At 42.8% G+C, this 72,089-nt stretch overlaps 2 long non-coding RNA genes and 1 pseudogene across 3 annotated transcripts; 1 reads left to right on the forward strand and 2 right to left on the reverse strand.

Moving 5' to 3' along the window:
- The first annotated feature begins 10,888 nt into the window (after positions 1 to 10,888).
- Positions 10,889 to 17,500, forward strand: LOC149122256 (ribonuclease P/MRP protein subunit POP5 pseudogene; annotated as a pseudogene). Its single transcript, XR_016220548.1, has one exon. The product of XR_016220548.1 is annotated as a ribonuclease P/MRP protein subunit POP5 pseudogene (transcript).
- Positions 17,501 to 28,647: 11,147 nt separating this feature from the next.
- LOC149122257 (uncharacterized) lies at positions 28,648 to 29,782 on the reverse strand. Its single transcript, XR_016220550.1, has 2 exons — positions 29,548 to 29,782; positions 28,648 to 29,203 (listed from the first exon to the last, which is right to left on the reverse strand). It is a non-coding gene; the product is annotated as an uncharacterized LOC149122257 (long non-coding RNA).
- Positions 29,783 to 38,642: 8,860 nt separating this feature from the next.
- LOC149122258 (uncharacterized) lies at positions 38,643 to 41,611 on the reverse strand. Its single transcript, XR_016220549.1, has 3 exons — positions 41,227 to 41,611; positions 40,125 to 40,282; positions 38,643 to 39,426 (listed from the first exon to the last, which is right to left on the reverse strand). It is a non-coding gene; the product is annotated as an uncharacterized LOC149122258 (long non-coding RNA).
- Positions 41,612 to 72,089: the final 30,478 nt, after the last annotated feature.

Below are 72,089 nucleotides of genomic sequence, written 5' to 3' on the forward strand. Positions count from 1 at the left end.
ACAGCAACTTTTAATAAAACACCTACCTTTAACTGCAGTAGAGGCCGTTCACTTAGGAAGAGATACAGGTTTGTAAGCATCTAGACAGTTTTGCCAAACACTTTCATTGAGATGGCCAAGAACTTTAGAGAGTATTGAATTTTGACATCAATTTTAGGGAAATTTCAAAAGAGAGGCCCTAGCAAACTCTCTTGGTTTCTACTTATAGATTCCTCTAAATAATACTTTTAATTTTTCCTTAAAAATTAAATTATCCTTGTTACCACTGGAAACTAATAAGGATAAAAAATTTCTTCTAGAATAAGTTCCTTGCAATCCATTTGGGGAACAGTGGTGAAGAGAATTAGGATGTGAAGCTCTTAATGAAAATATCAATAAGAAAATGCCTTTTCTTTGCCTCCTGCTTCTCCCTATATTTCACCCAAGTAGCAGAACCCAGACTTTCACATGAAAACAGACTCATGCTAAATATTAGTAAGAGACATTATAGGGGAAGGAGGAAGAGTTTGCTGCTACAGGCCACGTTCTTAGTAAGGTGTAATATATATCCCGTGTTCTTTCTCCAATATCATGCCTTTCCCTCATTTATCCATCAGTTTTGTTCACTCTTCTTTTAACTCTCAATTACTCCTCAGAAGTTCAAGTTCTTGGTTCCATTATGCAGTTACTTTTTTTATTATAAATTTTCATGCCAGCTGATACCAAGATTTTCATTACCCCAGCTCTTGCCCTCAGCTTAAAGAATATTTTTGCAATAAGAGCACTTTCCCCCAATAAAAGGAATTTTCTTATTAGCTCCTAAAATAAAATTCTGTGCACTGAGACTATGAAATGTCATTAAAAAGTTCAAAGAGCAACAACAAAAGAAACAATCCAATGAAGAAATGGGAAAAGGACATGAACAGGCATTTTTCAAAGGATGAAATACAAATGGCCAACAGACATGCGAAAAAAATGCGCAGGATCACTAGCCATCAGGGAAATGCAAATAAAAACCACAATGAGGTGTCACCTCACCCCAGTTAGAATGACTATCATACAAAAATAAAAAACTAACAAATGCTGGTGTGGATGTGGAGGGAAAAGCATTCTAATCCACTGTTGGTGCAAATGTAAAATGGTACAACCATTATGGAAGATGGTATGGAGATTCCTCATAAAACCAAAAGTAGATCTATCATGTGACCCAACTGTCCCACTCCTGGAGATTTACCTACAGGAAATAAATGTATTACCTTTATTTTTTTTTTTTTTTTTTTTTTTTTTTTTTTTTTTTTTGACAGGCAGAGTGGACAGTGAGAGAGAGAGACAGAGAGAGAAAGGTCTTCCTTTGCCGTTGGTTCACCCTCCAATGGCCGCCGCTGCAGCCGGCGCACCGCGCTGATCCTGGCAGGAGCCAGGAGCCAGGTGCTTTTCCTGGTCTCCCATGGGGTGCAGGGCCCAAGCACCTGGGCCATCCTCCACTGCACTCCCTGGCCATAGCAGAGAGCTGGCCTGGAAGAGGGGCAACCGGGACAGAATCCGGCGCCCCAACCGGGACTAGAACCCGGTGTGCCGGCGCCGCAAGGTGGAGGATTAGCCTATTGAGCCACGGCGCCGGCTTGTATTACCTTTAAATAAATTAGTTACCTTTAAATAAAAATGTATCTGAAAGAAATAAAAGGAAGTGTGAAAGAGTTACCTGTATCCCCATGTTTATAGCAACTCAATTCCTATAGCTAAGATATGGAACCAAACCAAATGTCCATCAACTGATAATTGGATAAAGAAAACGTGGTATATGCACACTATGGAATACTTTTCAACCATAAAAAAGAATGAAATACTGACTTTCCCAACAACAACAAAATGATGCATCTGGAAATCATTATGCTTAATGAAATAAGGCAGACTCAAAAGGACAAATATATTTTCTCTAATTTGTGGTAGCTAATATATAAAATATTAAAAATTTTTAATGTATATGAGTGAAATTGATATCTTGGGTTTTGATTATTTTTATAGCTCTTGTTTGTGCTCCTACTGGACAGTGATCTTTCTACTGTTTTGTGGTTGAACTCATTATTTAGTGGAGCATTAAGCCTTTAATGGAAATATAAAGGAAACTAAAAATGTTACTGCAAAAATTAAAAAAGAAAGGGGGAGGGTGGGGTAGGAGGGAAGAATCATGTATTATTAGAAATATACCTATTAACTACATAAAATCTGTTCTCTATATTAATAAGATATAAATAAAAGATAAAGATAATGCTGAACTAAAAATATTCATGGAAAATGCACATTATCTTTTAATTCTAATAACTTATTGAGGCCCCATCTATTTTCTTTCCTATTAAAAATTATTTATTTATTTGACATACAGAGATCTCACATCCACTGGTTCTCTCTTCAGATGCCCGCAGTGGTCAAGGGTGAAGCTGAGAGCCAGGAATGCAATCAAAGTCTCCCACAGGTGTGTCAGGAGCCCAATACTCTGAGCCTTCACCACTGCATCTCTTGGTCTGCCTCAGCAGGAAGCTGGAGTCAAGAGAGAGCTGGGATTTGGACCTAGGTTCTCCAGTGTGGGACACATGTGTCTTAATGAACATCTTAACTGCTAGACTAGACACCTTACCTCTCTGCTACCCCCTTCAACTAATTTTTTTTATTTTTTTTTAAATGCAGGATGACAGAAAGGAGAGATGGAAAGAGCAAGAGAGCTCTTCCATCTACTGGTTCACTCTCCAAATGCCTTTCACAGTCAGAGTTGGGCCAGGCTGAAGCCAAGAACCAGTTACTCCAACTAGGTTTCTCATTTGGGTAGCAGGAACACAAGTTCTTGAGTCATCATCTGCTGACTTCCAGGTACATTAGCAGAAAACTGGAGGCCAGACTTGATCCCAAGCAGTCAACTATGGGATGTATGCATTTCAAGTGCTGAATTAGCCCATTGCACCACAACCAGCCCCATACACACATTTTCTAAATATTGAACATGAAGTGAGTCTTTGTATCAGCCAGTGTTCTCTAGAGAAACAGAACCAATGAGATTTTATTAATATTACTCATATTTAACATTTATTAGTAAGGTATTCGTCTTGTCATTGTGCGGGCTGAGAAGTCCCATTTGCCAACTGGAGACCCAGGAAAGCCAGTGTTGTAGTTTGAAGGCATCCAGCTGGAGGGCTGATGGTGTAGGTCCCAGTCTTGAATCTGAAGACCTGAGGACAGGGAGCGCCAAGGGCAAGAGAAGGTCTATGTCCAGCATAAGCTTCCAGACACATTGCAAATTCAACCTTCCTCCACCCATACATGCTGTTTGGACCTTTAGCAGATTAGGTGTTGCCCCCTGCCATGTTGGAAGAAGGTTGTCTGCTTCAGTCGACTCTCCAATTCAAATGCTAGTCTCTTCTAGACGTGTGCAGAGAAAATGTTCATCAAGGTCTCTGGGCATCCTGTGGCCAGTCAAGCTGACAAATGAAACTGACACAGCATGTTTTGATGCATCTTGGAGGATCCAAGGATGGCTTGATGTGACCTGAATAAGAGATAAGTTGTTGATTGTAGTTACCATACCTACCACCACTTGGTATTGCTACCCGGCCCTGGGATAGAAGTAACACAGAAGGATAATCTTCAGAAATATTAAAGGATCAGAAGTAGTTTAAATAGCCCCTTGGATGCGTAAGTTTGTGTTTTACAGACATACTTATGCTGTGGCCCAAGATGAGTGACTTGATAGGCAAAAGAGGTGGCATAACACAGAATTGGATTCAGTCCTTGCCTTCCAGCATGTACTGTGTCCCTGGGTGGGCATATGGTATGCCCTGCATATGGTATCATATTGGATGCCCAGGATTTCTGTCAGTGTTACTAAGAGAAGGAATTAGTTTCTTGTTGGCCATGGATATCATTGATGAAATCTGGAGGCTGCACAATTGCCTGACTCGCTGAGAATGCGCCAGGGAAGGGGCACCACCTAGCCACACTGGTGATTATTTTCTTTGAACATAGTATCAGTTCTCCAAGACATGAAGTTTGACATCCAAACATGGCAAAAACAGAGTTGAATGTTTGTGCCTCACCATGGACTCTGCTGAGGGCTTTGACCTGTTTATGTGGCAGGTATGTATCTAGTGAGAGATCCTAAATCCATCCCGAGGGTATGCTCTGAGCCACAAATAAAAGGTGGAGCTGGCAGACATAATTTCTGTTTCCTTATTGCACGTACATGGCTTGGAATCACTGGACTCTCCCTGAGCACTTGTAGCTTAAGATCAGAGTAGATACCCAAGCATTAGAAATCATTTCTGTTAGGGGCTAGGACAGCAAACTCAGTCTGTGACATGCCTCAGTGCCAGGGCAGCTAGTGTAGAAACCACTGGAAGCACATCACTGACATCTTCCAGCTTCACAGGCAGCTCTGTCGTTCTTGCCTCTCCCTGTCTTACCTTGAAAGTGCTGGATGGGGCTGGCACTGTGGCACAGCAGGTTAACGCCCTGGCCTGAAGTGCCGGCATCCAATATGGGGTGCCAGTTCTAGTCCCGGCGCTCCTCTTCTGATCCGGCTCTCTGCTATGGCCTGGGAGAGCAGTAGAAGATGGCCCAAGTCTTTGGGCCCTGCACCCAGGTGGGAGACCCGGAAGGGGCTCCTGGCTCCTGGCTTCAGAGGATTGGTGCAGCTCCGGCCGCTGCAGCCAACTGGGGAGTGAACCATCGGATGGAAGATCTCTCTCTCTCTCTCTCTCTCTCTGCCTCTCCTCTCTCTGTGTAACTCTGACTTTCAAATAAAAATAAATATTAAAAAAAAAAAAAGAAAGAAAGTGCTGGCAATGCTGGACTAGCTTGCAGTAGCTAGAACTTAGAAACCACCTTTGTTATCACTGTTGTGTTATCACCCTCTTGAGACCTGTAAAAGAACTAAAAGTCTCAGCACTAAGGGTGCACTTTTTTCTTTTTTTTTTTGACAGGCAGAGTGGACAGTGAGAGAGAGAGACAGAGAGAGAGAGAAAGGTCTTCCTTTGCCGTTGGTTCACCCTCCAATGGCCGCCGCGGCCAGGGCACCGCGCTGATCCGAAGGCAGGAGCCAGGTACTTCTCCTGGTCTCCCATGGGGTACAGGGCCCAAGCACTTGGGCCATCCTCCACTGCACTCCCGGGCCACAGCAGAGAGCTGGCCTGGAAGAGGGGCAACCAGGACAGAATCCGGCGCCCTGACCGGGACTAGAACCCGGTGTGCCGGCGCCGCAAGGCGGAGAATTAGCCTAGTGAGCCGCGGCACCGGCCTAGGGTGCACTCTTTAAAGGAGTATGTAGATAGGAACCTGTGATTGGAATTCACTGGCCATGCAAACCGCTTCACTGAAGCTCTGGTGCAATTTGTAATTGTTCTATGACCGTAACTGAACTCAGTGGACAGAGGGCACGGAAGACTGAGGAGGTACAAATGAAACGGTCCCATGAGCAAGGGAGAAAAGGTTGCTGGTGAAAGGGGGAAAAATGTCATGGTGACTTCCAGAGGAAAGACTGTAGTTGCATTCCCTGTAGCAACATCAGGGGGTTCTCCATCCTTCCCTTTATAGCCTGTGTGAAGAAGCACAGCTGTGGCCACGCTGGGTGGTTTTCAGAACACCATGAAGAGAACAGAGCCTAATGCAAGCAGGGAATGGGGAGCAGAAAAATAAAGGCAAGAAACAATGAGTCTGCTGAAGTAGAGGTCATCTCTAGCTGCTTCCAAGATTTAATATACAGAGTGAAACACTAAATGCTTGCTGAAAGGATGTTACAGGTGTTCTAGAATCCCTTCGGGGGGAAAAAAAAAGTAATTGAGTGCCTCTGGCTTATGGGGAGGTGGATTGGGGCTTCCCAGGAATCTTCAGTGTTCAGGAAAAAAAATGTACTTGATTTTTTGGTATTTGATTCTATTGTACTGTTTGGATACATAAATATTATAACAAGTGTATTGAGAATCCACTGTATATTTTAGATATCATCAGGATTTAAGTGTTTCTAGAACATTATCTGAAACTACCTACATGTAGGTATCTGTGAATTTTCTTGGATAACACGTGAGCAAAAAAGAGAGCATTTTTGTCCCTGAAGTATATTCTTCACATTAAATGTACTCACAGACATCATGAATTTCATCATTTCTCTTTTTTTTTTTCATAACAGGCACCTCCACAGCTACCACAACAGGTAAAGCAAAGCTAGGATTCTGTGCATCAACAAGTATGTTCAGGCTGAACTGTTCTTGGTCCAGGAAGAGCTGTAGGGCCTTACCAGCAGACAGTTTTCCCAAGGAGAGACTTGGATTGGAATTAGGTCATGATTTCACCCACTACATCTGTAACATAGGCCCTGAGAAGACTTGATGACAGGTCAAGTCAGGAAATTGTCTAGTAAGAGAGTAGACGTCTCCACCATTCAAATACACTCAAGCCACCTCCCATGGCTTACGCCTAGGTTCTTTGTATACAGGAGTATACAAGTATGTGAGGAGTAGCTTGCCTATTTTCCTGACAGTGTGAGGAGAGAAGACAGCATATTTCATTTAATCAGCTCTGGTTCCTGCAACCACAGAGGACAGCTGAAGTGCAGAGTTGTAGAGAGAGATACTTGCCACAGAGAAAAACCAATTTTCTCAGCCAAATGATAGCATTCCACTAGGGGAGAGCTGGTCCCATTCCACCCTACTCCTAAGCCATAAAGGTTATTCTTTTTGCTGTTATATCTCCAGTACTTTGACGAGTGCAAGGCATAATTAGTATTCAATAAATGTTTTCTTTATTTCAGTAAAGATTTCCACTCAGTTAAGGCAAAGTAGTTTATTCCCATATTCATTGTAATCAAAGAAGGATGTGGAATTATTTTTAAACAGGTGTGCACTGGTTGTTAAAAAAAAACATAGGGGACCTAAAAACATCTGCAGATTAAGTATAATAAATAATTATCATTGCAGAACTTCATAATATGTTTTACATACTTTTGGGATATACAAATAGAGAAGGATTTTTATTATAAATTTTGAGACATACTATGTCACATAAAACTTCTTTAATGAGAAGAGTTACAGAATGTTATTTGAAGCTTTTTTAAAAAATTTATTTTATTTGAAATGCAGAGTTACAGAGAGAGACAGAGAGAGATCTTTCATTTGCTAGTTCACTCCCCAAATGATCTCAACAGCCTGAGTTGGGCTGATCCAAAGGCAGGAGCCAGGAACTTCTTCTGGTTCTCTCATGTGAATGCAGAGGCCCAAGTATTTGGATCATCTTCTGATGCTTTCCCAGGCTCATAAGCAGGGAGATGAATCAGAAGTGGAGAGACTGGGACTTGAACCAGTGCCCATATGGGAATGCTGGCACTGTAGGCAGTGGCTTTATCCCCCATAACACAGCGCCGGCCACTTATTGGAAGCTTTAATCAGTCATTCTGCTGAACTGTTAAATATATCACTATTCCTTGCAATATAAATTAAAAGAGATAAGGAGGGGGCCGGCACTGTGGCTCACTTGGTTAATCTTCCACCTGCAGTGCCAGCATCCCATATGGGCACTGGGTTCTAGTCCCGGTTGCTCCTCTTCCAGTCCAGCTCTCTGCTGTGGCCCGGGAAGGCAGTAAAGGATGGCCCAAGTGCTTGGGCCCTGCACGTGCATGGGAGACCAGGAGAAGCACCTGGCTCCTGGCTTCGGATCAGCGCAGCACTGGCCGTAGGGGCCATTTGGGGGGTGAACCAATGGAAGGAAGACCTTTCTCTCTCTGTCTCTCTCTCTCACTGTCTAACTCTATCTGTCAACTTAAAAAAAAAAAAGAGATAAGGAAGGTGCTTTGAAATGGGACACAGGTGAGTTATGACAAGAATTTACTTGTTCAAATATAATTAAATAAATATAGAATTCAGTTTTTTCCTTAGGCATAAAATTTTTCTCTTAAGTCAGTTGTTATTGGGATTGAAAATTGGCCTGCTACAGTTGATGCAAGGAAGCCTAGCTATGACAAATCAAGCTTATAAATATTAAAAGAATATAAGTTATATGAAAGCATTAATATAAAATTTCGGCAGTTGGAGCGCAGCTTCTTTATACTTTTAAAACTTTTCTCCTAATCTGTTATAGTTTGCCTTGCACATGCTAATTTGACAGCAGCATTTTTAAAAGTGAATATTTGCATGGCATTACATTTTAGTTTTTGCAGATATAAATCTCTTATATTATTACTTTTATTTCTTTGGTTTTCCATTTTAATAAATTGTATTTAAGCATTTATAGTATAGTGAAATGGAAAATATTTTATTAAATTTGAGACTATTGGAATACTGATTTTTTTATCCTTTAATAAATAGGAATATTTTATTCAACTAAGTAATTGTACTGATAGCATAGATGGCTTGAATAGGTTGGAGAACAGGTATGTCATTCAGAAGGCTTATACTCCTCTGGGAAGGTAGACCAGGAGGAGGCTTGAGAAAGGAGCTGTGGGCAGTAACCAGTGGGCCCGAGGAGGCAGCAAATGTCGTGAAAGATCTACTACAGGCTGTGTGTTTGCAGTCCTTGGGAGGCCACCGTAGCTCCCATGCCTCGGGCAGAGATGAGCCACGCAGTCCTTTTAAGGATTGATGTTTCCCTGAGAAACAGCTGCAGTAGGATAGGACAGCACTAACCATGAGGGCTCTGGGAAGTACATGTGTGGCTGCCTGGGAGCTGGCACCTTAGAGGGAGATGACCCAGAGAGTAGCACTTTCGCTAAAGAAATGTTGAATTTGAATTTGAATGTCCTTAGGTTAGACATGCTTACTGGCAACTGCCTCTGCCAGATTCTGTTCCTTTTCCTCACCCCATCCACAACACACCTTCTACGTGTATCTGTGCAACTTACACATCTGCTGCAAACATTGGGCCTTGCTGCTTCCTATTGCCTTGTGCACTGGGCAAAGCCATCTCCTGCAGCCTGTGTTGCTGAATAATGGGAGCATTCTGAGAAATGTGTGAACATCATACTGTGTACTCAAACCTGGATAGTGAAGCCTACTATAAATGAAGGCTTAATGCTATAGTCTATTTAGGTTTTTGTTTTTGCTTTTTTTTACTTTTTAAGCTTTTTTTTTTTTGCTAAAAGCTAGGACAACACCACATGTGTTATCTTAGATCTAACCAGGCTCATGATTTTCACTGTCTTCTTCCTCCACATCTTACCCCACTGAAAGGTCTTCAGGGACAGTAAGACTCATGGAGCTGTCATCTCTTATTGTAACAATGTGTTCTTCTGGACACCTCCAGCAGGACCCTTCTGATTCTGTGTCACGTTAGCTCTCTCTCTTCCATGTATGGAAGAAGTATCTTTAAAATAATGACAAAAGTGTAATACGCATGCATAAACTGGTAACATGATCATTATCATTGTCAAGTATTCTATGCTGCACAGAATCGTATGCACTGTGCTTTTCTATGACTGCCAGCACTGTAGTAGCTTTGTTTACACCAGCATTACCGCAAATATGTGAGTGATGCATTGTGCTACGGCATTATGATGCCTCCCTCTTCCTTGGGAGCTCCCTCTTCACTACATGGTAGGAAATTTTCAGCTCCATTACAATCCTGTGGGACCACTGTTGTCTCTGCAGTCATTGACTGAAATGTCGTTATGTGGTATGTGACTGTATTCTTCTCTTAGTCAAAGAATGTTCAGCCTTTCATTGCAAAAGAAACTTCACCACACTGTAATGTAGTGTAACACCTAATTAACATGCACTCAACTTGTACGCACTGGACACACAGCCATGTGCCACATCACCATGCTTCTGTCACTGATGGTATGACTGTATGCTGGTGACCCCACAGGTTTATAACTCAGGACTTTGGAGATCCTTCGCTTCTGGGCTTTTTGTTGTTGGTGGTGGTGGTGGTGGTGTGTGAGTGTGTGTGGTTTTTTTTTGTTTGTTTGTTTGTTTGTTTTGCATTATTGATGTTTTGCCCCGAGGTTCCCATTGCTTTGGGCCCACAGTCCTCAGTTGAGGGTGGCTTCTGTTCAGTGACATAGACACTGCTGTGAACTGCTGCTTTAATCCCAGCAGAATCCTGGCTGTGTTTGCTCCAAGTTCTTCCACCACTGTGGGGGTTCACTGAGAAGTATACTTGAGTTATTCCTGCCAGGCCTCATTCCCCTAGCCTCACCTTTCATCAGCATTGAGAAAAATGGATCCATCTTGTGGTGATGCTACTTTGCTGCTCCAGCAGGGAATTGATTGATTTCTTCCTAGTTACCTGTTATTTCACCCTTGGCTTTGGAATAGATGAAGAAGAAACTGGTCTTGGAGTGGAAGGCACAGGGCAATCCAGCAGCTTGGCATCTTCAGGTCAGAAGTTTGCACACTGAAGCCCTGTCTGGAGGACAGCCTGGCACCCTTGAACTCAGCACCTGTCTTCATCAAACCACAGTCCACATACTGAATCCCATCCTGGTGCAATAGTCTGCTCTTCTTGTTGGAGTTTTCCATAAATAGTTCAAGAGCCTTTAAAGTTTAAGATTCTTTGCAGGTCTTACATCACAATGCTTAGCTATGCACTCACTTTGCGCAGTTTGTGTTGGTGATCAGAATTCCAAATTCTGTATCAGATATTACACTGACCTCTGGGCCTCCAATCCCAAGGCCGAATATTCAGGATTCAGTCAGGACCATGTGGGCCCCCACAGATTCCTCTTTCCCAGATCAGATGCAGCCTGGGAGGCCATTCTGCAAACACCATCGCACTCTAGACTTGGATCTCAAAATCTTTCTACATGAATAGAATGCAGGACATGAAAAGATGAACACAAGTGAAAATGAGCCATAGGAGTCAGGGGCATTTCTCTCAGAGGCCTATGTGTCTGAGTGATGATGAAACACAATTGCCTAAGTGTTCCCAGGGCCGCCGTTGTGTTGTTGGAGTTAGTTTGGGGCATGGAAGTGGTATCAGAAATATTCTCGAGAGCATTATGTCCGTCTCACAACAGCAGCTACACTGGAGGGCGGCACTTCAAAAGTGTGGACCTGAGGCATGCCAGGCCACTGCTGGAGCTTTAAAATTGGTCATCATCCCCAAAGTGTCCACTAGCAAAGAAAAAATAAGTGAGAAATGGAGAAATGCTTCCAATATCCAAGACAAAGCATAGAAGAGAGAAACCATTCTGGGGAGGAATGTAGTGAGTTTTTGATATAATCAGTTTTGGTCTGCACCTGTTTGAATTGCCTGTGCTGTCCAGTAGGCATGGAAATACTGGTTTGCATCTCAAATTGCAGAGTTTTGGGATAGGGGTAACTGTGAGGCAAAAGAAAGAAAGGTCATGGTTGAAAGCTTATGATGATATTTAGAATTTCTGCAACCAACTACTTTAAATACTGCTTTTCACATTGTTGATAATTTTTAAAGATTTATTTATTTATTTGAAAGGCAGAGTTACAGAGAGTAGAGGCAGAGAGAGAGAGAGAGAGAGAGGTCTTCCATCTGCTGGTTCACTCCCCAAATGGCTGCAATGGCCAAAGCTGCACTGATCGAAAACCAGGAGCCAGGAGCTTCTTCCGGGTCTCCCTTGTGGGTACAGGGGCCCAAAGGACGTGGACCATCTTCCACTACCTTCCCAGGCCATAGCAGAGAGCTGGATCAGAAGTGGAGCAACCGGGGCTAGAACTGGCACCCATATGGGGTGCTGCCACTATAGGCGTCGGCTTTACCCACTACACCACAGCACTGGCCCCTATTGATAATTTAATTTTTTTTTCTTTTCATTTTTTTTTAACTTTTATTTAATGAATATGAATTTCCAAAGTACGACTTATGGATTACAATGGCTTCCCCCCCCATACCGTCCCTCCCACCCACAACCCTCCCACCTCCCACTCCCTCTCCCCTTCCATTCACATCAAGATCCATTTTCAATTATCTTAACATACAGAAGATCAGCCTAGCACACATTAAGTAAGGATTTCAACAGTTTGCTCCCACACAGAAACATAAAGTGAAAAATAATAGATGATTTTTTTAAATGATGATGAAATCAGATCAAACCTATTGTCATGTTTAATCCCAGTGAGAGTCAAGTTGGGATTTGATAATTTTTTTTTTTTTACAGAAGATCAGTTTAGTATGCATTAAGTAAAGATTTCAACAGTTTGCACCCCCATAGAAACACAAGGTGAAATATATTGTTTGAGTACTCGTTATAGCATTAAATCCCAATGTACAGCACATTAAGGACAGAGATCCTACATGAGGAGTAAGTGCACAGTGACTCCTGTTGTTGACTTTACCAATTGACACTCCTGTCTATGGCATCAGTAATCTCCCTATGCTCCAGTCATGAGTTTCCAAGGCTATGGAAGCCCTCTGAGTTCTCCAACTCTTATCTTGTTTAGACAAGCTCATAGTCAAAGTGGAGGTTCTCTCCTCCCTTCAGAGAAAGGCACCTCCTTCTTTGAAGACCTGTTCTTTCCACTGGGATCTCACTCACAGAGATCTTTTTGCCAGAGTGTCTTGGCTTTCCATGCCTGAAATACTCTCATGGGCTTTTCAGCCAGATCCGAATGCCTTTAGGGCTGATTCTGAGGCCAGAGTGCTATTTAGGACATCTGCCATTCTATGAGTCTGCTGAGTATCTCACTTCCCATTTTGGATCACTCTCCCCTTTATTTATTCTATCGGTTAGTGTTAGCAGGTACTAGACTTGTTTATGTGCTCCCTTTGACTCAGTCCTTTCATTATGATCAATTGTGAACTGAAATTGATCACTTGGAATAGTGAGATGGCATTGGTACATGCCACCTTGATGGGATTGAATTGGAATCCCCTGGTATGTTTCTAACTCTACCATTTGGGGCAAGTCAGCTTGAGCATGTCCCAAATTATACCTCTCTTCCCTCTCTTATTCCCACTCTTATGTTTAACAGGGATCACATTTCAGTTAATTTTCAACACTTAAGAATAACTGTGTGATAATTACAGAATGAAACCAGTCATATTAAGTAGAACAGACAAAAAAAAAATACTAAGAGGGATAATGTATTAAGTTGTTCATTAACATTCAGGGCTATGCTGATCAAGTCACCGTTTCCCATAGTGTCCATTTCACTTCAGGAGGTTTCCTTTTTGGTGTTCAGTCAGTTGTCACCGATCAGGGAGAACATATGGTATTTGTCCCTTTGGGACTGGCTTACTTCACTCAGCATGATGTGTTCCAGATTCCTCCATTTTGTTGCAAATGACTGGATTTCGTTGTTTCTTACTGTGGTATAGTATTCTAAAGAATACATATCCCATAATTTCTTTATCCAGTCTACCGTTGATGGGCATTTAGGTTGGTTCCAGGTCTTGGCTATTGTGAATTGTGCTGCGATAAACATTAGGGTGCAGACCGCTTTTTTGTTTGCCAATTTAAACTCCTTTGGGTAAATTCCAAGGAGTGGGATGGCTGGGTCAAACGGTAGGGTTATCTTCAGGTTTCTGAGGAATCTCCAGACTGACTTCCATAGTGGCTTGACCAGTTTGCTGATAATTTAATTTTTACATGCCAGTTTAAATCATGGTGTTAAAAATGGACAGGAAGAATGTCTCTCTCCTTTTGTGTGTTCTCTGACAGCGTGCACAACTTATGTATTTACTTGTTCTGGGTAAAGGTTTTCTTTTAAGGAGTGTTAACTGGCATAGAACAGGAGAGGACGTGAGTATCGACAGCAGGATCTGAAAAAGCTTCTTAGCACCACCTCCCATTCCCAGGCAGACTTTCTGCTTTGACCTGCAGTGTCATTGCTTAGGAATTTTTTCTCACAGTGGAGCTGAGTATATATATCCCTCATAGTATTTGAAATGCCTGTTAAAAAATTAAATTTACTCAGTCCCTTCCAGACCTACTATATTGTAATTTCTTAAATGAATGTTTGAGAGTCTCTGGCTCAACAACTATAATTCCACTGAAGATGACTACTGAGATACCCAGCTTTGTAGCAGGTCCTTAAAACTTAGAATATATAAGTCAGTCACCTCAGTGCTTGCTAAAAACAGATTCATAGCCGTTCTCCAACCTTAATTTTGATTCAGCAAGTCCAAGAAAAGACCAACAGATTTGTGTTTTTAACAAACACCTATTCCTGCAATAATCTGGTCATACATTGAGAAGTAATCTTAAGTGTGTGGCTATCTGAGAGATTCTAGAGTAAGTCTTAAACAGGATTTCTTAACCTGAGGTCCATTTGTGGAAGGAACCAATGAGTGAAATGTACAGGGTCCATTAACTTGGGTGGGGAAAAAAACACATCTTTAATTATGACTTCCAACTTAGCATTAAAAAGATTATAGGATGGCTTCCAAGATGGCAGAGTAGGGAGGGAGCTTACTGTTCTAGTCTAGGAGAAAATAGTTTTAAAAAAAAAGTGGAGAGAATGCAGTCTCAGGGAAGAGTTAGGGAGAGAATGGCAGAGGAAACTCTACACTAATTAGAGGGACATAATGGACCTATATGGAGGGCAAGGACTCACACAACGTAGGACCCCAGCAGCCAAAAGCCTCTACACCAGCCCTGGAGAGTGAGGTGAGACCAGACTGCAGCAGCCCAAGCTGTTTCAGCCAACTAGGGAGTGAACCAGCGGATGGAAGACCTCTCTGTCCCTCTGCTTCTCCTCTCTCTCCATGTAACTCTGGCTTTCAAATAAATAAATAAATCTTTTTTAAAAAGCACAAAGAAAGAAATAGAAGAAGATATCAAAAAATGGAAAAATCTTCCACGTTCATGGATTGGAAGAATCAATATCATCAAAATGTTCCTTCTCCCAAAAACAATTTACAGATTCAATGTGATACCAATCAAAATACCAAAGATATTCTTCTCAGACCTAGAAAAAATGACGCTGAAATTCATTTGGAAACAAAGGAGACCTCAAATAGCTAAAACAATTTTATACAACAAAAGCAAAGCCAGAGACATCACAATGCCAGATTTCAAGACATAGTACAAGGCAGTTATAATTAAAACAGCCTGGTACTGGTACAAAAACAGATGGACAGACCAATGGAACAGAACAGAAACACCAGAAATCAATCCAAGCATCTACAATCAACTTATATTTGACCAAAAAGCTAAAACCAATCCCTAGAGCAAAGACAGTCTATTCAACAAATGATGCTAGGAAAACAGGATTTCCACATGTGGAAGTATGAAGCAAGACCCCTACCTTACACCCTACATGAAAATCCACTTAACATGAATTAAAGATCTAAATCTATGACCCAACATCATCAAATTATTAGAGAACATTGGGGAAGCCCTGCAAGACATTGGCACAGGCATAGAATTCCTGGAAAAGACCCCAGAGGACAGGCAATCAAAGCCAAATTTAACAAATTGGATTACATCAAATTGAGAAGTTTCTGTACTGCAAAAAAACACTCAGGAAAGTGAAGAGGCAACTGACAGAATGGGAGAAATTATTTGCAAACTAAGCAACTGATAAAGGATTAATAACCAAAATATACAGAGATCAAGAAACTCCGTGACTCACTAGGCTAATCCTCCTCCTGCGGCGCCAGCACCCCAGGTTCTAGTCCTGGTTCAGGTGCCGGATTCTGCCCCAGTTGCTCCTCTTCCAGTTCAGCTCTCTGCTGTGGCCCAGGAGTGCAGTGGAGGATGTCCCAGGTCCTTGGGCCCTGCACCTGCATGGGAGACCAGGAGAGGCACCTGGCTCCTGGCTTTGGATCAGCACGGTGCGCCAGCCATAGCACGCCGGCCACAGCGGCCATTGGGGGGTGAACCAATGGAAAAGGAAGACCTTTCTCTTTGTCTATCTCTCTCTCACTGTCCACTTTGCCTGTGGAAAAAAGAAAAGAAAAGAAACTCCACAACAACAAAACAAACAACCCAGTTAAGAAATGGGCAAAGGACTTAGACATTTTTCAAAAGAAAATGGCTAACAGACACCTGAAAAAATGTTAAGGACTTCTAGCTGTCAGGGAAATGCAAATCAAAACCACAATGAGGTTGCACCTTACCCCAGTTAGAATGACTTTCATAGAGATATTAACAAACAACAAATGTTGGAGAGGATGTGGGTATGAAGGTATCTTAATCCACTATTGATGGGAATGTAAACTGGTAAAGCCACTTTGGAAGACAGTATGGAGATACCTCAAAGATCTGAATATAGCCCTACCATATGACCCAGCCATCCCACTCCTGGGAATTTTCCCAAGGAAAATGAAATCAGGATATGAAAGATGTATCTCTACCCCATGTTTATTGCAGCTCAATTCACAATAGCTAAAACATGTAATCAACCCAAATGCCTATCAACTGAAGACTGGATAAAGAAATTATGGGTTACATACAGAATGGAGTACTACACAGCTGTAAAAAAAAAAGCTGAGATCCTGTCATTTGCAACAAGATGGATAAACCTGTAAAACATCATCCTTAGTGAAATAAGCCAGTCCCAAAGGGATAAATACCATATGTTCTCCCTGACATGTGAGAACTAATAGAGCACCTAAAATGAAATCTGTATAATTGAAATTGACACTTCGAGAAGGGATGACTTGAACAGCCCTTGTCTTGACTGTTGAGGAACAGTTTTGTTTTTTTTATTTTGTCTTTTTTTTTTCTTCATAATATTTGTTGAACTCTTTACTTAACACAGAGCTAATCATATATGTATAAAGTCAATTGAGGATGGATCTCATTAAAAAATAAGAGTAGGGGTGAGCCCTTCGGGCAGGCGGGCCCCGCGGCAGCCATGGTGCGGTTCAAGCACAGGTACCTGCTCTGCGAACTGGTGTCCGACGACCCCCGCTGCCGCCTGACTCTGGAGGACCGAGTACTGGTCGGCCTGATTCGGGACACGATCGCCCGGGTGCACGGGACCTTCGGCGCGGCCGCCTGCTCCATCGGTTTCGCAGTTCGATACCTCAACGCCTATACCGGAATAGTGCTGCTTCGATGCCGAAAGGAATTCTACCGGCTGGCGTGGTCAGCGCTTCCCTTCATCACGTATTTGGAGAGCAAAGGACACCGACACCGTTACCCTTGTTTTTTCAACACGTTACACGTGGGAGGTACAATCAGAACATGTCAGAAGTTCCTGATTCAGTACAACAGGCGACAGCTGTTGATCTTGTTACAGAACTGCACTGATGAAGGAGAGCGGGAAGCTATCCAGAAGTCAGTGGCAAAGAGCTGTTTACTAGAGGAGTCGTCTGGAGAGGAAGGGGCTTCCGACAGCGGAGGTGAGGAAGCTGCTGAAGCAATGGCGTCGTGAACTGCTCACCACACGGCAGGCTCAGACTGGGTGGCAGCCAGCCAGGGCTCGATTTTCCAGCGTGAACTGGAGGCCACACTCGACTGAAACCCTGGAGTTGCCTTTACAGAGTGTTTCTGGTTAAGTGGTTCCGCGGGTTGTAAAGGCTCTACACTTGTGGATAGTCCTGTATCTAATTACTTGTCTAATTTGGTTTCTATAGCATTGAGCATAACAAAAGGGCTTATACACTTCAAAAAAAAAAAAAATAAGAGTAGGAATAACAGAGGGAGGAGGAAGTTTGTAAACTGTAAAGCTGTATAGTTCTACATCCATTCCTATAGACTTACTTCTAAGGATACAGTTTAAAAACTTGCCATGGGACCCCAAATCCCCTTAAGCTGGGTGGTAAAAATGCCATCTTAAGTGTTAAAGTAAACATATAGATAGGATTAAGTGTTAAAGTGATCATATAAATAGGATCAAGTGTGTGGTAGTAATAATAGATAGAATTAAAAAGGAGAGAATGTTCCAACATGGAAAGCAGTCCTCACAGCAGACTCATAGAATGGCAATTGCTTTAAGTAGCACTCTGACCTCAAAATCAGCCCTTAAGGTATCCTGGTCTGGCTGAAAAGCCCATGAGAGCCTTTCAGGCATGGGAAGCCAAGACATGTGGCAAAAATTGTTCTACATGAAATATCTCTGTGAGTGAGACCCCAGGGGAAAGAAGTGGCCATCAAAGAAACATGTACTTTTCTCTAAAGGGAGAAGAGAACTTCCATTTTGCTTATGGCCTTGTCTAAATACTGACAGTATTTACTGACAGAGTTTGTGGATTCAAAAGGCTTCCATAACCTAGGTAGTTCATGTCAAGAGCTTTGGTGGTCACTGACTTTATACATAAGAGTGTTAATTTAACAACAGGAGTCACTGTGCACAAACTTTCCATGCAGGACCTCCATCCTTTATGAGTTGTATTATGAGAGTTAACTATAAAATCTGTTCTCACACTGTGTGTGTGTGTGTGTGTGTGTGTGCGTAAATTGTTGACATCTTTACTTAGCATATTGTTGGTCTTCTGTGTACAAAGTTAATTGAAAATGAATCATAGTGGAGAATGGGACTGGGGAAGGGAGAGGGAGGAGGAGGAAGGGTGGGAGTATGAGTGGGACAGTGGGTATGGTGGGGAGAATAACTATGTTCCTAAAGTTGTACTTATGAAATTTGTATTCATTATATAAAAGATTTTTTGGGAAAAAATTCTTCTTGTGTTTCATTAAAAATCAAATAATGCATTCTAAAAAAAAAAAAAGTAAAAGGATTATAAATGGAGGAAACAAGCCATAGGAATAAGAGCAATTCTTCTAACCTTCTCATCAAGAGAAAGCATAAATATTTCCATTTCACACAAGAGTTGTTGCAAATATGTTGGAAAAAAGTGTTTATAACCATCGCTACTTTGAAATTATGGCAATTATTAGACTGTCATTAGACTTCATTAAAGTTAATAAAGAAGCAAATATTTCACTGTGAAATTAAATTAAAAGCTCTTTGATAACTGTGTCTTGATAAAATTGGCTCCTTTTATTATCCTGCATATTTCTTAATCCATTTAAAAATTATTATGATGGGGCAGTTATTTGTTATAACAATTAAGATGTTGCTTGGGACACCTGATTCCATATCGCAGTGCCTGGGTTCAAGTCCAGGCTTCTGATTCCAGAATTCCTCCTGATGCACACACTGAGAGGCAGCAGGTACTGGGGTCCCTGCCACCCATATGGGAGACTCAGATTAAGTCACAGGATCCTGCATTTGGACTGCAGTTCTGGCTGTTGCAGCACTTAGGGGTGGGAGATCTCTTTCTGCCTGTGCCTCTCTGCCTTTCAAATACATTTAAAAAGTAAATAAGTAAGTAAAATGTTAAAAAAAAAAGTTTGGGACAAAAAAGTTTAAAAACCTGGTGTAGGGGCTGGCGCTCTGTCCTAATAGGCTGAGCCTGTGATGCGGGCACCCTAGTCTCAGCTGCTCCTCTTTCGATCCAGCTCCCTGCTGATGTGCCTGAGAAAGCAGTAGAAGATGGCCCAAGTGCTTGGGCCCCTACACCCACATGGGAAACTGGGAAGAAGCTCCTGGCTCCTGGCTTTGGATCAGCTCCAGTTGTTGCAGCAATTTTGGGTGTGAACCAGTGGATGGAAGACGTTTCTCTCTCTTTGTCTCTTCCACTCTCTATCTGTAACCCTAACTCTCAAATAAATAAATAAAGTCTTAAAAAAATAAAAGAAGAAGAACCTTGGTGCAAGGACTAGCAGCCTTTTGTTGAGACATCAACAAAGTATGCTACTTAATTCTTTTTAAGAAAAAAAAAATGCCCTAATACTTTTAAATTAGATAGGATTCTTTTCTCAGTTTCCATCTACTTTTCCTAACTTCGCACCCTTCAGTGCCTCTTCTCCTGAGCTACACATTCCCCTGATTTGTTTCCCACTCCTAAACAGTTGAATGGCTCTGTTTTTTATCAAGGATAACAGCTTTTAATCACAGATCTCAGCCCCATTATGAGCATTAATTAATGTCTGACATCTCTTAATGAGGTAGGTAAAAACGGTGATGATCGTTTCATACATGGGAAAATCACGTCTGGGCAAGTCTGGTGACATGTCTTAGGCCACCCAAGAAATTATGGCTCATTTTTAGAATCAATGCTTCTCTTTCTCAGATGCAAACAAATTTTTGATTCGCCATACACCAATCTGTTGTAAAAACAATGTATTTTACAAAATATTTTGTTGATGTAGGCATGAAGATCATCTTTCTTAAGGAAGAAACATTTGGTGGCATCAATATTCATACTGCTTCAACCCAATGATTTATTTGCTGGGTTGTTTTCAGAAAAATAATAAATATCTTGGTTGGAGGGGAAAAGCTCCAACTCAAACCATTTAAAAACCACTATCCATTTTGGGATAAAGTAGTTTCTTTTCCTTACCTAGGAAGGGAGAGGAACAAAATGAACACTAGTTATCAACAAGCACTGACTTATCTTCTGCTCTTAAGAAACCACACATAGTCAACCTGTGGTATTTTGCCTCTTAGGAATTCATGTTGCTTTGATCAATGGTGTTTGTGTGCTTAATCTTAACCTGTCTTTTATTAAGTCCATCTGGCTTGACAGGCTAGTGAGAAAAATTCAAAAATTCTTTGTGATTTGCCTTTTTTAAAATGATAATTGCTTAGTCCTACTGGCTTAGCAAGGTAATTGGGCACAATTGAATAAATAAATAATTTAGAGGAGAAAGGAGAGCTCTTCTTTATAGAAAAATTTCAAATGATATATGTTAAAAATGAATAAAATGGAAAATTTCCATTAGACAAATACCATAGTGTTAATTAGAGGGCAAATATTTGAGCAAAAACAGAATATTTACATAGTTTCAAAATATGTCCTCTAAATATTTATTCATGATTAAATAAGAAGAATTACATGGAGAGATTTGGCAGACACCACTATATCTCCTAGAATCCTTTAAAATTATTAAAACTTAGACTAAACTCCTTCTTTCTCAGTCCTTCTTTCTCTTGTATTTTCTATTTCATTAACAATTAGCCAACTTCTTAAGCTAGAATACTCAGAATAACAGTTTTTTAAAGAAAAGATGTATTTATTTGAAAGGCAGAATTACAGAGAGAGAGAGAGACAGGGAGAAAGAGAAACAGAGAGGGAGACAGAGACAGAGAGACAGAGAGAGATTTTCCATCTGCTGGTTTACTCCCCAAATGGCCGCAAACTCTGAGCTGGGCCAGAACAAAGTTAGGGGCCTGGACCTCCATCTGAGTCTCCACATGGTTGGGAGGGGATCAAGCACTTGGCCATCCTCTGCTGCTTTCCCAGGTGCATTAACAGGGAGCTGGATTCGAAGTGGTGCAGCTGGGACACAAACCACACCCCTAAGGGATGCTAGCATTGCAGGAGGCAACTTGACCTGCTGTGTCAAACGCCAGGCCCCCTCTCAATAACTCTGACCTCTCCCTCAGAATCTGTCTTCCTCCCTCCCTCTGATTTCTTACCAGGCACCATATGGGTCACCGAAGGAACAAGAGTGAACAAGCAGACGTAGTCTATATTCTTCGTGGAGTTTATGGTGCAAGCAGACAAGACACGGAGTAAGTACTTGAAAAAAAAAAAAAAACTACAGCCTGTGAGAAGTATCATGAAGGAAACACATAGGGTAATATGGTAGAAATTTACAAAGCTAAAGGTGTTGGAGGGGCCCAGTTCAGCTAGGCCTCCTGCAGCTAAAACCTGAACGATGAGAAAGTCAGTGTCAAATCTGCTGAGAAGTCGAACAATGATTCATATTAAAATCTGCTGATCTTTAAAGGAAGTTTTAAGAATGTAAGAGAAAGAGGGGTGGGCATCATGGGACAGAAGGTTAAGCCACTGCCTGTGACACCTGCATCCCACACTGGAGTGTTGGTTTGAATCCTGGCCCATCTGCTTTCAATCCAGCTTCCTGCTAATGTTTCTGGGAAGACAGCAATGATGGCCCACGTGTTTGGGTTCCTGCCACCTACTTGGGAGACCCAGATGGAGATACTGGTTCCTGACTTTGGCCTGGCCTTGCCCCAGGTGTTGCAGGGGAACAGCAAAAAGTTTCTCTCTCTCTCTCTTTCTCTCTCTCCTTTCTCTCTCTCTCTCTCTCTCTCTCTGTGTCATTCAGTCTTTCAAGTAAAAAGATATAAAGAAACCCATTGGCTAGAAAAAAACACTTCACATTTCTTTTTTTTAAAATTCTTTTTATGTATTTGAAAGGCAGAGAGACAGAGAAAGATAGAGAAAAAGAAATCTTTCATTTGTTGATTTATTCTTCAAATGTCACAATAGCTGGGACCAGGCCAAGAACTCAATCCAGGTCTCCCACATGCGTGGCAGGGACCCAACTACTTGAGCCATCACCTGCCATCACTCAGGGAAACTGGAATTGGAAGCAGAGCCAGGACTTGAACCTAGGTGCTCTGATGTGGAGTGCAGGCTTCCCAATCAGTATCTTGAACGCTGCTCTAAGTGCCTGCTCCATAAGTCACATTTCTGAAAAACAAAACAAAATAAAACCATATCCTTCTATTTGGAATACGTGGTGCACTGAACAAGGTGACATCTAGATTTTTCTAGGAATATTATAAAATTACTAGAATGGACTTGGAATTGCTGCCAATTCCCCAGGCTCCCAAATGCCTTTTGGTGGAATAGTCCAAGTGGGGGATTTATAGACGTCAAGATGGAGCTTTGGTCTGATTCCTTCTCACGGTGGGCATGGTGGGTCCACACACAGAGCCCTTCTATGGTAATTCTGTTTGCTCCTCAATTTAACACACTTGAAAACAGCAGCTTCTTCACGCTGGCCCATGGAATGAGAGAGAGTTAATATAAAATATGGCAGAAAGGGCTGTGTGGAAACCACTGGGATTATCCTGCTCAGCCAACATGTCATATCTAAAGTGACACAGCGTCCCTGGAGGCCTGGAGAGCTAGATGTCACCATGAAAGTCCAGACTGACGTAAGAGCGTTGATTGAGCTTGTGCAGATGGTGGTGAGTTTTTGGAGAAAGAGGATTTTCATAAACTTAATCGGGTTGTGTCCCTAAATGCGGAGGCTTTTATAAACGTTGTCTCTTTCCTGGATCAAAACAACACAATCTCTGACCCTAGTGTGCAGCCATTGCCCGGGCAAGTGTCTTATTCTCTCTACACAACCAAGGAGCAATTTGCTTTCACACAGTCAGGATAAGAAGCAGTTGCTTTTAGTCCTGTGACTCTCTGTCATACTCTGGGCTACATAGTCTAGGAAATTATGTTGGGTAGGAAGAGCAAATACCTTGGATGCTTTAGCAATGCACATATGTGCCAGACATTAGAGACAAATCCCATAAAAATTCAAAGAGTTTCTAGGGCCTCTGGGTTCTGGAATATACTGAGATCTCTCTTGCACACTTTAAGTTAACTTGATATGTCTTCTACTCACTCACATTCAAAAGGAGATACAAGGCTTTGTGTGCCTCCTTGGGTCTGGAGTCAACACACAAAGGGTCTTCAAAAACATTCATGTAAAAACAGTGTTGTGAAAATCTATGCATGGATTTCAGAAGTTTTTTACACTAAAACCAACTTGGCTTTTAATTCCATTTCTTCCACAAATTTTTTGAAGCACCCTCATATACAGCCAGCCCTCAAATTTCAGCTGCAGACTGAAAATGCTTAAAAATAATTATATCTGTATTGAACATGTGCAGATTTTTTTCTTCTCATTATAAACGATGTGGTGTAACAACTATTTACACAGCATTTGCACTGTATTAGGTATTATAAACAATCTAGAATTGGTTTAAAATATTCTGGGGGTGTGCATAAATAATGTGTATGTTCTCCATCATCTTATAGAAGGGATTTGAGTGTGCATCCATGAGTTTTGGTATCTGTAAGTAGTCCTGGAACCAGTCCCCCAAGGATGACAAGGGATGACTATAGCTCATTTCAGTGGATTTGCTTTGCCAATTTATTGAGTTTCAGATGGAGCGTAGAATGAAAGCAGTGTCTGAAGCTGTTCCAGGGAACAGTACAAGCTATTCCACCATTTAGGCCAAATGGATCAGCAGGTTGTGGCTGTTAGAGACATTCTGTGAAGTTTCTGGCAACCCCCTAAGAGAAGGCAATGCATGTCTGTGGGGCTTTATTTTTGTTGTTGTTGTTGTTTTTATGAGAGAGAGAGAGAAAGAGCACTGGTATCCACTGCTTTGTTTCCTTTGTTTCCTAAATTCTCTCAATGGCTGGGGCCAGGGCCAAAGCCAGGGAGCTGGAAACACATTCCAGGTCTTCCATGTGGGTAGCAGGAACCCAATCCTGAGACACCACCACTGCCTCCCAAGGTCTTGCATTAGCAGGAAGCTGGAGTCAGGGGCCAGAGCTGAGAATTGATCACAGGATGTTAAAGCAATGCAGATATTCTTTCTTTTTCTTTTTTTTTTTTTTTTAGAAATGGCAACTTTATTACCACTTAGTGCTGGTAGAGATTAAATATCTGATTGTGGGATACCATGTGGCCAGGTGATATGAGATAAGTGATGAAGTGGGCATATGTGAACCCCAAAGCTCTGGACAGAAACCCCTCTGTCATAAAGTAAGAGATGTGAGTCGGGCTCAGAGAGGTGCTGGATGCACAATCTACATGATTTTAGGTTCAGATGCTCATGACACCTACTTATATTGTACCCTTGCCCCACTTTCAACTCAAATTTATGACCTCAGGGTACCTATCCTTTGAGGAAGACAAATTTCAGACCCAGTTGACTATGAATGTGTCCGATGTGCTGAAACAGGAGGAAGTGAACTGATGTACAATTATGGCCCAACTCAGAGGTGGTCTGGAAATGAAAAGATTCCTCTGAGCAGAACTTAAACCACTGAATCTGTCTTCTTGTCCCCTTTGCCTGGGGCGGGGGGGGGGCAGACAAGGGATCACATAGGCAGCAGCTCATGGTTGTCACTGGATACTTAGGGACTTTGGAAGATACAAGAGTAGAGGAATAGAGACAGGGAGCTTTGGCTTTTGATGAGAACAGAATATGAATTTGTCTCATATGAATTCCCAGCAAAAGTCCCTAGCTGGAGAGTCTTGCAACTAGGCAAGATGATCCATTGTGTGGATGACACCCAGCTTCTATCTTTAGCCACCAGTGTTTATTCAAGAGCTTATGAAAAAAGGACCCATGACAGCAGGGGTGGATATTATGCATGGGCTCAACAATATGAACTTACTCTCATCGAGGCTAATCTGGTTACAGCCACTGCTAAGTGCTTGCCTGGCCAGTAGCAAAGCTCACTGCTGAGCCTCTGAATTCATAGCATTCCCCTGGGAGACCAGCTAGCAATCTGGTGGCAGGTTGATTTCCTTGGATATACTCTCATTATGGGTCAATTTGTCTTTAAAATTTGCATGGTCTGTCTGAAATGTCTCCATTGGTCCCACTATCAATAAATCTGCTATTTTATTCATTATCATGGTATCCTGTACCACAGTGTTTCTCCAGGGATGGCCCAGGGAACTCCAGGGATCAAAGACCCCTTTCAGGGACCTAAGAGGTCAAAATATTTCTTAAATAGCACTCAGATGTTATTTGCTATCTTCTGTGTGTTGATATTTATGTTGATGGGGGTAAAGCAATGGTTGGCAAATCTGCTATCCCCTGACCCCAAATCAAGGCAGGGTCACCAAACTGTGTTAAGAGTCGGGATTCTTCACCACTGGACTCTCATAGAAAAAAAAAAAAAAAACCGGTATTTTCACTCCAAGAATATACTAATGAAGGGTATTTGCCACAATTCAAAATACAGGGCCAGGAGCTGTGGTGCAGTAGGTTGAGCCGCCGCTCGGACGTCAACATCCCACACTGACAAGCCTGGTTTCAGTCCCCACCTTCATCTCCAAGCAGCTTCCCGCTGACGTGCATCCTGGGAGGCTGTAGGTGATGACTCAGGTATTTGAGTTCCAGTCACTTATGTGGGAGAACTTACTGGATTTTGGCATCTGGCCTGGTCCAGCCCCTACAGGCATTTGGGAAGTGAACCAGTGAATGGAATATGCTGTCTCTGTCACTTGCTCCTTTCTTTCTCTCCCTTTCCCACCCTCCTCCTCCACACACACTGGCTTTCAAATCAGTAAGCAAAAAAAGAACCTAATAACAGTATCAAACTATACTGACACCATATAATATTTATCTCGTGGGAAAGAACTTTTGTGATAAAAGTGTCAGCTGAACTAGCTGCTTTTCTTTTCTTTTTTTAAAGATTTATTTATTTGAAAGGCAGAGCTACAGAGATCGGGGGACAGACAGAGAAAGAAAGATATCTTCCATCTGCTGTTTCACTCCCCAAACGATCACAACAGCCAAAACTGGGCAAAACTGAAGCTAGGAGCCAGGAACTCCATCTGGGTCTTCCACGTGGGTGGCAGAGACCTAAGCATTTGGACCATATTCTGTTGCCTTCCCAGGTGCATTAACAGGAAGCTGGATCAGAACTGGAGCCTCAGGGGCAAACAGTATACTGATACAGGATGCCAGCATTGCAAGCAGTGGCTTAAGCCACTGTGTCACAATGTCAACCCCTAGATGCTTTTTTTAAAAAATTTTGTTCATTTTTACTTAAAGAACAATCCACAGACAAATTAATAATTAGGGCTAGAATGATTGAGACTTGAACATTTGGCAGATATTTTCCCAGAAGTGAATGATGTGAGCGGTATACTTCTAGGGAAGTAGTGGACAGTATGTTGTCCCCAAAGACAAAATTTAAGCTTTCAATTAAAAGTTAGTAGCTTGGAAGATGATCTGCCCCTGTGAACTTGGAAGTGTCACAATAAAGACTTTTAAAGTAATATTAATGGTTATACAAATTAATGTGACTTTATTTTTGATATTCTAAAATGCAATGCGCCACCATTTGGAAGGTCTGAATAACTCAGTGAAGCAATATTTTCCAAACATTCAAAGCGTGGTTACAAAATCATGCATGGTAAAAGGTTCATTTAAAGTGCAAAATAGACCAATAGTTTTAATGTAGCACAACATATTAAATAACAACTTTAAATAAAAGGCAAAGACAAGTTGAGAAATCTATTTCAACACATATTAACACTTTGTCGAGTAATAGGCATTTTATATTAATACATGTAACAGATCTTTGTTTTTTACTTTTTGAGATAAAAAATGAAATAGTTTATTTTTTATATCATTGCTTGGAAATGTGCTGTGTTGAAATTTCTTTTTCATTTCTTGACACTTTCTTGGGCAGATTCCAAAACCACCTGGCCATTTTGTGATTAAATGGGTTCGGAACAGTTTAAAATGACAGGTTCATTTCTCCACTGCTAGTACTGCCGAAAGTTGCATCTGGCCAGTGGGAGTGACTTCAGGAAATGGGGGCAGGGTTTGGAGAAATGCTACAAAAACTGTACATTCCCAAAAAACCAAAAATAATTACTCTGCATCCTCCCCTTTCTTACTTGATCGTTGTATGCTTTTTCTGGGGTGGCAGATAGGGAAAGGGAAGAAGCGGGAACAGGACTGTTTTTGCTGCTGCTTTGTAAACCTTGGAGGCAGTAGGAACTGTCTGGGTGCAATTTTGGTATCATTCTGATGTCTTTCTTCAGCATGTAGGGTATGTTGTACCTCTGGACTTCAGCTTTAAGCTAAAATCTAGTCTCAAGAGACTAGAAAAGTCTACCTAAATTCTATTCTGTAAGAAAACTTCTCGTACGGCAATAGAAAAATGACCAAGGAGCTTAAGCAGAAAAATCATGGAAATGCAAATCAAATAACTTGCAAAATTGTTAGGCCAGCATTAGAACAATTTTGCCTAGCCCATTGCCATGCAGCATTACTAAACTAAAATGTTTCCAGTTTGTGGTGTGATAGGCATTTTTCACACACTGCTCACGGGGCTTTAAATCAGAACACCCAGTTATGAAGAGCAATTTGGTGACCTGTGTCAAGAACCACAAACACAGAATGACTTTGAACACTTTGTGGCTGGGCACGTGTTTAGTGCAGTGGTCAAGTCAACACTTGGCACGCCAGGTGAAAGCCCTGGCTCCTCTGCGTCTCACCTAGCTGTGGGGAGCAACTGGGACTAGACTGTTACTGGAATTAAGACTTATTCTATGCATCTGCTCTCCCACAATATGGCGCTGGGAGAGGAGGAAACAGCTTCTACACAGCTGCCTCCAGTTCAACCAATAAACAACAGGACCTGCTCCTGATTGGAGGAGAGCAGCATACTCGGCGTGTGGGTAGCAGAGCACGGATTGGCGGAAGAGGACTATAAAGGAGGAGAGAGACAACATGCACAGGAAACATCTATCTGAAGGAACACCTGTGCAGCCCCCGAGAGAGCCGGCCGGCGGTGTGCCGTTCCCCCGCGGAAGTGGGGAAAATGGCAGGGGGAACCGCCCTTCCACGGAGGTGGAAGGGACGGTAGCCAACCCGGGAAGAACCAGCAGCAAACACGGGGAGGGCCGAGCAGACAAAAGAACAGCGCAGGGTCCTGTGTCGTTTCTCCACGAAGAGGGGGAGCGACATAATGGTGCCGTGACTCGGATATGAAGCCTAGGCAGGGTTTAGTGTCGTTCCTCCACGAAGACGGGAAGCGACACCTAGCATTCCTATTAATGTGCATCCTGAGGTCAGCAGACTTTGACATAGGAGGCCAGGTTTGACTGGTCCATCCCTGGCTGTTACAGGCATTCAGGAAGTGAACCAGCAGTTGGAAGTTCTCTCTGTGCCTTTCCAGTAAAGTTAAAATAATTAACAAAATTAAATAATAATAAATAATAAAATAAATAATTTTAAAAAGTTTTTGGGAAAATGGAATTAAAAGATCATTTATTTTGGTCCAAAAAATGAGATTCATACATTGTTTTCTCATGCATTTTCCATGAACTTTTAGAAGATCCCCTCATATGCATAATTTCTAAAATTATTTTGCATCAAAACTTTTTTTTATTTTAAAAAGATTTACTCATTTACATGAGAGCATGAGAGGCAGAGTTACAGACAGAGAGAGGGAGAGACAGAGAAAGTGAGAGATAGGAGAGTCTTCCATCCTCTGATTCACTCCTCAACAGGAGCTGGGCTGATCTGAAGCCAGGAGCCAGGAGCTTCTTCTGGGTCTCCCACACAGGTGCAAGAGCCCAAGCTCTGGGGCCATCTTCTACTGCTTTCCCAGGCTGTCGGCAGGGAGCTGGAATCGGAAGCAGAGCAGCCGCCTATAGGGGATGCCTGCACTGCAGGTGGCAGCTTTACTCACTGGGCTTCAGTGCCAGCCCCTGCACCAAATCTTTTAATTCCATCTTCCATGAACTTTCTGAAACACTCTGGTTTATCCATACTGTTTGATCCAGCAATTATTTTCCTTCCTAAGAAAATGATATTATCAAGGATATATGAGCAAAGATGATCAAGAAGTTTCTAGTAAACATTGCAGCCATTTAACTGGCCACAAGGAGAATTGTTTAATTATGGTGTTGCCATATAAATGAAGTATTAGCTAATAAAATATGATTTTAAATAATTTTAATATGTAAATTACTCAAAGTACAATATTAAATTAATAAAATGGGGAAATTGAACACATTATTATTTCAATTTTGTATTTGTCTTTTTTTTAAGAAGGCATTTTTTCATTTTTAGTTGAAAGGCAGAGAGAAAGAGAAAGAGAGAGAGAGAGGGAGGGAATTCTCCCATCCACTGGTTTACTCACCAAATGCTTTCAACATTCGGAGCTGGGCCAGGCTGAAGCCGAGAACCAGATCTCCCATGTGGTAGCAGGGGCCAAAACACTTGAGCCATCCTCTGCAGGTTATGCATTAGCAGGAAGATGCATCAGAAGCAGAGCCAAGTTCGAATTCAGACACTCCGATATCAGACGCAGGCATCTCAAGCAGTGTCTTAGCTGGTGCCTCAAACATTCACCTCCCATTTCTGTTTTTTAAACACTATGTTAACATATAAAAATGGAAGAAAAATGTTTCTATGGTCATATATTAAATGAATATCAAATGAGTAAAGGGCGTATAATATTGTATAGTATGAATCTAAATTTGCCTTTCAAACTACATAAACAAAAAAGACTGAAAGAAAAAACTTGTAAATATGTATGATTTATGTAATTAAATGCATTAAAATTAGATTTGTGCTTTCTGTATTTCATTAAACTATTTAGGTGTATTTGTCTACTGGAATATAATACCATTGCATAGCTATGAATATTGACTACTTATACATAGTTTAAACATATGAGATATCTACAGGTAAGAGTTTAGATTGAGGAAGAGAATATCTGTATTACAAATTAAATATCCATAGGGCATCATGAAGAATATAGAAAAAGGCAAGAAGGTTCAAATTCTGAGGAACTGTTGTTTTTACAAGAGTCAGTGCCAGCAGAGGAAGTAGGGTGTGATTGGGCTTCTATAAATGGGTAGAAGTATTTTGAAGAGAAAAGAAGGGAGGTGGGGAAGTTGATGCACAAGAAATTAAATTAACAGAATCTTGATGTCTGCTTGTCAGTTGTACCAGTTTCCTAGTGCTGCTGTAACAGCAACTAAAACTGAGTGGCTTAAGAACAATAGAAATGTCTTATCTCACAGTTGTGGGGGTTAGAGGTCCAACATCAAGGTGCTGGCGGGGCTGGGCTCCCTCTGAAACTTGTAGGGGGCGCTTCCTTGCATGATCCTGGCTTCCTGGGGATTGTGTGCAAGCTGTGGCCTTCCTTGGCTGTGTATGTGTCACTCCAGTCCGTCGCCATGTGGCTTTGTCCGTCTCTCTGCAGCATCTTCCTTCTGTTTGTGTCTGCTCTGTACACAAATTTCCCTTTTTTATAAATAGAGAACACCAGTCATGTTGGATTAGGGCCCACCCTGGTGACCTCATTTTAACATGCTTACTACAGTCAGAGAGCTCTGCTTCCTCATATGGGCACATTCTGATGCACTGGGGATCTCAACATATGTTTTGGGGGGTACCATTCCACCCACAGCAGCAGTTTTAGGTGATGGTAATTTGTGAGCAACATGAGTACATGTGGAGTGACCCACTAGGGCAGGATATAAGGGGCTTTGAATACTTGGCTGAGGAAATTAATTTTCTTTTTCAGTAAGTTATAGGGAGCCATTGAGAGGGTTCAGGAAACAGGAGTGAATTCATGCCGCTCCCTCACACTACTGTCCAGCTCGCACTGAACTGCCTGGAAAGCTTTATTTGTTTTCTGGCTTTATTTGCTTGTTTTTGGTAACGAAACCATAGCATCACACAGTTGAGCAAGGAGGAATCCGTGGAAGGTAGAGAACAAATGGTGTCAAATGGACAGGGACGGAACAGAGGAAGCAGCCAGATGGGATGGCCGGGGAGGGGGTGGGGGGAGCTCTGTTCTCCCTCGGGGAGCTCTGGAGACGCTCTGGGCTCCATCCACACAAAACAAAACAAAACAAAACAAAACAAAACAAAACAAAGTGAGATGTGGAGAAATCTGCTATGTTTTATGTATGAAAGGTGCCAAAAATGTCTGTGAACTGGAAAATCTACTCAAAATTTGCACTGAAGACATTATCCAGTGACTATAGCTGTGGTGACTCATGGCATGAAACCTGTAATGAAGTTCATTTTCACAGACCACATGTTGGGCAATTGTCCTTGATATACTGCTTTATTATGACATCATTCTCATTTAAGAACAACTTCAGTTCTGGAAAACTCGACCCTGTAAAGATTATTTGTCTGTAGCCATTTTGCCTGAAATCAGTGCAAAAGCCTTGCATCATAATATTGAATGCTTCATGAAAGACTATCACTGAATGCAACTAATTATATTCCTAAGTGGATTGGGTTCTGCATGAAGACTTGGACTCAGGAGGGCAAAGTACAGAGTTGAGTTTTTATGGAGGCTTAACTGTTCTCCTACAAGACATAAACAATCAGAATTTCCACTCTACACCTTATCTCTGAAGTAGTCACAATAAGTGGACTTTGGAAAGTCAACCAACTTTATAGTTAAAGCTAGTTCAAATGTAGTATTGTATTTTAGTCTTAGGCATTGGAAAAAAATATCTTTTTTGCCTGTTAGCCTAAAATATCAGATTATTTATTAGAAATATCACAAAATATTGGGGAAAAGGGCAATGAGCAGAATTTTCAGCTGTGGTCACTTGCTGAGATCTTGTATACAACGTGCGGGGGTGCCTTAGATGCTCTCACCTTGGCTGTGGGAGCTGTTTCCCTGCAGTAATTTTATTAAAGAAAAAAAAAAAGAAAAAGTAGCAGCCTTAATCAGAAACCTATGAGGGGGGCTGGCGCTGTGATGCAGCAGGTTAAAGCCCTGGCCTGAAGTGCCGGCATCCCATATGGATGCTGGTTCGAGTCCTGGCTGCTCCTCTTCCAATCCAGCTCTTTGCTATGGCCTGGGATAGCAGTGGAGGATGGCCCAAGTGCTTGAACCCTGCACCCACGTGGGAAACCCGGAAGAAGCTCCTGGCTCCTGGCTCCTGGCTCCTGGCTCCTGGCTTGGAATTGGTGCAGCTCTGGCTGCTGCAGCCATCTGGGGAGTGAACCATCAGATGGAAGACGTCTCTCTCTGTCTTTTCCTCTCTCTGTAGCTCTGTCTTTCAAATAAATAAAATAAATTTTTTTAAAAAAGAAAGAAGGCTATGAGGGTATCAGAAGTTTCTGGAAAAACAGAACCTAAATATGAATTTATTTTGGTGCCAAAAAAATTTGAGACCTATAAGTAATTTATCCATGCATTGCTATGACCCTGTTGAGGCCTCCTCGTATTTATGTGGCAATCTGTCAGTAGTGGGAAGAATGGAAATCTGTGTAAGTGATGATTTGTTTCAACTTTCCCTATCTGCATTAAAGCTTGCATTGACCCTGAATCATATTGTTGTCCCTCACCTCCCCTGTTCTTCCCTTCAAGGGAAAGCTTCAGTACAGTAACTATAACTGTCTCTCACTCTGAAGAGGTCATTTCAACTTCCTGAGGAAAACAGGATGAACTGCAGGTCAGCCATGATGACATGAACACTTGCTTAAAAACCCCCAGGAAGGTGGGACTCAGATCCAGGCCAAATGTGTTTCCATCAGAAGCTAAGTAGAAAAGGGGCCCAAAATGGAGGGGGGTGCAGGGAGAGAGAATTTGTTCTCCCATTGGCTGGTTCACTCCCTGAATGCCTGTAACTTTGGGCACTGGGTCAGACAGAAGCCAGGAGCCTGAAACTCCGTCTGTGGTTGTCAGTGACCCAAGTACTGTTACCTCTCAGATGCATATTAGCAAGAAGCTGGGATCAGCAGCAGAGCTGGGAGACTCAAACCCAGACACTCAAATACAGGAAATACAGAATGCAGGCATTTCAAGTGAGATTGTTTTTTTGAGAGGCAGAGTTACAGACAGAGAATTAGAGGATTCTTCCACCCTGCTGGTTCACTCCTCAAATGGCCCAAATGGCTGGGGCTGAGTCAGTCCAAAGCCAGGAGCCAGGAGCTGCTTCTGAGTCTCCCACCTGGGTGCAGGGGCCCAAGCACTTGGACCTTTCTCTACTGCTTCCCCAGGCCATTAACAGAAAGCTGGATCAGAAGAGGAGCAGCTGGGACACGAACCGGTGCCCATATGGGATGCTGGTGCCGTAGGCAGAGGCTTAACCTACTACACCACAGCACCATCCTCAAGTGAACCTTTTTGATAGGCAGTTTCATCTGTGGTAATTTTAATATTCTGTAGGTTGGCCTGGTTAATCTAAGACCTTGTCCATTTTTTGTTTGCAATATAAAGGTTAACCTCCTTTTTTTTCTTTAACCTCCTTTTTAATTGCTTAACTTTCCTTCTTAAGCAGCAAGGAATAAGAAAATCACACTCAAAGTGATCTTTTTCCCCAATGCATTCCAAAGTGAATACCAGAGGGAAGATAAAGTATCTCATTTCCATGAGCGAGGCAGGGGTGGCCAGCATTTATTTCTAAAGGTCTGAGTTAGAATTTCTCTTCCTGCCTCTGCTTTGTCAGGAGGAAAGTAAACCAGATTATCTCAGAGGAGTAAAGAATCAAAACTGGATTTTGGAGCTGAACAGAAGAAGGTGGCCTATTTCCGCCAAGTCACTTGCCAGAGTTGTGCTGACTCAGGGTGCTAACTGCCCCCCATGCAGCCAATGATTGAGGTTCTGAGAACCATGGTGAAAGTCCCTTGTCCCTGGAATTGCCATGAAAAGAATGGGCTGCTGGTCTTTGGGTGGACACCACGGGCTCAGATGATGGCAGAGCACAGACTAGAATCTTTCTCCTACTTATCAGGGCAGGGTCTGCCTGTCCCAGGGATAGCCCCCTTTCCTGCCTCACTGTAATGACTAATAGCTGCTATTTTGTTTTTACTTTCCTGGTGAGTGTGGGCACAACTCTGAGTTCATTTTGATGTAGGAAAATAAAGCTGGCCGGCGCCGTGGCTCACTAGGCTAATCCTCTGCCTTGTGGCACCGGCACACCGGGTTCTAGTCCCAGTCAAGGCACTGGATTCTGTCCCGGTTGCCCCTCTTCCAGGCCAGCTCTCTGCTAAGGCCTGGGAGTGTAGTGGAGGATGGCCCAAGTCTTTGGGCCCTGCACCCGGATGGGAGACCAGGAGAAGTACCTGGCTCCTGGATTCGGATCAGCGCAATGCGCTGGCCGCAGTGTGCCGGCCGCGGTGGCCGTTGGAGGGTGAACCAACCGCAAAAGGAAGACCTTTCTGTCTGTCTCTCTCTCTCTCACTGTCCACTCTGCCTGTCAAAAATAAATAAATAAATAAATAAAATAAAGCAGCGCAATTCTCTCTGTACCTAGGTATATAGAAGACATTTGCCTTCTACAAGGGCAGGACCAAAATTGTTGTAAAATTAGACTCATATCCAGAGTTGTCCCTAAGATTCTCAGAAGTTACTGTGAGATGTTTGTGCCAGAGGCAAAAAGTTACTCAAAGTTGGGTTAAGTTTGTGCAAAAAACTTGGCAACAAAACTCCAGGAGAATAGGTGATCATTCAGCAGTGCCTAAAGTTTGTTATTCATGCACACTTTTCTTCCACATTCACTCATTATTGTCTTTTTTTTCCATTTCCACTTATCTTCTTGTTTCATTTGTTTTCTCTTTTATTATTAATCTCTCTTGAGCCCATTTGAAAACTCTGAAACATCTAAGTCCAGGAAGATAATGTGGGCTAGCAATTCAGGTGTGTTAGATGATAACTGGCTCTTGGCTTCAGTGTAGGGGGTGAACATGGACTTGGTGGGGGCCGTGTTGAGTGTATATACCCTGTCTAAGGAGGACAGTAAGCAGTCAGCTGTTACCATGTGAAAAGTGGGTTCAGATTGGCCAAATTTTCAGATTTTTCAACAGAAATTGGAACTCTTTTTTTCCATGGAATACCTTGTATTAAAAATGTCAACACTTCAAATAAAAACTACAGATATAAGCATAATTTTACCTAGGGTTTGGCTAAGGTCAAAAGGTGTGGTATAAGGAAATATTCACAGATGCTCTCATCTGTGAGAATGAAGGTTGGGCCTACCTCTGTGGAGACGTCAGTCAAAATTTAGTCTAGATAAACACATGACTCAGGAATGCCTTTTCCATGAGTGTACCTCATACATATACTGCACACTTGAAAAATGAAGCATATATATATATACATATATACAAGGATATTCATTGTAGCATATACCTAAACATAAATGAGAGTACTTCAAAGAATTTATAGAAAATAGAATTAAAAGATAAATTTATTCTGGTGCACAGAAAATTTGAAATCCATGCATAGTTTTTTTCATAATACACATTTTCCATGCACTTTTTGAAGAACACTCTGTGTGTTAAAACCTATAGGACTATTAAAAGGGAACTGGTTAATTAGCTAAGACACATCAATACTGTGGAATGTTAGGTAGCCATTACGATGAAGGACCACAACTCCACACACAGGGCCTTCAAAAACTTCACAGGAAATGTCTGTTATGAAAAAAACTTCATGGATTTCAAAAGTTTTGCACCAAGAAAGACTTTATCCTTTAATTCCATTCCCACAAGCTTTTTGACGTACTTCCTATATAGTTATGGGAAATGGTATTTCCAGCTGGATTTCCAAGTTCTTGTCTTGGTGTGAAAGAATTTAAAGCAGAGACACAAATAATGTGAAGAATAAGAGCAGCAGTCATTTAAAGAGATTAAAGAGACAGTATACCTTCAGAAGTGAAGGCAGGCAGCCTCTCTCCAAGAGAAAGAGTGGAGATGCCGGCACTGTGATGTGGCGAGTTAAGCTGCCATCTTCAGTGCCAGCATCCATGTGGGCTCTGGCTGGAGTTCTGGCTGCTCCACTTCCAATCCAGCTCCCTGCTAATGTGCCTGGGAAAGCAGCCAAAGATGGCCCAAGTGCTTGGGCTTCTGCTATCCATATGGGAGACCCGGAAGAGGTTCCTGGTTCCTGGCTTTAGCCTGGCCCAGTCTATTTGGGGAGTGAATTAGTGGATGGAAGATCTCTCTCTCTCTGTAACTCTGACTTTCACATAATAAGTAAATCTTGAGAGAAAGAGAGGCATCTGCTGCCCCTGTCGTTGCACCCACCAAAGTTCAGGTTGAGTTCCTAAAGTAAGGAATGGTACCCTAACTGAATAAGCAAATAGGATGGAGTTTGGGCAGGGTGTCAGGGCAACTGGTAACTCAGCACCTCCACACTGAGCTCGGTGTGCATGTGGGCGTCATGGCATCTTGTACTTGATGGGAGTTGAGGCTCAGGTACATCATGAGGAAGTGTATGTGTTGAGCCTAGGGCCGTGTTGGATCCACCCAGAAGGGAGTGGGATTTTAGCAGTGCCTGGCTCTGGCAAGGAAACCGCTGTCAATCTCTCAGCTCCTTTTCTCTACCTAGCTCTCTGCCCAGCTCATGTCAAACTGACATGACAGGGATTGTTAAGAAAAGCAAGATGTAGAGTTAACAAAAATTATGTATACCTACATATGTTTAAACAAAGACTGAAAGACAACCCCCCTCCCCAGAAGAATGTGAAAGGAACTCAAAGCAAGGCTTGTCTCTGGGAAGAGGAATTGATTGAACTAGGAAGTGTCCTTACTTTCCACTGTATATCCTCTGCTACTTTTTGAAATTTGTTTCACATGTATATGTCATTTATTTGAAAAAGGAACAAAAATTTGTGGGCAAACAAACATTTTAAGAACCCCGTGCTGTGGTGTGGCAGGTTAAGCTGCTCCTTGGGACAATTGTATCCCATATCGCAGTGCTGGTTTGGGTGCTGGTTACTCTGTGTGGCTGATCCAGCTTCCTGCTAATGTGCCCGGGAAGCAGCAGAAGATGGCCCATGGGTTCATGCCACCTACATGAAACACCTGGACAGAGTTCCTGGCTCTTAGGTTCAGCCTGGCCCAACCCCAGCTGTTGCAGCCATATGGAGAGTGAAACAGCAGATGGAAGATCTCTCTTTCTCCATCTCTCCGTCTCTGTAAACTTTTCAAATAAATAAAATATTTTTTTTGACAGGCAGAGTGGACAGTGAGAGAGAGAGACAGAGAGAAAGGTCTTCCTTTGCCGTTGGTTCATCCTCCAAAAAAATGAAAATGAAGCTCTACCCTGAAGGGCCACTCTTTTGTAGATGTCCCTTGCTGGGCAGGTCATGGTGCTTTGCCACCTTCCATTCCCATATGAGCTCAGGAAGCGTGAGACTGTTGTCTCCTCCTGCTTGTCATCATATAGCACAGGACCTCACTCGGAGTAGCCACTCAGTAAGCATTCCGAGATGAGTAGATGTCATATGTCGCTTCTCTTGTTCCATTTTCTGTCATTCTTGGGTTCCTTCTCCCAGAGTCCAAAAAGTTCTCCCAGGTCTCTTCTATCCACTCTGCTCTTCTGCTATGTGAAATAAGAATGTGCATGAGGGGACTTCAAAAGTTCATGGAAGAACTGAGTTAAAAATGAGTTTATTTGGTATAAAAATTTATTGAAACCCATGCATAGTTTTTTCATAATACACACTTTTTTTCCCATGGATTTTTTTTTTTTTTTGACAGGCAGAGTGGACAGTGAGAGAGAGACAGAGAGAAAGGTCTTCCTTTGCCGTTGGTTCACCCTCCAATGGCTGCTGCGGCCAGCACCCTGCAGCCGGCGCACCGCGCTGATCCGATGGCAGGAGCCAGGTACTTTTCCTGGTCTCCCATGGGGTGCAGGGCCCAAGCACTTGGGCCATCCTCCACTGCACTCCCTGGCCACAGCGGAGAGCTGGCCTGGAAGAGGGGCAACCGGGACAGAATCTGGTGCCCCGACCGGGACTAGAACCCGGTGTGCCAGCGCCTCAAGGTGGAGGATTAGCCTAGTGAGCCACGGTGCCGGCCTCCATGGATGTTTTGATGACCCCTCACATGCATGGATTTCAAAATACATGTGTGAAGAACAAAAATATTTTTAATCCATTTACCATGGATTCAAATTTTGTCATTTATAAGTTTTATTTATCTGAAAGGCAGAGAGAGAAAGAGAGAGAGAGAGATCTTCCATCTTCTGGATCAATCTCCAAACACCTGCAAAAGCCAGGGTTGGGCCAGGCTAAAGCCAGGAACCCAGAACTCCATCTAGGTCTCCCTCATGAGTGTTAGGGACCCAATAACTTAAGCCACCACCTGCTGCTTCCCAGGTGTGCATTAGCAGGAGCTGGAATTGGAAGCAGGACCCACACAGTCCGATGTGGGATGTGGGTGTCCCAAGCTGCACCAAATGCCTGCTCCTTCATGAACTTTCTGAAGTGCCTTTGTTTTTTGTTTGTTTGTTTGTTTGTTTTTTTGACAGGCAGAGTGGACAGTGAGAGAAGGAGACAGAGAGAAAGGTCTTCCTTTGCTGTTGGTTCACCCTCCAATGGCCGCCGCGGCCGGCGTACCGCGCTGATCCAAAGCCAGGAGCCAGGTGCTTCTCCTGGTCTCCCATGGGGTGCAGGGCCCAAGCACTTGGGCCATCCTCCACTGCCTTCCTGGGCCACAACAGAGAACTGGCCTGGAAGAGGGGCAACCGGGACAGAATCCGGCGCCCCGACTGGGACTAGAACCTGGTGTGCCGGCGCCGCAAGGCAGAGGATTAGCCTAGTGAGCCACGGCACTGGCTTCCGAAGTGCCTTTGTATGTGCCATTTTGGATCTAGGCAAAATTATGGCCTCAGCTTTGATGTCTGACAGGCAAGACATGATTTAGATTTGGGCTGTTACTTAGAATGAGTGTCAACCTTTCCTTTCCTTTCCTTTTTTTTTTTTTTTTTTAAGAGTTATTCATTTATTTGGAGAGAGAGAGAGAGAGAGAGAGAGAGATCTTGCATTCACTAGTTCACTCCACAAATAACCACAATGGGATTGAACTGGAGCAACTGGGACTTGAACTCATATGGAATGCCAGCATCACAAGTGGTATCTTAACACTACTTTCCCACAACACCAGCCCTGATGTCAGCCTTCTCTTCTCTTCTCTTCTCTTCTCTTCTCTTCTCTTCTCTTCTCTTCTCTTCTCTTTCTTTTTCCTCTTCTCTTCTTTTTTCTTTTCTTTTCCCTCCCTCCCTCCTTCTGTCTCTCTTTTTCTTAGAACACTGAAAAACAAAACAAAACAAAACAAAAAACAAGATGATGGCTGGCATCAGTGTATGCCAGCCCTGCAGCACTATTTTTTGGTTGTTGTTTTATTAATTTTCATTTTTGTTTGTTTTCACTTTATTAAAATGGCAGAGGAGGGAGGGAGGGAGAGAGAGAGAGAGAGAGAGAAGAGAGAGAGAAGCTGGATTGAAAGTAGAGTGGGATTAGAATCAAGCACTCCAATATAGGATGTAGGAGTTCCAGGTGCTACCTTAAACCACTGCTTCAAACATCCACCCTTGCCTTTCCTAACTTCATTCTGCACAATAGAGAGAAGACCACCTGCTTGGTGGAATTGTTAGAGTCTTAAGAACCACATCTATCAGGGCGGGCACTGTGGCATCGTGAGTAAAGCTGCCACCTGCAGTGCCGGCATCCCATATGGGTGCTGGTCGAGTCCTGGCTGCTCCACTTCTTATCCACCTCTCTGCTATGGCCTGGGAAAGCAGTGGAGGATGTCCCAAGTCCTTGGGCCCCTGCACCCACATGAGAGCTCCAGAAGAAGCTCCTGACTTCGGATAGGTGCAGCTCTGGCCGTTGTGACCACCTGGGGAGTGAACCAGGGGATAGAAAACCTTTCTGTCTCTCTGTAACTCTGGCTTTCAAATAAATAAATAAATTTTTATTAAAAAAAAAACACATCTATCAAACTTACCTTTAAAAAAGTGTCATCCAGACCTTTTCACACACTGAGTGATAATGACAGTAAGTTTATTCTCCAACATCTCAATTACAGCTGATTCATTCTCAAAGTCATAAGTACTCTGCTGTCAGTCAAAAAAATTTTTTTTCATTCTTCCATCATAATAGAGCCTAAGTAATAACAGTGCAAATAATGTTTTGATTTTAGCAGACAGTAAAGTGAGACCAAATGAATCACACTCAAATGGATGCAGTTTAGGTGTTAACTCAGAGAGAGTTTGCTTACTGGGAGTGGTGAGGGGGAGCAATTCCAGAACAGCTTGGCAGGAGGCTTGGGAACAGGGCATAGTTGAGGGAAATCCCCTCAGTGTGGCACCGAGGGATGCTTTAGGTAAAATGCTGTTCATTAAAGCCGGAGTCCCAAGGGAGAAAACACAACCTGGGCTAGAAATGGCTGTGTGTTAGTAAAACTGCCTCTAGAGGGTTTCTGAAATTCTCTGAGGGTTTCACAATCCACCCTAGGATGAGCCATATTTTGAGAAATCTCCCTAGTTGCCTCTCCTACCTGACAGCTGCTATCATTTTCATTATAGGTAGAGTACATTAAAAATTCACATCAAGAGGCTGGTGCTGTGGTGTAGCAGGTAAAGCTGTTGCCTGTGGGTGCTGGCAACTCGTATGGTCGCCGGTTCTAGCCCCAGCTGCTCCACTTCTGATCCAGTTCCTTGCTAATGTGCCTGGGAAAACATCGGATGTTGACCCAAGTCCTTGGGCCCCTGTACCCACGTGGGAGATACAGAAGAAATTCCTGGCTCCTGGCTTTGGCCTGGCCCTCAGCCCTGGCTCTTATAGCCATTTGGGGAATGAAACAAAGGATGGAAGCGCTCTCTCTCTCTCTCTCTCTCTCTTTGTAACTCTGCTTTTCAAATAAACAGATCTTTAATGAAAAATAAAATGCACATCAAAGACCTTGGTAAGAAAGAGAGACTATTCCATAAAAGCTAGTGATGGCCTAAGTTAACTGAGTAGAGGGAAACCTGACTCATAAATCGTTTTGGTGAAGAGAGCAGAAGAAAGGGAAGAATTTGTCAGGAATGTAAAAGAAAAATACTTACTTTAGCATAAATTGGCAGCCAAAGTCATCAGAGCTAACACTGTTCTAACAAGTTGCATTTTGTTGCCCTTTCAAGACAAAAGGTCCAGTATGCTCATCTTCATTCAGTGTTGAGTTGTTGCAGAAGTGTAGCAGGTTAGTTCTAACCATGCCTCCCAAGTCTCTTGTTTCAAGGCTGAATTGTTTTCTTCCCAGATGATGAGAGCATTTTTTTGGACATCGCCTAAAATCAAGTCATGGTACTACTTTCAAAAGTCAGCAGTACTAGGTCTTCCATTCTGCAGGTGCTAAGTGAGATAGGTTATACATGCCCGGGGTTGGGTTGTTGTAACTTCCAGAATCCAGTGTGCATCTCACTGAGAGAAAGCACTCCACCACTCCACAACAAGGGCACAGAAGCCACCACCCTAAATTTGCTTAGAAAGTGCTGAGAGGGCTAGGAGTTTCACCAGCATTTCCTGCCTCAAAAACAAGTTCTCTATTTGGTCTTCAATGACAGTCAAACAGGGATCAGAAACTGTTACTGTTTGTTCAAAAGCAGAAGCTAGAATCATTTCAAAGAAAGAGAGAGAAAAGCTGAAACTGAAACTCCACTTTTACCTGTGTGCCGGGGCAGTGGAGGACATCTGCTGGCTGCCTTGCTCCCTGGTGCAAGTGAAATCTGTAAAACACAAAGGTGTGTTTCACCTGCATCCTCACAGTTTATCTTACCTTATTTTTATTTATTTATTTATTTATTTTGCTATCTGAGTCATCTTACGGCTACTGCCAAGGGTGGTCTTTGGGCTCTGTGATGAACCTGGTTTTTCCAAGCCATTGACATCACTTCCGAGAGTTGTGCTTCAGTTCAGTAATTAGACTAATTTGCATCATTAATCAAAGGGCTCTTTGAAATAACCCAAATCCCAATGCAACGAAGACTGCATGGTATACAAATATTTGCTGCTTTTTTTAGCTTAAAAAAATCCCATAACCTTTTTGGGGCCCAGCAGCAGATTTAAGAAGATTTATCAGAGGCTAGCATTGTGGTGCAGCAGATGTAGCTGCCACATGCGACTCTGGCCTCCCATGTGTACCTGTTCAAGTCTTGGATGCTCCACTTCTGATCCAGCTCCCTGCTAATGTACTTGGGAAAGCAGCAGCAGATGACCCAAGTGCTTGGACTACTGTGCATCCACGTGGGAGACCCAGATGGAGTTTCAGGCTCCTGGCCTTGGCCTGTCGATTGTGGCCATCTGAGAGAGCGAAACTGCAAGTGGGAGATCTCTTTATCTCTCTGTCCCTCCCTCTCTCTCTCTAACTCTGCCTTTCAAATAAATTAAAAAGAAAAAAAGGAAGGAAGGACGGAAAGACAGAGAGAAAGAAGGAAGGAAGAAAGGTAGGTAGGAAAGAAGGAAGGAAGAAAATTAATCAAACCTGACAACAAGTTTTATCAGGATCTTCCATTCATTTTTCATGACTGTGGTGTGCTTACCCAGCCTTTGCATACACTGTAAATTTCAAAAGTTGGGATCAAACATAAAGTAAAAATGTGGAGATTTTCATGGCATCGTGGGTGACAGGAAGGAAAGTGTTCGGAGGCAAAGAATTCCCAAGAGAATAAATACATGAGCTGTTTTCAGAACTTTCCCAGCTGTTTTCTCTGCTTGGAATGCTCTTTTCATATTTCCCACTGATCTCGTTCATCAGGGCTCAGAAACACTCGCTATTTGTTCCCAAACCTCGGGTTTACTGATTTCCGATTCTTTGTTTGTGTAACCATTTCTTATTTTACTGTTGTACTTTCATTCCTGGTAGGCTCCAAAATCTTTGAGGATATGAAACATTTATCCTTGTGGTTCTTGTAATATGCACATTGTGAGTATTTTATCAACAAATAGAATGGAGGAGTTTCAAGGCTGCGAACATAAAGTAAGGACAAAGACAGCGAATCCGGATTTTATCAGGGTGTGTTACAATATTCGCTGAAATGGCGCATTCCTAAACTGTGTACAATTATTATTAAATGGTACTCACATTTTTAAATGTTTAAAAAAATGGAAACTCTAACCTGATTACATGTATTGATTTATGATACTGTACCCCATACATATGTACAATAAAATAATAAGAAGAATTTTAAAATTTCACACTCTCTAGAGTAGAGTAGATAATGGAAGCTTGTTAAAGGGAACTGTTTGGGATAGGGGGTTGGTAGCTGAAGATGACCTAAATGCTCCTGACTTCCGTTGCTCTGGGTGCATCCGCCTTTGCTTAGATGAGGCATCATCTGACACCCCATCTATTAAGCGGTCTGCAAACACCAGACTCCCAGTTGTAACACCGTTACTTTCAACTTTCAGATCGCCTTTGCATACATTGCCTTAGTTAGCTCTCAAAATTCTTTAAGATACTGGATGAGAAAGCAGAAACGTAACAGGCCTCAACGCCTTTTGTCTAGGGCTTGGGTCTTCTGTTGCCTCAGTGGTAACTCTATTTATGCAGAGCATTTTTTTTTTAAACTTCTTTTTTGTTTTGAAATAGTTTCACTCTTAGAGAAGAGCTGCAAGAATAGCGCAAAGAACACCTGCGTGCTGAACCCAGGTTCACCCATCGTTACAGATGACCACGTTTGCTGTCTGTCTCCTTCCTCTTTCCTTCTTCCTTCTCTCTTTCTCTCCTTCACCCCTCCTTGCCCCCCCTGTTTCTCTTTCTCTCTCTCCCTGCTCCCTCCTTTATCCAGTAGTTCTTGTAACAAGCACATTGTGTATGTTTTTTATCAACAAAAAGAACAGAGGAGCTTCAAGGCTGCAAATATGAACAAATGACAAAGAGACTGAAACGTTTGAAAGTAAGTTGCAGAAACCATGCTCCCTTCCTCCTAAATACATTCCCAAGAACAGAAATATTTATTTATGTACTGTAATAAAATGATCAACATCAGAACATTTGACATTGAGATATTACTTTAATCAAAAGACCTGTTATAGGTTTCCACATCTTTCTAATCATCTATTTTAGGAATTATATCTTTTTTTTTCTGGTTCAAAATGAGTGAGATCACACACAGCATTCAATTTGTACTTCTCTTTTAATCTCCTTTAATCTGGAAATTACATTCTTACATTCTTTTCATTTCATGACATTGCTACTTTTTAAGAGCTAAGGTCATTTGTTTTGTAAAAAGTATCCTAATTTGGGCTTTTCTGATGTTTCATCATGATTCAAGTTAGGTTGGGCAGAATATTACATTAGATTAACACTGTACCCTTATCAGCACACACATCACATTGTGAGGTAATGTCAGTTTGTGCCATCATCATTGGTGAGATCCTCTAGGTTTTCTCTAGTATAAAGTTGCTAATTTTTGCATTTTTACTTATGCCAGGGCCTTCAAATCTCTCTCTCACTAGGGTACACTACATGTTTATACTAGAATACACATGCTAGGATTAATTTTGTAAGTAGCCTCTTGGGACTCCTCTGACTGTAGCCATCACTGAGGCAGTCATGCATGGCTAGGTAAAGATTGCTATCACTCCTCACCTGCACTGGCCATTTCTCCATTTCTGCCCCTGCTAACTCTGCGTGGATGCCTGTGGTAGGTAACAGATCTGTCACGTTATATGTGACCAATGAAGGTCAGGTCCCCGGGGATAAATGCTGTCCTCCTTTATCCCTTGAATGCACAATTATGAGGTTCATCCTATATGGGTCTGTAGAGGATCCAATGGCTCACGCTCTGTGGTCTTGTTCAAGTTGAGACTCCCTGCCCATACCACTTTCCCTCCCTGATCCTTGGCATTATTCCCAAAAATTATCCCTTGTGCATATGTCTTGTCTTATGGTCTCCCTTTTTAAAACAACTCTGTCTGTATGTTAATAGACTTAGTGGGTTGGGTAAGTGACAAATTAGACTACAGCTATACAAATATTCAAAAAGTTTCCAGAAAACTGGAACTTAAAACATTCATTTTGCTGCAACAATGTTTGAAATCCACACATAGTTTTTTTTTTTTTTCATAATACACATTTTCCGGGAACATTCTGCAGACCCCTTGTACAATGATGCATCTTTCTTAGGTGTTGAGCTAACCAGACCTTCTTTCTTATCCCCCCTAGCAAAGCCACACCCTCCTCTACGTTCATGCCCCCTCCCTGTTCTGATTATACAATGGGCATTTTTCTCCAGTGTAAGTTCCTTCTCTGTCCACTCCCCCTGTCAGTGAAGGGCCCTCCAAGCTGCAATCCACTAGGGTATTGCCAAAGACTGAAGGGGTTCAGAGAAAGTGAATGCTCTGCTCAGCTGTAGACATCTCTTCCTCCTCTTTCTCACCACCCTGCCCTTCAACTTCCTTTTTTTCTCCCACTAGCGATTTTCTTTGTCTTTGCTTATTTCTTTCTGTTGGGAACTCATTTCCTTTTGGAAACACACACACACACACACACACACACACACACACAGAGACAGAGAGAGAGAGAGAGAGAGAGAGAGAGAGAGAGAGGAGATTATTATTTATTCCTCTTTAGTAGCAGAAAATCCGATTATGTGTGTGTTTCCTGGAAGAAAGCAGAACCATGAAGTGCCCAGTTAAAAACATTTGTGGTGCTGATGAAATCAAAGAACACTGAAAATGCAACCAAAAGTTTGTTCCAAATCTATAATAAAACCTTGTGTCTTAAGGGGGATGTGACAGACTTTAGTATACCCTATCAGTGCAAAAAGAAAACAAGCCACCTACTAGCACCATGAGAAGGACAGAGAAAAAACACTGATAACACAATTTTGAGGATTATTTTTGTCACCTGAAAACACGTCAAAATCATTACCTTGGGGCCGGTAGTTTGGCCTAGTGGTTAAGTGGCTGTTAGAACACTTGCATCTTTCACCATAGCCCCTGATTCGGCTTCCTGCTAGTGTGGACCCTGGGAGGAAGCAGTGATGCTTCAGGTAATTAGGTTTTTACCACCCACATGGAAGACCTGGTTTGAATTTCTGACTCCCAGCTTTGGCCCTGCCCAGCCCCAGGCGTTGCGGATTTTTGAACTGTGAAGCAGCCAGCATTTGGGAGAGCTCTCTTTCTGTCTCTGACTCTCTCTAAAAAAAAAAAAAAAAAAAAAAAAAAAAAGTAATTAAAAAAGCCACATCTCATTGTCTCCCTTTTCTATTCAGTTCTTTGTAGCTAAAGATAGCCATGCCCCTTAACAAAAAGAGGCGGAAACTGCTTACAGAAGTTTTGAACTTTGATCTGTGACATGAAGTTGAACCGGAAGCACTTGCCAGTTTTCCTGGTGCTCCATATAGTGTTTTGTAACCAATTTAAGTACCTTTTTTGGGTTACATTTCTCACACTCTCTTAGGAAGTGTATTTGTCATAAAACCATGTGTAGCAACTTCAAAAGCCATCATCTGAAGCCTGGTGAAGAACGCTCCGCAAGTTAGCCACAGTCTAGAGACTCACGCTGGGGAGGAGAATGCATCATCTATGCGCTGAACAATCCACACTATCCAAGTAAGGTAACTGGCTAACACCCTTGCAAAGTAAAACTGAACAGGAAGTCATAGCAGATAACACCACTCTCATCACTGTAATTACTGGCCTTACAGCTTTAATACATGGCTGCTGTACAATAAAAGGTAGGTGGCAATTTATGCAACAGGTTGTTGTTTCATAGTCAGCAGTAGAGAGGAGTGGCACTAAGCAATAGAATTTTTTCAAAACCTGTGAAGCAGAATAGATTAAAGGTATTATTAATAGGCTACCCCTCAGAGCAATGTCTCTATTATGGTGCCTTTTTCAGATCCTCTCCTAAAGAAACATCTACTACCACTGAAGAGATAATAAGAAGGATGCAGATCAGGCTAGCAATAGTGGGAACTCGAATTGTTGTGTTCAAGTCAAAGCATTTTCCAAAATCCCGGTTGCTAGAACACCAGAAGTCAGTTGTTCTTCCGTTGGAAGCAATGGGGAAGTTGTTCACAAAAATGAAAAAAAAGAAAAAAAGATTTTTCCATAAACCCACCAGTTACCTGGACTAGGCTAAAATAACTTACATAATGTCATAGTTTTTTTTAGGGGAGCTTCATTATCAATCAGTGGGCTGACATTCTCTTTGCAAGAGCCCCCCCAAGTGGTCATGCAGCGTGTGGGTGACAGTCATAGAAAACCAGGAGTTCCTGAGACAGCACAGCAGATTCAAGATGGATAAAAGCCAATGTTCATCCATAGAGAGATTCGGCTCCAGGTGCAGGATGAGGCACGGCATGTGCCTTGCTCCAGCATCTGTGTTTGGTAATGTTCCTGTCCTTACTTGAACTATGCTTGCTCTTTGACCTCGTGACCCCCTATGCTTTGAGTCCTCCATTTTCTCCTAATCCATCAGTCTCTGTCTGTCTTCCCATTTTCTCCTGGCCAGCCCCAGACCCTGGTGTCCTGTACCTAAATCATGCTTTCAATATTGCTTTCAGCTCTCAATCTAGCCATCCTGCTTCTCTGCCCTTGCAACGGAGCAGCTGAGAGTTCCTGGAGGAAAAATCACAGCTCTATGCACTGAAGCTGCTAAATTGCTGCCTTCTGGCCGAGGCTAGGAGTTGGGGTTGGTCAGTGTGTGACTGATCAACCACCAGTGGCTGTTCTGAACGTTTCCTTTGGCTCTCAGAGCCTCTTCCCACCGCCGTTCTTATGCTCAGCAGGTGCTGATTCTGCCCATCTCACCAACAAAGACTGAGGGCATGGAGTGAGAACCGCACCTGACTTCCCTTTACAAAGAGCTTCTTTAGCTTCTGTATTTCCCCTTCCTCAGGGAAGAGGTGCACAACTCACAGCTCATTTTTCATGCTGTAGATTGGATTTCATCCCCTTCTGTCTACTCGGTGACTTTATTGTATCAATCACCTGCCCCCTCTTCTCTCCTGCTTCAGGAAATAAGCTGAAGAATGGTTCATTTTATCAAAAATGAAAACAAAAGCAAGACTACAGCCGGTGCCACGGCTCACTAGGCTAATCCTCCGCCTTGCGGCGCCAGCACACCGGGTTCTAGTCCCAGTCGGGGCACCGTATTCTGTCCCGGTTGCCCCTCTTCCAGGCCAGCTCTCTGCTGTGGCCCTGGGAGTGCAGTGGAGGATGGCCCAAGTGCTTGGGCCCTGCACCCCATGGGAGATCAGGAGAAGTACCTGGCTCCTGCCTTTGAATCAGCGCAGTGTGCTGGCCGCGGCGGCCATTGGAGGGTGAACCAACGGCAAAAAGGAAGAGCTTTCTCTCTCTCTCACTGTCCACTCTGCCTGTCAAAAAAAAAAAAAAAAAAAAAAAGGCAAGACTATTTGATTAGCTTGGGATCTCTAATTATAAGCAAAAGAAGCCAATTCAGAGTAACATGCAGAAGCAGAGTTTGTGGCACAGCAGGTTAAGCTGCTGCCTGATGCCAGTATCCCACAGCGGAGAACCAGTTTGCATTCTGGCTGCTCAGTGTTTCGTCCAGCTCCCTGCTAATGTGCCTGGGAAAGCAGCGGAACATGCCCAAGTACTTGTACCCCTTCTACCCAAATGGGAGGCCCAGATGGAATTGCTGGCTCCTGGCTTTGGCCTGGCCCAGCTCCTACTGTTGCCGTTGCAGCCATTTGGGGAGTGCACCAGCAGATGGAAGAACTCTGTCTCTCTGTCTTTCTCTGTCAAACTGCCTTTCAAATAAAAATTTTTTTTTCTTTAAATAAAAGAATAACATGAGATAAAGTGTCATTTGTTGGAAAGATCCTGGTGTAAGTCATAGCATAGAAAATGCTGAACAAAGAAGTCTTCTGAGCACAGAATACAGGATCATTGCAAGTGAAGCTGTGACATCGACAGACCCGGGTTCCACCATGTTCCCTCCCTGTGTGTCACTACTCAGGATCCATCAGCGGGAAGGGGACGTTTGATTGACCTTGTGTGGCTCAGCAGAAACACATGCAGAGGAGATGGGCCTTGGCACACTCACCATTGACTTTTTTTTTTTTTTTTTTTACAGACAGAGTGGACAGTGAGAGAGAGAGACAGAGAGAAAGGTCTTCCTTTTGCTGTTGGTTCATCCTCCAATGGCTGCCGCGGCCGGTGCGCTGCAGCCGGCGCACCGCGCTGATCCGAAGGCAGGAGCCAGGTACTTCTCCTGGTCTCCCATGGGGTGCAGGGCCCAAGCACTTGGGCCATCCTCCACTGCCTTCCCAGGCTACAGCAGAGAGCTGGCCTGCAAGAGGGGCAACTGGGACAGAATCTGGTGCCCCAACCGGGACTAGAACCCCGTGTGCCGGCGCCGCAAGGTGGAGGATTAGCCTATTGAGCCGAGGTGCCGGCCCACCATTGACTTCTGAAGGGCACAGGTCCCTGATCCTGGTTTTGATCTTACCTTGCTGGCTTTCTCTGTCACTAATGAGGCTTTTCTCCTTCCCAAGGCCTTCTTCTTTTTTTTTTTTTTTTCTGTGACATTATCCTCATTCTAAAAACAAACAAAACAAACGCCCAAACCCTTTTTTTAGTCTCTCTTGCAGGTTATAGTTTTCTTTTCTTTTAAAGATTTATTTATTTATTTGAAAGAGTTACAGACAGAGGAGAGGCAGAGAGAGAGAGAGAGAGAGAGAGAGAGAGAGGTCTTCCATCCATTGGTTCACTCCCCAATTGGCCTCAACAGCCAGAGCTGCGCCGATTCGAAGCCAGGAGCCAGGAGCTTCCTCTGGGTCTCCCACATGGTGCAGGGGCCCAAGGCCTTGGGTCATCTTCTGCTGCTTTCCTAGGCCATAGCAGAGTTGGATCAGAAGAGGAGCAGACGGGTCTCGAACTGGCCTCCATATGGGATGCCGGCGCTTCAGGCCAGGGCGTTAACCCGCTGCGCCACAGTGCCAGCCCCTCTTGCAAACCTGCAAAAAATTTAAACAAATTTTCTGCTGGAACATTAAGCCAACGTTACATTACGGAGCCTCCTCAGAGCTCTGTGGTTCTCCTCTTCTCAGATACACCACCGCCAAACCCTTCTTTCAGGTTTTGGATTGAACTGCACACTTAGAAGAAAACCTTCCTTCTTTCTGCTCAGTCCAGCTCTACTGGAACGCCATATCCCCTTGACTGGCACATCTGTTACTGGTCATCCGGTCACTTCCCTTGCTGCCTTCTCCGAGCACTCTCACTGACGTCCAGCCAGTCACTAACACCTCTGGCATTTTTTTTTTTTTTTTGACAGGCAGTTAGACAATGAGAGAGAAAGACAGATAGAAAGGTCTTCCTTCCGTTGGTTCACCCCCTAAATGGCCCCTACCGCCAGCGCTGCGCCAATCCGAAGCCAGAAGCCAGGTGCTTCCTCCTGGTCTCCCATGTGGGTACAGGGCCCAAGCACTTGGGCCATCCTCCACTGCCTTCCTGGGCCACAGCAGAGAGCTGGACTGGAAGAGGAGCAACCGGGACAGGATCCGGCGCTCCAACAGGGACTAGAACCCGGTGTGCCGGCGCCACAGGTGGAGGATTAGCCTAGGGAGCCGAGGTGCCGGCCAGGCATCTTTTAATTAATTAATGGAGGCCTCCCTAATTTCTCCCCCAGATGGTCAGAGTGAGCCATCTCAAAACCAGCCTTCTTTCTGTAACAGCTTTCCTTTCTGTTGTCTTGGGGGATCCTTACGGATGCTAATCTGTGGACTCTTAGCTCTGGTGGTAACTTCAAAGCATAAGCCACAGGGTCCATCTTTGGCAGGAAGAAGCCTCATTGATGGCCTCCTTCTACCCTTGAACCCGTAAAACAGCTAGGCTTTCCTGTTGGAGGGACTAGAATTGTTTTCCAGGACTCCCCAGGACATTATTAAATGTTGGGATTCCCAGCCTGGTCCTAGACTTATTGGACTGGCAGCTTCGGAAGTGGGGCCATGTTTAATGATCAGGCCAATTTGTGAGTTCTGGCTTGAGACTCTCATTCCTGCTTGATGCCCGTTCTCTGTGCTCCTCCGTGATTAGGCCTATCTTTGAAATTGTTCTCAGCACACAGAAACAATGGACTGACTTACCTATCCTACAACTGCTCTAGAAACCTGCTGTTGGGGTGGGTGTTGTGGTATAGCTGGTCAGGCCATTGTTTGGGACTCCTGCAGTCCATATCTCAGTGCCTAGGGCTGAGAATGCCACCCCGGCTTCCAATCCACCTTCCTGTTAATGCAGACCCTGAGAGGCAGTAGGTGGTGGCTCAAGTATTTGGATCCCTGACACCCACATGGGAGACCCAGGTTTAGTTCTGGCTTCTGGATTCAGCCTGAACCAGCCCTGGCTATTGTGGGCATTCAGGAGTAAACTAGAAGATGGAAGATCTCTCTCTTTGACTCTCTCTCTCTCTTTGTTGCTTTGCCTTTCAGAAAAATAAATATAAAAAATAAAAACTCACCATTTATCTTTTTTTGTATGTAAATGGAAAATAGAAAGCATTTGGAAAGAATTGCTTTGATATGTGAAAATGAATAAAAATCTCAATATACTTTCTGATTTATGGATTTTTTCTATTGCTTTACCTCTAAAGATAGACAAAAGCTGAATAATGTACACTACTTAAAAACACCCTTATTACTATGATTTCTTTAAAATCATAGAATAGTTTTTCATATGTGAAAATATTATACTTCTGCAGGAAAAATAGGTTGAGAAGATATATGTATGATTTTTTGTAAAAGTTAATAAGTTAATTAAAAATATATAAGAACATTAATGTATAAAACAGTATAATTCTATTACTTTTCAGATCATGTGATTGTTTATATGCTTTCCATCTGAAGTGTGTGAATTTTTATATTTCAGAACATTGTAGGAACAGGCACTTGGCATAGTGGTTAAGATGCCACCTGGGCTACACACATCCCACATCAGAGTGACTCTTCATTCTATTTCCAATTTCAGCTTCCTGCTAATGTGCACCCTGGGAGGCAGCAGGTAAAGTCTCAAGTAGTTGGGTCTCTGGCAACCAAATGGGAGCCCCAGACTGAGTTCCCAGCTCTGGATACTGCAGGCATTTGGGTAGTAAACTAGTTGCATGGGGGAATCTCTCTCTCCTTGTCTCTCTGTCGGGAAGCAAATTTTGTAGAGGAAGAATAACAGAGTGGCCTGTAAGCTGCTTCTGCTCTTAGCTATGGTGCAATGCCCAGTGACATGGTCATATCCCAAAGTACCTCCCTTCGGGGATGGCAACCTTTCTTCAGGTGGCCTTATCAACCCCTACTTTGCAAACATCCAGATATGAAACAAAACAATAATTTTTGTATACATTTGATTCACATCCTTAATAAGGAAATATCAAGGAATTTAAATTTTCACTTCTTCCGCTGGATTAATGAGCCCTGAACTCTAATTATTGCCTTATTTAGAAGTTACAGGTGCATATGAAATAAATTCAAACATAAAGTTGATATTTAAAAGCACCTACAACTTAACATAAATTATTTTTTGTTACATAAGGAATTTCATTGTGTATTTTATTTTTTAAAGATGTATTGATTTGAAAGGCAGAGGGACAGAGAGCAGGAGAGAAAGAGAGAGAGATATCTTCCATCCACTGGTTCACTACTCAAATGCCTGCAACAGCCAGGTGTAGGCCAGGCCAAAGCCTGGAAGCTGGATCTAAGCAGAAGTGGGACTCAATCCCAGGAACTTCAATATGGGACATGGGTGTCCCAAGCCGTGACTTAACCTGCTGCGCCACACTCTGTGTCCCCATTGCACATTTTTTCCACATTGCATATTTTTGATGCCATTTAATTCAAACATGTGCTCCTGACAAAGTTAAAATACATACATCACAAATATTTGATGTTCGGGCAATTTTTCAAGAATAAACTTGTTACATTAATTGGGAGCAAATTTGTAGTTAACTATCATGTAATTAGCTCAAAACTAAAATAATATAAATGTATATTATTTATTTATATAAATCACTTCGTGCATAAGGGGTTAATGGTAGAAAATGCTGAAAGCCATGCTGCTCTTAACAAATTGTGACCAGGGGATCTTAAAAGAAGTCATAGCACGGCCAGAAAGGTTTGACATCTGACCTTTGATTTTTTAAAATAAGTTGCTGACTCTGCAGGCGTGTCAAGTCCTGAATGATAGCATATTAAGCAGCTTCTTTCTGCTTTTTAATGCTTGCACAAAGCTGAGAGTTATTCTGACAAGATTCAGCACCAGGAATGCTTTTTTGAACAAAGGACCTGAGGTGGGGGGGTTCTTGGCCTTTCCCAGAATTAGCATATAAATGGCAAGCAATGATTTATGATCAATTAATAAGATGGACCACACAGTCCTCTAACACACCCTTTGTTTTTTCACCTTGGTAGAGATTATAGGTTTAATATGTTTTACATTAGCCTCAAAGAACCAACCTAAGCATGTTTTTCATGTAAAAAGATAGTAAGATCTGTTTTAGGGAGGGTGATACTCTTGTGAGGAAAATAAAAAAGGCAAAAAATTGAAAATTAAAGTTAAGCTCTAAATTCTGATTTGAAAATATATATCTGATGTTACTTTTATATACAAACTTAAATGAAAGGATAGTTAACCATTTTCTAAAGCTTTCTTTAAGTTAAAAGAGAGAAAAATGGACCTTTAGGGCCTTAAGGCCTTTACGACGTAAGTTCCTTAATACTTCCCTGTCTGACAACCACAGTGAGTTGTTGCACTCAGCTCAGAACTTACACATGAGGGTACTATATCTCAAACTGGCATTCACTCCTTCCCCATTTACAATGAGGTTCTTTGGTAGCTAGATAGTGATTTCCGATAGGTAGATATAGGTAGGTACTGTCTCTTCTCCCGGCACATAGGTATGAGATGATATGTTACAAACACAGAAATGAGGTGAACCTCAACCTGAGGTTCGAAGCTCGACGTTTATTAGCATGCAAACAATAACTCATATCAAGCAACTTGCAAGGCAGGTTTGCACAAGGCAGGCACAATGAGGACATAGCAGTGGAATTCGGGACCAGTGTGCCTGCAGAGTGTTTCTAGTCAATTCACTTACGTCAAGCGCCAGTCATTTCATCAGTGCAAAGAAATTCCAAAGGTTGATTAATAAATACTTTGATGACTGGGGAATAGAGAAAGTTGGAGCTAGAAATAACTACTTTTTATATTTTTGTTGGAGTGAATTCTTTTTTTTTCTCCCCAGAAACCTTTTATTTAAGGAATACAAACTTCAGCCAGCGCCGCGGCTCAATAGGCTAATCCTCCACCTAGCGGCGCCGGCACACCGGGTTCTAGTCCCTGTTGGAGCGCCGGATCCTGTCCCGGTTGCTCCTCTTCCAGTCCAGCTCTCTGCTGTGGCCAGGGAGTGCAGTGGAGGATGGCCCAGGTGCTTGGGCCCTGCACCCGCATGGGAGACCAGGAGAAGCACCTGGTTCCTGCCTTCGGATCAGCGCGGGGCGCCGGCCGCAGTGCGCCAGCCGTGGTGGCCATTGGAGGGTGAATCAACGGCAAAAGGAAGACCTTTCTCTCTGTCTCTCTCTCTCACTATCCACTCTGCCTGTCAAAAACAAAACAAAACAAAAACAACAAAAAACAAAAAAAACCCAAACTTCATATACTTCATAAGTACAACTTTATGAACATAATGATTCTTCCCACATTAACCTGCCCTCCCACCCCTTTTCCTCCTCCCTCTCCTATTCCCATTCTTATTTTTTACTAAGATCTATTTTCATTGAACTTTATACAATATGATTAACTCTATACTAAGTAAAGAGCACAACAAATATGGAAAACAGAAAAAAAAACTATTTCTCAACGGTTGAGACAAGAAACAGTTAGTTTTGCAAGGCTTTTGAATGTTTTTCTAAAAGCTTACTATCCCTTTTGCAAGTATTTTGCTTATAGTATACAGATAAAAGCCAATGTTCTTATTGTCTATGGTGATGTACTTTATATAAAATAAATACTACATTCCATATTAACATATTAGCGTACTTTTTAAGATCACTTTTCATAGCCACAGTGAGATGATCACATCTAAAAAATTACTAGTTTTTTGGGGCCAGCATTGTGGCACAGTGGATTAAGCCACTTCCTGTGATGCTGGTACCCCATCTACTTCCAACCCGGCTTCCTACTAATACGCCTGGGAAAGCAGCAGAAAATGGCTCAGGAGCTGGGGCCCCTGCACCCACGTGGGAGACCTGGATGGAGTTCCAGGCTCCTGGCTTTGGTGGAGCCCAGTCTGGCCATTGCAGGCATTTGGGGAGTGAACTAGGGGATGGAAGAGTTCTCTCTGTCTGTCCGTCATTCCCTTTCTCTCTGTAACTCTGACTCTCAAATAAATAAATATAACTTTGAAAACAATGATTCGTTTATTAATATCAGGTAATACCCAGTCCACATTTCCATTTCTCCTATTGTTACTTGGCAGGTGGTCTATCTGAACAAAGATCCAATTTGAGCACATGGTTTTTTTTTTTTTTTAAGATTTTATTTATTTATTTTAGAGGTAGAATTACATAGAAGGAGAGAGAGAGAGAGAGAGAGAGAGAGAGAATCTTCCATCTGCTGGTTCACTCTCAAATGGCCGCAATGGCCAGAGCTGTGCCGATCCGAAGGCAGGAGCCAGGAGCTTCTTCTGGGTCTCCCACGTGGGTGCAGGGGCCCAAGGACTTGGGTCATCTTCTACTGCTTTCCCAGTCCATAACAGAGAGCTGGATCACCAGAACCGGGGCCCATATGGGATGCTGGTGCCGCAGGCGGAGGCTTAGCCTACTATCACAGCGCCAGCCCCTGAGTACAAATGTTAAATCCCTGAGCCTCTTCATTCCTCAAAGGCACCTCTCACACTCTGGCTTGCTGAGCTTCTCCCAGTCATCCTTTATAGCATCTCAGGTGTTTGACTTTTCTGCTGGGTGTGTCTTACTTCTTCCTTTGTACCTCACAATCTAAGAGTCAAATCTGTAAGTTTTATTAAATTCAAGTTAAACATTTTGTCAAAGTTCAAGTTCTAGGCATTACACTGCATACCTTTGGAGAATCACAAATGTCTTATTGCCTCCGCCCCACTCACTGGTGATATTAAATTTGACCACAAGAGTAAGGAAATGAATTTCTAATTATTCCATTTCTCAGCTTATTACCAAAGTTTTTTGGGGGGCTGGAACTGTATGAATTTCCAGGTTCCCAATAGCCATTTGGCTAATGCTTTTCAACACAAACAGCTTAAGAGTATGTGGAATCAATAATCTTGTCAAGGCTTGCAAAATAGCGATGTTTGTAACTGTCACTTTTTTTCACCATTATAAGCACGCTTTCTTCTGTCATACAGACTTGTCCTCTTCAGTTGAGGCTATTTAATCGCAGTTCCTTGTGGAAAGGAGGAATAAATGCCAATTCTTCCTTTTGTCTCTACAGTTTGGGGGTAATTCACGGAGCAGATATCTGTTTCCAGAACTCTAATTGACCCTGCCCAGTGTGGTTGCTTTATGATGTATGCTCTGTATTATTGTGGTGTATAGCATTTCTTTTGTATTTCTTGTTGTTATGGAAAGTTCTCTTAGTACCTGGAAGCATACTAATCATGTTCCCTGGCCTATTCATCAGATTTCCTTGTAAGGATAGATTGGTTCATTTGTGGTACTATGCTCCTGCCAGGGTATTTCCACAATGTTTCACGATTTCTCTTCTGTCTTGATCATTCCATTTACAACATTATTTGGTGCTGGGATGATTTCCACAAATTAGTCATATTCCAGTGCTTATAACTTCCCACTCTCTTGTGGGTGGTCTTGGAAGCAATTTGTATGGCCAATAAGTCTTTGCAGTACAACTACCAGTGATCTAGTCCACCTGGCCAGAGTCACCTCTGGGAAATTTTAGTTGGTTGTGAAACGGAGTTAGACTTGACAATACGTGGATTGTCACATGGAACCCCCTTAGTCTGTGCTGGAAACAGCAATATTTTCACGTACTAGTTGGGCCAGTGTAACACAGGAAACAGAGTGTGGTTTCAGAGACAAGAGACCCTGTGGAAGAAGACTACTTTGCCATCCAGGTTTAAAAAATTTAAAATAAATCACAGACAACACAACACAGGCTTCACGAGAGTTCTTACCGATGCCTAATCCCAGAGAGAAGCCTCACATGTAACAGACTCTGAAGAAATGTTCGTTATCCACAACTTGCTCAGTTCCATGTAAATTAAAGATCCTTAAAACAACGCACAGAAGAGGAGTTGACTGAGAGCTGTTTTGTCATGAATCTCCTCTCTTGAATAAGAATCTGTATTTTCTGCTTCTACAGGAAAATGTGTCAAAGTTCTTTTGTGTTTCTTGAAAATAAAACACTGCCTGCAACACTAGTTTCTTCCTGATATTAGTGCTAAATTTCAAGGTCACTTCAGAAATATTTGGCAGTAAAATAAAGGCACTAATTGAAGAAAACATTCTTATCTTTATCATGTCTCTGTTCTGTTGCCTATGTTTGGCTGTCTGAAAATCCAGAAACACAATTTTTTTTCTATTCACTAAGATACACATAGCCATCTATTATCACTAAAACTAGAGATGAATATGTCAATCAGATTGTCGATTAAACTGTATCTGCCAAATAGAACACATAACTAGTATAACTAGTTGGTATGTTTCTACTCCATCCTTTTCCCCCACCAAAATCTAGAGTTGTTTTCATGCACAGAGAATCAGATGATTTTTGAAAATTATTTGAGAGACAAGGAGCGAGAGAGAGAGAATGAAAGGTTGTGAACTCTTATCTGCTGGTTCACTCCCCAAGTGCCCACAAAGGCTGGATCCGAGCCAGGCTGACGATGATAGACTGGAATTCAAGTCTCCCACAAGGACAGCAGGAACGCAATAACTTGAGCTGCCTCCAAGAGACTGCATTCAAAGGAAGCTGGAGTCACTGTCTGGAGCTGGGTATCAAACTTTGATCTTAACCAGCATTTTAACCACTTGGCTGAGTACCCACCCAACATGATTTTAAAGGCTTGGGCCACCACGGTTGGTATTGGGTTTGCCTGTTTCCATACTGATGGTTTGACTCTCGAGTTAATACTGCGTTCTCTGCATGTGAGACCATTCTGGCCTCTAGATCTGCTGGAGACCCAACGTCACCACTGATATAAGGCTCTGCCTCCTCTGTTTTCTTAAATAACAAGAGGCCACTTCACATTAAGTTAGTTAAAGTAAATTGATTGGCTAAAGCTTTCCTGTTGATGACTATTCCTTATGACTTGAACTGTCACCCCTGAGCTTTGGTCTAGGTCACTTTGATTGATTGGGTTATCGTTCTTTAGCAAGAAATGAGAGATTATATTATTTACTTTTTATTTCCTCCTGCTGTGTATTTGGAAAGGGGGTGGGTGGGTAATGGTTTTTCCAACATTTTGTTTTGAAAAATTTCAAAATTATCATACTGGTAAAAAAGCACAATGAATCTTGTATCTCTTTTATTTATATTTACCAATTGTTAATAGTTTGCCAAACTAGCTTTATTTCTTTTCCTTCTTTCCCTTTCTCCTTATTGATAACAGGAAAATTCACAAACTTGGTGGAAAAATTTTGAAACCCATGCACATTTTTTTCACAGTATTCATTTTTGTGAAGTTTTTGAAGACCAGTGAAATGTATGGATTTTTTTTAAAAAAATTATACAATATAAGCTTTTCTATTTTCCACAGACTTTTTGAAGAACCCTTATATTGTGAATGATGAGTATTTTTTCAATGTGTTATAGTTCATTAGCATTACTGTTATTTTGATGTCAAATTATCCTAAATTTGGTCAGCGAGAGCCCCTTCAGACTGTTTTTATTTTTCTTCCTTCCTTCCTTCCTTTCTCTCCCTCTCTTTCTCTCTTTCTCTCTTTCTTTCTTTCTTTCTTCAGGCAGAGTTAGACAGTGAGAGAGAGAGAGAGTTAGAGACAGTGAGATAGACAGAAGAGAGAAAGGTCTTCCTTCCGTTGGTTCACCCCCCCCCCCCAAATGGCTGCTACCACTGGCGTGCTGTGCCAATCCGAAGCCAGAGCCAGGTGCTTCCTCCTGGTCTCCCATGCAGGTGCAGGGCCCAAGCACTTGGGCCATCCTCCATTGTACTCCCTGGCCACAGCAGAGAGCTGGACTGGAAGAGGAGCAATCAGGACAGAATCCGGCACCCCAACTGGGACTAGAACCTGGGGTTCCGGTGCCGCATGTGGAGGATTAGCCTAGTGAGCGGCGGCACCAGTCCTGTTTTTCTTTTATGTTTTTTCCCACGATCATGGACATTTATTGCATCTTAATTCCTCTTGACTCATAGAAGATTTAACCTTCAGATTTGTAACTCATTTGCTATGTCCTACGTTAAGCTGCAGATATGAGTGATTTACTAATTTGAAATAATTACTTGGTTTATTCAATATCTTTAGGATAAGCTTTCTTAAAGATACATATAATTTAATATTCTTAAATACCAGGGAAAATTATGTCTTCTCAAGAAAATATTTTCCTAAGTTGAGAGAGTAATATGGGAGAAGGTAGTCATGGACCTTAAATTGGATTTTGCTTTTGGTATGCTTTTATGTGTGACAGTCTTCTGACGACCACTTTCTTAGTGTTCCCTGTCTTTCAAGATTATGTCTTGTGGATTTTTGAATTAATGAAACTTAACATACCTTCAGAATTCTGGATCCATCTGGAGGTTGAAAAAATCAAAATCCTGCAGGAAATCAACATTGTCCATAAATGTTGATCTACAGGGCTTCCTCAAGGAAATCTCCTGTGACAGCGTATTTCACAGTTGTATTTGACACCTTCCTGCTTCATACACTGGCCTGATGTTTCACTTCATTTTAAAAGTTGTTTATGTTTACTCATTTGAAAAACAGACAGACAGGAGTCAGAGACAGAGAGAGAGAGGAGAGAGATCTTTCCTTTGCTGGTTTACTTCTGAAATACCCACAACAGCCAGGGGTAGGCTTGGCTAAAGCCAGGGATGCAGAATTCAATCTAGGTCTCATGTGGGTGCCAGACCACTGTGCTGGCTACCTACCCCTGATATGTTTCACTTCTTCTTTTTTTTTTCTTTTTAGAAAACTTTTATTTAATAAATATAAATTTTGAAAGTACAACTTTTGAATTATAGTGGTTTTTCCCCCGATAACCACCCTCCCACCTGCAAACCATCCCATCTCCTACTCCCTTTCCCATCCCATTCTTCATTAAGATTCATTTTTAATTATCTTTATATACAGAAGATCAACTTAGTATATAAAGATTTCAATAGATTGCACCCATACAGACACACAAAGTACTGTTTGAATACTAGTTTTACCATTAAATTGCATAGTACACACATTAAGGACAGAGATCCTACAGGAAGTGGGATACACAGCAGACTCATAGAATGGCGAATGCCTTAAACAGCACTCTGGCCTCAGAATCAGTCCTTAAGGCATTCAGATCTGGCTAAAAAGCCCATGAGAGTTTCTCAGGCATGGAAAGCCAAGACACTGTGGCAAAAAATGACCTAAATGAAAGACCTCTGTGAGTGAGATCCCAGTGGAAAGAACGGGCCATCAAAGAAGGAGGTACCTTTCTCTGAAGGGAGGAGAGAACTTCCACTTTGCTTATGGCCTTGTCTAAATAAGGTCAGAGTTTGTGAATTCAAGAGGCTTCCATAGCTTTGGCAGCCCATGACAAGAGCCTTGGGTGATTACTGATGTCATGAATAAGAGTGTCAATTGTTAAATCAACAACAGGAGTCACCGGTATGTTTCACTTCTTAAGTAAGCTATCAGCTCATTAAAGCTCTTTCAAAGTATTTTCTGGATGTGTCACTAATGTTTTCAATTTAAAATGGAGAAAAACATGTATTTCCAGAACTGGTTTATTCTCATTATATAAAGGAGATTTTGAAGTCTTAAATCCTATGAGATAGGGGCTGGCGCTATGGCATAGTGGCTAAAGCCACCGCCTGCAGTGCCGGCATCCCATATGGGTGCCGGTTTGTGTCCCGGCTGCTCCACTTCCAACCCAGCTCTTTGCTATGGCCTGGAAAAGCAGTAGAAGATGGCCCAAGTCCTTGGATCCCTGGACCCACATGGGAGATCCGGAATAAGCTCCTGGCTTCTGGCTTCGGATGGGCCCAGCTCCGGCTGTTGTGGCCAATTGGGGAGTGAACCAGCCGATGGAAGACCTCTCTCTCTCTCTGCCTCTCCTTCTCTCTGTGTCACTCTGACTTTCAAATAAATAAATAAATAAATCTTTTTAAACAGTCCTGTGAGATATTGCTTATGTCATAAAGTAAAATTGTGCACAGTTCCCCTGAAGAGTTAACTGTAATTTCCCAATATATTCAAATAGCTACTTACTGCAAAATGGCCTTACAGGGCAGGGAAATTTTATTTCTAGTGTGAGCTCTTTGATTAATCTGGACTTAGGCAAATTATGCAAATAGACAATTTAGTCAAATAATTTTCACCAAACAGTATGAAGTATGTAATATTCATAGCCATCAAGGTCCTATTTGGATTCACTTTTTCTACCTGCAGATCGTGAAAGTCTGACCAGATGATTTCTAAATCATTTTTAATTCTTCTTTTTTAAAATTCATTTATTTATTTGGAAGAGTTAGAGAGGGAGAGACAGATATAGAGAGACCTTCCATCCCATGGTTCATTCCCCAGATGGTCGCAACAGCTCAGCCTGGGCCAGGCTGAAGCCAGGAGCCAGGAGCTTCTTCCAGGTCTCCCACATGAGTGGCAGGAGCCCAGGCACTTCCATCTTCTGCTGCTTTTTCCAGGCCATTAGCAGGGAGCTGGATAGGAAGTGGAGGAGCCACCGGAACACAAAGCTCCACCCATATGGGATGCTGGCATCACAGGCGGCTTCACCTGCTACGCCAAGACTCTGGTCTCATCATTCCCAATTCTAAATTTGTCTTTGATAACAGACCTGGAATTTATTATCTGAAGAGAGAACTAGGAGGAGAGCACTTCCTTTTATTGCATATTCATCTTTTGCTTGCAAGAGATGGAGGTCAGTATAGCAACTGGGACCCCAGGATGGTTGTAATGTACTTCTGCTAACTCCTTCCTTGCACACATTTTACAAATAGTAGTGCATTTGTACCGCATTGCCGTGCTGAGCAGTACATACTGTTGGTTAAATGTAGGCAGGAGAATGGGGTAGGGAGCAGGCAATAGTTCCATTTTTCCTGGCAAATTTTTAAAATGCATGCTAGCTCACACCACTCTCTCATGTGGGAGAGATATTAGGACAAAGACGTCCATCTGAGAGACATTGCTGCTTCTGTGTAAGTGTCGTGTGTCCGACGCTTTCCTCTGCTCTTCAGCTTTTACAACCTCCAATTATTTTCTAGGACTTGTGAAGGATTCACCACTTTCATGATGAAGGGTTATCTCCTTGGAGTGCTAGCTCATCTGCCTTCAAATAAAATATTAAAGAAGAATTTATTCAGGTTGAAGAAGCAGCAATTCTTAAAAACTTTCCAGAAAATGTCCCTCAAAATGTCCTACTTAGACATCTATTTACAGCTAGCTTAACGATCAAAATCATTTAGGGAGCACAAGGCATTGTGAGGTTGAAGTGATTTAAATGCCTGTTCTGCCGCATCCCTCCTCCTTGAATGTGTTCACTCACTTGCTGAATTTATAGAACCAATTTGGAAGAGGAACAATGTTTCTGCCTCCCCCAAGGCATTCTTCAAATTCCTTACAGGGACGTTCAAAAGAGAATCCGAGTGGCTCTTTGTGAAACATTTCTTACTCAGTAGCAGTAAAAGTTTTGATTGTTCTGTTTTCAAAAAGAAACTCACACAATTTCTTTATTTCTTCTACCTTCAAAAGCATAGATTAGAGCTTTGCAGTAGGCAAAAACACAATGAACTACATAGGGAATGCCTAAACCTTGCCCTTTGTAATCAGACAGACTTGGATTCAAATACGGGCTCAGGCATTGGTGACCCTGATTTTGGGTATTATCCTTAAGAAATCTCACCCTCAGTTTTTCTCCTGTAAAATGAGACCCTTGTTTAGTGTTAATTTAAATGAGACAGTAGATGTAATATACTGGCACAGTCCTTGGAACCAGTAAAATTCCCAGTATAAATTGGCTGAATTATCTCTAAAATTTGAGGACTATTGTAAAAGCATGTGCCCATTCGTCAGAGATGACCAAAGATGCTTTGCTGTCATAAGTGCCAAGTCAGCACTCACACAATCCCCTAGTAGGTTTGAAATCGGACATGACCCTCTAAAATTTACACAAAAATGTGGCCCTTTAAAGCTCCCCAGAATTGCTATCTGGGATGCCGCATATGCTACCAGAATTTGGGGTGCCATACTCTTTCACCATGGGCTTATTACTAAATCCCCAATATTAATAAGCCAGAGAGCGTTCTTGCCTAATATTTATAGAAGAATTCTGAATACCGGCACAGATAAACGAGGCAGCATGGTATGTTTTAGGCTTTTATTTAGTGTGAGGGGTATCTAGGAAAGTGAGAGCTTTAGTTCAGGTTGGAGAGAGGGGAAGTCTGGAAACTAGGGTAGCGTCCATACCACTCAGAGAGCAGGCCAAAAGCCACATGCAGCCAGCACCTTGAGCTGCTATCCACTGCTTATCACCAGAGGAAGAAGAGGAAGAGAGCTTTATTTAAGAGAGGAATAAATAAAGCAGAGGAAGAGAGCTTTATTTAAGAGAGAGAGGTAGGCCAGCGCCGTGGCTCAATAGGCTAATCCTCCGCCTAGTGGCGCCGGCACACCCGGGTTCTAGTCCCGGTTGGGGCACCAGATTCTGTCCCAGTTGCCCCTCTTCCAGGCCAGCTCTCTGCTGTGGCCAGGGAGTGCGGTGGAGGATGGCCCAAGTGCTTGGGCCCTGCACCCCATGGGAGACCAGGAGAAGCACCTGGCTCCTACCATCGGATCAGCGCCATGGGAGACCAGGATAAGTACCTGGCTCCTGCCTTTGGATCAGCGCGGTGCGCCGACCGCAGTGGCCATTGGAGGGTGAACCAACGGCAAAGAAGACCTTCTCTCTGTCTCTCTCACTATCCACTCTGCCTGTCAAAAAAAAAAATAAAAATAATAATAAAAAAAAAAAGAGAGAGAGGTAAATATGGGTTTAAACCGAGCACCGGGAACCAGCCACGTGGAGGAACATCTAGGCCCAGAAGCCTAGGGTGCTTGGCCCGAAGGTCACGCACCCTGGAGGCACAGGGCTACAGCAAGAGGCCAGGGCTGAAGAGAAGGGTGGACACATCATGTCCTAGGCTTTTAACCCACTTCCAAAGGGGAGTGGTTAATTAACCTGATTGGCTGGTAGGCACCCAGGTGTGGCCAGGTAGGGGGATGAGGTCACACAGGGGCGTGGCGAAGGCATGGTCTTCCAGCTCACAAATCTAATCAATTTTAGCCTGTATGCCTGCCTACTTCAGGTTTATTCAAATTAGCACCTAAACAAGACACACTTAGTTTAAGCCATTAAACTTAGTTGATAGTTTTCTTAACAGATTTTTAATTTTTACTTTTTAAAATTTTTTATTCATTTTATCTTTGTTTATTTGAAAGTAAGAGAGAGAGAGAGATCATCCATCCTCTGTTTCACTCCCCAGATGCTTACAATAGCTGTGGCTGGGCCAAGTTGAAATTGGGAGCCATGAACTCAATCCAGGTCTCCCATGTGGGTGGCAGTGATCCTAGCACTACCGCTGCTGCCTCCCAGGGTGTGCATTAAGCAGAAAGTTGGAATCAGAAGTGGAGCTGGTGCTCAAATCCTGGCACTTTTTTTTTTTTAAAAAAAAAATTTTTTTTTTATTTGACAGGTAGAGTTATAGACAGTGAGAGAGAGACAGAGAGAAAGGTCTTCCTTTTGTCGTTGGTTCACCCTCCAATGGCTGCCACAGCTGGTGCTGCACCAATCAGAAGCCAGGAGCCAGGTGCTTCTTCCTGGTCTCCCATGAGGGTGCAGGCGCTCAAGCACTTGGGCCATCCTCCACTGCCTTCCCGGGCCACAGCAGAGAGCTGGACTGGAAGAGGAGCAACTGGGACTAGAACCGGTGCCCATATGGAATGCTGGCGCCGCAGGCAGAGGATTAACCAAGTGAGCCACGGCGCCAGACCCAAATCCTGGCACTTTGATATGGGATGTGGGCATCCTAAGTGGAGTCTTAACTGCTGCATCAGGTCACTACCCTTGTTTTTCAATCTATGGTTTCTCTCCTTGCTTTTTCTTTCTCTTTATAGTCTTTCTTTTTGAAAAAAAGGGGTTGTGAGTTCTGTAGTATTTCCTACATTCTTATTTTTGTGTTTGCACCTGCCATTCCGTCATTGAAAATGCTAATTTAAAATAGAATCTAAAACTTAACAGTAACTGAAATTAAGTAAATTTAGCAAGATCCAACCAAACTTTCTTTTTTAAAATGAATTTTTATTTTTAAATACATTTTTATTTATTAGACAATTTTGTTATTTATTTTTATTTTAGAATTGTCATTTTCCTGAAAGTTTTCTTAAATTTTAGAAAATATGGATCAATATTGTGGGGAGCAACTCGGACTAGACTGTTACTGGAATTAAGACTTATTCTATGCATCTGCTCTCCCACAATATGGCGCTGGGAGAGGAGTAAACAGCTTCTACCCAGCTGCCTCTCACCAACTTGACAAGCTGCAGGAGCTGCTCCTGATTGGAGGAGAGCGGCGTGCTCGACGTGTGGGCAGCCGAGTTGGGATTGGCGGAGGAGGACTATAAAGGAGGAGAGAAACGGCATGCACCAGGAACATCTATGGGGAACATCTAAGGGAACCCGTGCAGCCCCCGAGAGAACCGGCCGGCGGTGTGCCGCTCCCCTGCGGAAGTGGGGAATGTGGCCAGGGGGAACTGCCCTTCCACGGAGGTGGAAGGGATAGTAGCCAACCCGGGAAGAACCAGCAGCAAACCCGGGGAGGGCCGAGCAGACGAAAGAACAGCGCAGGGTCCTGTGTTGCTCCTCCACGAAGAGGGGGAGCGACAAATATATATGGGTTTTAGAGATAATCAGTAATAAAATCCTTGTAGGGGCCGGCGCCGTGGCTCAATAGGCTAATCCTCCACCTTGCGGCGCCGGCACACCGGGTTCTAGTCCCGGTTGGGGCGCCGGATTCTGTCCCGGTTGCCCCTCTTCCAGGCCAGCTCTCTGCTATGGCCAGGGAGTGCAGTGGAGGATGGCCCAGGTGCTTGGGCCCTGCACCCCATGGGAGACCAGGAAAAGCACCTGGCTCCTGGCTCCTGCCAGGATCAGCGCGGTGCGCCGGCTGCAGCGGCGGCCATTGGAGGGTGAACCAACGGCAAAGGAAGACCTTTCTCTCTCTGTCTCTCTCTCTCACTGTCCACTCTGCCTGTCAAAAAAAAAAAAAAAAAAAAAAAAAAAAAATCCTTGTAGGCTTTAAAAACATATGAACACACATACCTGCTTTTCACAGTTGCTTTTTTACAAAAATGGTAACAGTGTATAACACCATCTTTTGATGTGCTTTTTATAGAAATTGACTTAGTTGTTTACTTTCATTTGAAAGATAGAGAGACAGAGTTCCTCCATCTGCTAGTTTACTCCTCAAATGCCTGTGGCAGCCGAAGCTAAGCCAGACCAAAGACAGCAGCCCAGAACCCAGTCTGCACCTCCCATGTGAATAGCAGGGCCCCAACTACTTGAACCATCGCCTGCTGTCTCCCAGGTTGCATGTTAGCAGGCTGCTGAAACCAGAAATGCGGCCAGAGACTCAACGCCAGGCTTTCTGACATAGAATGCAGGCGTCCTAAGTGGTGCTTTAATCACTGGGCCAGACATTTAATCCTGTTTATCGATTTTTTTTTTCACTGAGTGAGAATCCAACTGTAATCATGGTCAATCATGGTCATTGAATTAGGTAGCAATGTGAGACGATCTGAAGGGATCTTCAAGACGTTCATAGAAGCGTACATTTCAAAATATTTTTTGCACCAAAATAAACTGATCTTTTACTTTCACTTTCTGCGAATTGCTTGAAGTACTTCATAGACATTGCCTTATAAATCCAGAGGTCTAGCTTATGCCAGCCTCAGAGCACCTCCGAAGGAAGTGCAGACAAAGCTCCCATCTCATAGGTCTGTTAGGTAGGAAGTCAGATATGAGCTTATGAGTGTGTGTCAAAGGCCTAAGGAGTTGACATCTAGGTCCAGCATATGCATCTCAAAATCATCCTGATAACCTTCCAGGGGCAGCCCAGTATCTGCACTTGAAACCTCCTGCCCTGCCCCTTCTACCTGATAACCTGCCAGGTGGGGGGGCCCCACCCCTTCTGCCTGATAACCGTCCAGGTGCAGCCCAGTATCTGCACTTCAGACATCCTACCAATCTTCCAGGGGGTCCCACTCACCCTTCCTCTAACCAGGCCAGGCTTCCCTCTGTCTGATAACTTTAGGGGGAAAACTCAGAAAGGAATTTTTAGTATTTACATCCAAAAAGTCCTTTGTTCCAGGAGGAGCAGAGGTGGGGTGGCAAGACTCATACCCTTAACCCCCCCACCCACCCCGCCCCGCCTCAACTGGACTGTGCGCTCAGCCCTCTGCCTCGCTGCTGAGCCGCCTGGCCTGCCCAGGTGTACTCTCTCCACTCAACCATGTAACCCTGCTCTCCCCCAGTCTGAGCGACTGGACACTCTCAGGTTGTGTCTGGAGAGGTGCCTATCCGTTCTTGCGGATGTCCCTGCCCTAATAAACCCTGCTATTTTGCTTTCCACTACTCTCTGTCTCACTCCTGAATTCTTTCTTGTGTGAAGGGCACTGCAGTTCTCTGGTGACAGGTCAACAGGAGAACCATCAGCTACTTTTTAAGCACTGCTGAATTAAAATGGAATATCCATGGAAATCCTCACAAATGCGAATGCCTGTGAGTACAAATGTCATTGCAAGAATGCCATTCCAATGACTACTAGATAAATTTGTAAGAAGACTATTTTAAAGTAAAAATCAGGTGCTGGCTTTGTGGCACAATAGATTAAGCCGTGCTGGTGACTCTGGCATCCTGTATGAGTGCTGGTTTGGGTCCTGGTTGCTTCACTTACCATACAGTTCCCTGCTAATGTGCCTGGGAAAGCAGTGGAAGATGGCTCAAGTGCTTGGGCCCTTGCACCTCTGTGGGAGAGCCAAGGCTCCTGGCTCCTGGCTCCTGGCTTTAGCCTGGCCCAGCTCTGGCCATTGCAGCCATTTGAGGAGTGAAACAGTGGATGGAAGATCTCTCCTCTCTCTCTCTCTCTCTCTCTCTCTCTCTGTGTCTCCCTCTCTCTCTCTCTTTCAAATAAATAAAATGTCTTAAAAAAAAAGTAAAAATCAAGACCCTAATTTCTGTTTTAGTGAAGACTCAACCCATGTTTAGTGTCTGGGCATCTAATTCATTTACTGGTTTAAAAAACCAACTAGGAAAGTCCATTTAGGGGCCGGCACCATGGCTCACTTGTTTAATCCTCCCCCAGTGGCGCCGGCATCCCATAAGGGCACTGGTTCTAGTCCCGGTTGCTCCTCTTCCAGTCCAGCTCTCTGCTGTGGCCCGGGAGGGCAGTGGAGGATGGCCCAAGTGCTTGGGCCTTGCACCCACGTGTTAGACCAGGAAGAAGCACCTAGCTCCTGGCTTTGGGTTGGCGCAGTGCACTGGCTGTAGCAGTCATTGGGGGGGTGAACCAGTGGAAGGAAGACCTTTCTCTCTCTCTCTCTCTCTCTTTCACTGTCTAACTCTGCCTGTCAAAAAATAAATAAATAAATAGAGTCCATTTAGTTTCATTATGATTCCCAAATAAGGAATGTATTGTACAGTTGGAAAATACAGGGAATGACCAGCAAGTGAAATAATTACAGAATTGCTGGAAGGGTGGGACAGACAAGAGATGTTTTGCTTGCAGATTTACATCCATCTACTCTCTTTCATTTGGACATCACATCATTTTAGTGAAGGAACAAAGAATCACTTGTCTATGCAAGTGAGCCAGAGCAATGGAAGCTATTTAGAAAACACTAATATCCAGTTTCACCCAAGATGAATTGCAAATCAGAATTTCTGGAGGTATGGCCTAACATTTATTGGTGTTTAAAAAAGCTAGAATACTCTCCCTTTAATTTTGTCCGCAGGGCCAGCGCTGTGGCATAGCTAGTAAAAGCCACCACCTGCAGTGCCGGCATCCCATATGAGCGCTGGTTCAAGTCCCGGTTGCTCCACTTCCGATCCCGCTCCCTGCTAATGCACCTGGGAAGAAGCAGATGCTGGCCCCAGTGCTTGGGCCCCTGCTACCCAAATGAGATGCCCAGATGGAATTTCTGGCTCCTGGCTTCAGGCCAGTGCAGCACAGTCTCTCTCTTTCTCTCTCTCTCTTTCTTGCTCTACCTTTCAAATAAATAATACATATTTTTACAACAACAACAAAAATGGGAGTAAATGATTTTTTTTTTTTTGAAAATCATGTAAAATTAGATTTGGCTTAGAGGTTCAGGGTTGATTAGGACACCAGGTGCCTGTATTGGAGCACCTGGGTTTGTTTCCAGTTCCCGACTTCAACTTTTTTTTTTTTTTTTTTTTTTTTTTTTTTTTTTACCAATTCAGACTGCAGGTGGCAGCAGTCTTGAGTAGTTTTGTCCCTGCCACCCACATGGGAGACCTGGATTGAGCTCTCAGCTTCCGCCTGGCCCAACCCCAGCTGTTGCTGGCATTTAAAGAGCAAATCAGCACACGGAAGCTCTTTATCTCTTTGCTTCTCAAATAATAACAATCTTTTTTTTTTTTTTAAATTACAATAGGTCAGGAAGGAAGCAAAATGAGGTAACCATTATAATTATGTCCTCTGCGAGACAAATCTACAATCTCCTGACTGAGCCACTGCTTAGGGTTTCAGCTCCTTAGAATTATTTTGGGCGCTTGCACTTTTTCCCATTGAAAGACAACCTCCTCTCCAAGATTAATCTGCTTCAAAGACTTTATAGACAATTTAGGTTCTCTAACAAGGTTTCTTGCTTCAGCCCACTTTTGTAAGTGGAATGGCTTAATAACGTTTTTTATTTAATTAGAAAATTAATGGATTTTTAAAAAGATTTAATTATTTTATTTATTATTTTTTAAAGATTTGATTATTTTACAAAGATGCAGAGGCAGAGAGAGAGAGAGAGACAGACAGACAGACAGAAAGATCTTCCATCTGCTGGTTCACTCCCCAAATGGTTATAACTACTGGAGCTATGTGGATCCAAAGCCAGGAGCCAGGAGCTTCTTCTGGGTCTCCCACGTGTGTGCAGGGGCCCAAGGACATGGGCCACCTTCTACTGCTTTCCCAGGCTATAGCAGAGAGCTAGATTGGAAGTGGAGCAGCTGGGACTTGAACTGACAACCATATGGACTGGAGGCGACGGCTTTACCCCTTATGCCACAGGGCCAGCCTTGATAACAGATTTTTTTTTCTTTGTGACTTACCATAATAAGTCAGGTAAAAAATAATGCCATGCAAAATAATATCAAATTTTTTTTATTTGTGAAGATTGTGTTTATTTATTTGAAAAGCAGAGATAGAGAGGAGAGATACTGATTTTATTCTTTTTTTAAAAATATTTTATTTGCATCAATATTTTTTAAAATAAAGATTTATTTATTTATTTGAGAGGCAGAGCTATAAAGAGAGGGAGAGACAGAGAGAGAGGTCTTTCATCTTTTGGTTCACTCCAAATTACCACAATGGCTGGAGCTAAGTCAATCCAAAGTCAGGAGCCAGGAGTTTCTTCTGGGTCTCCCATGTGGGTGCAAAGGCCCAAGCACATGGGCCATCTTCTACTGCTTCCCCAGGCCATCAGCAGGGAGCTGGATAGGAAGTGGAGCAGCCTTGAACTCTGCCCCCATGAGATGCTGGCACTGCAGGTGGAGGCCTCTCAATGTTTTTGACAGATTTTTCTTTCTCCATAACTGTTGAGAATCTTAAGGTGTAACCTGTTAGAAAGGAAAATGTCTTTGGAAAATTTGTCTTTCTTTCTTTCTTTCTTTCTTTCTTTCTTTCTTTCTTTCTTTCTTTCTTTCTTTCTTTCATTTTAACAAGCAGAGTTAGACAGAGAGAGAGACAGAGAGAAAGGTCTTCCTTCTGTTGGTTCACCCCCCAAATGGCTGCCACGGCCGGCGCCGATCCAAAGCCAGGAGCCAGGTGCTTTCTCCTGGTCTCCCATGCGGGTGCAGGGTCCAAGCACTTGGGCCATCCTCCACTGCCTTCCCCGGGCCATAGCAGAGAGCTGGACTGGAAGAGCAGCAACAGAGACAGAATCTGGCGCCCCAACCGGGACTAGAACCTGGGATGCCGGAGCTGCAGGCAAAGGATTAGCCTAGTGAGCCACAGCACCAACCTAAATCTGTTTTATTTTCAAGAATGAGTTGAATTTAGGGTACAAATAAGAAGAAAAAGTCTTTGTTCAACTTATTTCAAACTCTTCTGAGTTATAATATTATTTTAAGTTAAAATGTTTTACTTTTTATCAAATAGCTTTCATGAGTTTAATCTTACTGCCAGCACTGAAGTAAAGAGATGATCCAGTTAGTAAGGAAACAATTTTTGAAGTTGCAAATTTTGAGTTGACAACTTCAAAAAGTTGACAACTTTCAAAAACATGCAAATAAATATTCTGATATTTCATCATTTTGTGTTCTGAGGTCATCATTCAGCCTCAATGTCTCTGAGGACTTCTGTAGCAGTGACTTGTCTCTGTATTTCACTCATGTGCTCACTCATTTTCCATGATTGGTTTTGATTTATAAGGTTTCAGATCTCGATGATCTCATGATTTCAGATTAATTTTGGCCACTCCTTGGAGAGTTGATTCTGTTATCTGTGCGGCAGAGCCGTAAGCGCAGTTTTACCAGTTTTAAACTTTTA

Source organism: Oryctolagus cuniculus, chromosome 14 (genome assembly GCF_051225735.1).
Source record: "Oryctolagus cuniculus isolate XC-2025 breed Fujian yellow rabbit chromosome 14, ASM5122573v1, whole genome shotgun sequence".
NCBI lineage: Eukaryota > Metazoa > Chordata > Mammalia > Lagomorpha > Leporidae > Oryctolagus > Oryctolagus cuniculus.